The sequence below is a fragment of the Amborella trichopoda genome, chromosome 1, assembly GCF_054954075.1.
Source record: "Amborella trichopoda isolate Santa Cruz 75 chromosome 1, AtrichopodaSantaCruz75HAP2 v2.0, whole genome shotgun sequence".
Lineage (NCBI taxonomy): Eukaryota > Viridiplantae > Streptophyta > Magnoliopsida > Amborellales > Amborellaceae > Amborella > Amborella trichopoda.
This window is the reverse complement of record NC_142336.1, coordinates 14,468,212-14,540,300: the sequence shown is the minus strand read 5'-3', so window position 1 is coordinate 14,540,300 and position 72,089 is coordinate 14,468,212. Positions and strand designations below refer to the sequence as shown.

Below are 72,089 nucleotides of genomic sequence, written 5' to 3'. Positions count from 1 at the left end.
ATAAAAGGCCGAACAGCTCCATGGTGATGAGCTTTTTCTGATAAGCTTTTATCCAATAATTCTTTTATCTCTTTTTTGTATATTACGAGTAACCTACTATTCATTTGAATAGGTCTTGCTTTAGTAGAAATTTTTTTCCTCTAGAAAATCTGGTTCATAGGGAAGTTCAACTATGTGTTATTTTATATCCCAAAAGGCATTAGGGATATCAACACATATTTCCCTTTCCATATCTAATCTTAGAGATTATATTTTAGTTTGAATCTTAGGAAGAGATGACGTTTCTTCTATATTTTTGTATTTTATTTCTTCTTTCAGATAATACATAAATTTTTCTCTAGAAAAAATCTTATTGATTTCATGGACTCTGGGCTTTTCAATAAATGTAAATTTAACCTTATGCCCTTCAATACTAGCTTCTATCCCTGTGTCATCAATCTTAATTGGATAGAGCATATTTAAAAAAGGAGTCCCTAGAATAACAGGTTGACTTAAACTTTTTACCAGTATGAAGGGAAAATTGAAACAAGCACCATTATTGCATACTGCGGTATCTGTCAGTTTATAGTTTATAAGCATTTTGCTGCCATCTGCAGTATTAAGGATTTGAGTAATCTTGCTGAAGTATTTAGTTGATACTAATACTTCATTAATGCAATTTATGTCTGCTCCCGAATCTATCAGGGCGGTAGTTTGGAAACTGTATTCTTTGTGAACTACGATTTTGATATTGGTAAACCATTTTTGGGTTATAATTTTGTCTACTAGGTTTACATATTTACAATTTTGGACATTTTCTATTATACTCATACCAGCTTTAGAGGTTTTAGGTTTAGGAAGGGTGTCTTCAACCTCAGGTGGTAAAGGAATATTACACTCTGTGATCAGATTATCAAATTCACCTTCTATATTTTCTTCTTCAATTGTTTCGTTGATAGGGTTCTAAGTTAATTCTAAGATTTGAACCCTTGTTTTCAGAGCTATCAACTTATTTCTGACTTCATTAATTTCATATTTTAGCTCAAATATTGAAAGTTCCTTTTCGGTATATGTTTTATTTTGTACCATTTTCAAAATATCCTGGAAACCATAATCTTCTTTTGTTGGGATAAGAGAAGACTTAGGATTTCTAGAAGGGGCTTTCGACATATTGATGTATTGGATTAAGGCTTCTTTTTTAGCCTCTGGGTCAGATATTTTGTCGATGAGGTCTATGATCAAATCTTCGTCTTTGGTGAGGGTATTGATGCTTAACCCGTTCATATCCATTATTGCCTGGTAAAAATCACATTGGCAATTTTCTTTTCTTTCTCTAGACTATTTTCATTATCGGAGGCTGAATCAGAACTGCTGATAATGATATCCTCATCATTTATTTCCCCAATCAACATTTCCTCTTCTGATTCAGAGCAATCAGAGGTTTCATCCTCAATTTGGAGTATCTCAAATAATTGCTTTTTAATATTATCATCTATTTTCAAAGAGTTGATTTTTCTTTGAACCCTACATTTGTTTTTGTAATGGCCGACTTTGCCACAATTATGACAGATAGGGATTTTCCTTTTTCTCTTATCTTGTAATAATTTTTTGGAAAATTTTTCTTTTGCCTTTGAATAATGTTTAAATTTTCTTTTTTCTAAATTTTTCATGTTTTCTTTTATGGAAAGGCCTTGAAGGGTGTAGAGTATTAAATCCAAATTGTTCATAGAAGTCCCCTAACTCCTTCCTCCCCGTTATTCTCTGTTTTTCTAATTGTCTCTGAAGTTTCAAGTCTGTGCATAAAGCCAGACCCTCAGCACAAATTTCAGCTGATAATTCTCTTAATGTATACAAAGAATAAGGAATAATTCCACCATGTTTGTTTTTTAGCCTTGTTTTTACCTTTTCTGCAAAAAGGTGTGGTAGACCCGCTATAAATTTTTCTTTCCAATGATCTGACTTACTATCTTCTCTTGATAGTAGTCTTGAGAAAAATACATCTTTGTACCATTTTTAATGAGAGAGTGTTGGACATCTTAGATTTGATAACCAATCTTCATATCTTGCTTGTAACAGAGCAGTACTTCCTACAAAATGGAGGGTGATGATATATATCAATGTATTGATTGCATCTCCTTCTTGTATTATATTATCTTGGCCATCTTCTCTCTTAACTATCCATTGCTTTGATGCATTTAATATTTGGTTTTTTGATTCTTCATCCATATGGAAATCCCACGAACCGCTTAGCCATCCTGTAAATCCACATATTATGGCCTTAACTATCTCATGATTGTGGTTTCCACTTGCCTTGCAGGCGGTGGCATACACTGTCATATGTTTCATGAGATCTAAGATCTGATTTTCAGCCATGCCATCTATGTTCCAATTTACTATGGATTTTCCTAATTAGGAGACCGAGGTAGAGATTAGATCTTCCTCTATCTGTAGATCTACTGGTGTAGGTCTAGGATAGTACATTCGAGTTTGAGATACTGGTTTTACTTTTCTTCCATAGTCAATTCTATTTATATCTAAGCTTTCAATTTTAAAAGCCTTTTCCATTTCTTCAATTTCTTTGTCACCTGCCTTTTGCAGGGCCTGAACATCTCCTTTCTGAGTTTTGGAGGACTAGGCTTTTTCATTAATATTTAGCTTCTTTAATCTTTTGACCAGTTCATCTATTAACTCACTATTTTCCACTTTTTTCTTTATCCCTTACAGGTTGAATTTTCCTGCTTCAGTTGTTGGAGGAGGTTTGAATAGGATGGCTTCCTTTTGCTTATCAAAGCCTCTGAGTTCAGGAGTTGGTTTTAACTTGTTTACTGCATTTTCTATTATTGTAGTTTGATTTCCTATTGTTTGGAGGAAAATATTTGTATAATTATTTTGTTTAATAATATGAGGTATTCCATCAAACTTAGCCATACTTTGGTCGCTTTTTTTGGGTCCTATTAAGTCTTTTGATGATAGTTCTCCTATGAGTGGGTAATCTTTGATATTCTGATTGTGGGATCGAAGAGGTAGAGCTTCTTGGAGGATCCCTAATGCTAGGTTTACCAATTCTTAAAGTAGTCATTCTGGAGGATCGAAAACTAATTTCTATCTCTCCATCTGAATATTCTATTATTTGTTCAGGGTCTTTGTTCTCAGGGTTTTTAATTTGGGATTCAGTTTGTAAGAACCGTCTATCTGGTAATTTTATTTGAGACCATGCCACTGACATTGGTATGACTAGATTTGATTTTTCCATGTTTTTTTGGGAAAATATGGTTTGTCCTTTTGAATCCATTTGCATAGCATTTGGACATAAAATATTCATTACCTTATAACATATTCGGTAAACAAATGCTAGATTTTGAGAACCTGGGTCCATATCAAAACCTTGATTTTTAAGGTTTAGAGTCAGGACCTTTAATAGATTAGGATCTGTTAAGGCCACCGAGAAATTTGAAAAGCAGTTAAAAGAAACGGGGTCATTACAGTGACTTGATTCTACGATTCCTAACAAGGAATCAGTGAATCTTTTATGCCTATTGTCTCTTAGACAGAGTAGAACAGAATTATTTAATCATGTTCTTGCCAATGGTTTAACAGCTATTTGAACCAAACCAATATGTAATTATTTGTATTCTTTCCTCTTATGAGCTTCAATCATTTTAGGAGAAAATAATTGGAATTTATCTTGAGTTTCCATAACAGAAATACTTTGCTCAATAGTTTGAATAAAAAAACTACTTTTAAATTCAAACGTTCCTTTACTATAAACTTCAATTATAGGAACCTTTGGTATATTCCAATTTTGGATTTGCTGTTCTATGTTATCTTTTGTTATTTTTTCCCTATTATTGACACGTAGTGTATTACTAGTAGTAGCTGACCTATTAGATAAAGTTCTGATAAAATTTGCCATTGTAGTTCGAGTCAACCGGAAACAGTCCCTACACTTTTCTAACTCTTCCTGGCCTTACTGATCTTTGGGTCACGACAACTTTGAACTTGCTACTGCAAATTTTTCTCCGAATTCTATTTAATACTGATGATACAGTTAGACCACTGTAATATAAACTTGCTATAATTTCGCTTTAGGGATCCTCCCAGAAGCTCTACTTCTTCGATCCCATAGTCACAATATGAATCATAGGAGAACTGTTATCAAAAGACTTAATAGGACTCCAAATCAAGTTCAACAACCAGTCTATAGGGTAGATACTCTAGGTTCTTCTGAAATAGAACAACAAGAACCAACTCCCTCTGACCTGGACTTTGATGTAAATGTTGTTCAAAAAGAAGAATTGAAAATTGATAAAGAATGGATCAGAAAGGATTTTTACTCTAAAGAAAATAGACTAATAAGATAATGGTTCTTCAAAGAATTTAAAGAACCTTTGAGAGATGCCTTTCATTTAAAATTTAATTGTTTCATGATAAAACATAAGGCAACGGTCAAGTTTTTTAAATGGTTAAAATACATAGCAAAAGATTATGGAATAAAATTCCAAAATTTGAGGTAAATATGGTTGAAAATACTTTTCAAACCTTTCAAACCACTAAAGCTGAAACAATTGAGTCCATTCATTTCCTTGAGACTAGCTTACAGCTTATTGGAGAAAAATTAGGGGAAAAGTTGAAATTAGAGCCTCACCTCTCAAAATATGACCCAAAGAAATCGACCAAAGTATGGCTAAGCTTGATGGAATACCTCATATTATTGAACTAAATAATTATACAAATATTTTCCCCCAAACAATAGGAAAGCAAACTAAAAGAATAGAAAATGCTGTAAACAAGTTAAAACCAACTCCTGAACCTAGAAGCTTTGATAAGCAAAAGGAAGTCGTTTTATTCAAAGCTCCTTCAACTATTGAAGCTCAGCCTGCAAGGGATAAAGAAAAAAGAGAAAAATAGTAAGTTAATAGATGAACTGGTCAAAAGATTAAAGAAGCTAAATATTAATGAAAAAGCCCAGTCCTCCAAAACTTAGAAAGGAGATGTTCAGGTCCTGCAAAAGGCAGGTGACAAAGAAATTGAAGAAATGGAAAAGGCTTTTAAAACTGAAAGCTTAGATATAAATAGAATTGACTATAGAAGAAAAGTAAAACCAATGTCCCAAACTCTAATGTACTATCCTAGACCTAAACCAGTAGATCTACAGATAGATGAAGATCTAATCTCTACCTCGATCTCCTATTTAGGAAAATTCATAGTATATTGGAATATAGATGGCATGGCTGAAAATCAGATTTTAGATCTCATGAAACATATGACAATGTATGCCACTGAGGCAAGTGGAAACCACGATCATGAGATAGCCAATGCCATAATATGTGGATTTATAGGATGGTTAAGAGGTTGGTGGGATTCCCGTACGGATGAAGAATAAAAAAACCAAATATTAAAAGCCTCAAAACAATAGATAGTTAAGAGAGAAGATGGCCAAGATAATATCGTACAAAAAGGAGATGCACTCAATACATTGATATATACCATCACCCTCCATTTTGTAAGAAGTACTGCTCTGTTAGAAGCAAGATCTGAAGATTTGTTATCAAATCTAAGATGTCCAACACTCTCTCATTATAAATGGTACAAAGACGTAATTTTCTCAAGACTACTATCAAGAGAAGATAGTAAGTCAGATTATTGGAAAGAAAAATTTATAGCTGGTCTACCACACCCTTTTTCAGAAAAGGTAAAAACAAGGCTAAAAAATAAACATGGTGGAATTATTCTTTATTCTCTGTATACATTAGGAGAATTATCAGCTGAAATTTGTACTGAAGGTCAGGCTTTATACACAGACTTGAAACTTTGAAGACAATTAGAAAAACAAAGAATAACGGGGAGAAGGAGTTGGGGGACTTTTGTGAACAATTTGGATTTAATACTCTACCCCCTTCAAAGCCTTTCCATAAAAGAAAACATGAAAAATTTAGAAAAAGAAAATTTAAACATTATTCAAAGGCAAAAGAAAAAGTTGCCAAAAATTCTTACGAGATAAACCATCTTTTAAACAAAGGGGAAAAAGGAAAATCCATGTCTGTTATAATTGCGGCAAAGTTGGCCATTACAAAAACAAATGTAGGGTTCAAAGAAAATCAACTCTTTAAAAATAGAAGATAATATTAGAAAGCAATTATTTGAGATACTCTAAATTGAGAAGGAAACCTCTGATTCCTTTGAATTAGAAGAGGAAATGTTGATTGGAGAAATAAATGATGAGGATATCATTATCAGCATTTTTGATTCAGACTCCAATAATGAAAATAATCCAAAAAAAGAAAAAGAAAATTGCCAATGTGATTTTACAAGGCAATAATGGATATGAACGGGTTAAGCATCAATACCCACACCAAAGAAGAAGACCTGATCATAGACCTCATCGACAAAATATCTGACCCAGAGGCTAAAAAAGAAACCTTAATCCATTACATCAATATGTCCAAAGCCCCTTCTAAAAAACCTAAGTCTTCTCTTGTCCCAACAAAAGAATAGTATAGTTTCCAGGATATTTTGAAAAGGGTACAAAATAAAACATATACCGAAAATGAACCTTCAATATCTGAGCTAAATAAGAAATTAATGAAGTCAGAAATAAGTTGATAGCTCTGAAAACAAGGGTTCAAATCTTATAATTAACCCAGAACCCTATCAATGAAACAATTGAAGAAGAAAATATAGAAGGTGAATTGATAATCTGATCACAGAGTATAATATTCCTTTACCACCTGAGGTTGAAGACACCCTTCCTAAACCTGAAACCTCTAAAGCTGGTATGAATATAATAGAAAATATCCAAAATTGTAAATATGTAAACCTAGTAAACAAAATTATAACCCAAAAATGGTTTACCAATATCAAAATCGTAGTTCACAAAGAATACAGTTTCCAAACTACCACCCTGATAGATTCGGGAGCAGACCTAAATTGCATTAATGAAGGATTAGTATCAACTAAATACTTCAGCAAGACTACTCAAATCCTTAATACTACTGATGGTAGCAAAATGCTTGTAAACTATAAACTGACAGATACTGCAGTATGCAATAATGGTGCTTGTTTCAATTTTCCCTTCATAATGGTAAAAAGTTTAAGTCAACCTAGTATTCTAGGGACTCCTTTTTCAAATATGCTCTATCCAATTAAGATTGATGACACAGGGGTAGAAGCTAGTGTTGAAGGGCATAAGGTTAAATTTACCATTATTGAAAAGCCCATAGTCCATGAAATAAATAATATTAAAAATAAGATTTTTTTTAAAGAAAATTTTTGTATTATCTGAAAGAAGAAATAAAATACAAAAATATAGAAGAAAAGTTATCTCTTCTTGAGATTCAAACTAAAATAAAATCTCTAAGATTAGATATGGAAAGGGAAATATGTGTCTTTATCCCCAATGCCTTTTGGGATAGAAAACAACACATAGTTGAACTTCCCTATGAACCATATTTTCGAGAGGAAAAAAATTCCTACTGTAACAAGACTTATTCAAATGAACAATAGGTTACTCAAAATCTGTAAAAAAGAGATAAAATAATTATTGGATAAAAAGCTTATCAGAAAATGCTCATCACCAGGGAGCTGTTCGGCCTTTTATGTGGGAAAGGCCTCCGAAATAGAAAGAGGGGCTCCAAGATTGGTTATAAATTATAAATCACTTAACAAAGTTTTAAGATGGATCAGATATCCAATCCCAAATAAAAGATACCTCTTGAATAGACTAGTCAATGCTTGTATATTTTCAAAATTTGATCTCAAATCAGGCTATTGGCAAATCCAGATTGTTGAAAAGGACAAATACAAAACTGCTTTTAATGTCCCATTTGGACAGTTTGAATGAAATGTTATGCTGTTTGGTTCAAAAATGCACCATCTGAATTCCAAAATATCATGAACGAAATTTTTAATCTTTATACCAAATTTATGATTGTCTATATTGATGATGTACTTGTTTTTTCTGAATCAATTGATCAATATTGGAAACATTTAAGTACATTCATAAAAGCCATAAGAAATGCTGGCTTAATAGTTTCCGCAAGGAAAATAAATCTATGCCAGCTAAAAATAAGATTTTTAAGACGTAATATTTTCCAGGGAAGAATTATTCCCATTGATAGAGCAATAGAGTTTGCGTCCAAATTTCCAGATATAATTATCGGAAAAACTGAATTAGAAAGATTCCTTGGTTGTTTAAATTATATTTCAGATTTTTATAAAGATTTGGCTTTAGTTGCAAAGCCTCTATTCCAAAGGTTAAAAAAGAATCCTCCAGAATGGACCGAAGAACATACCAAGGCAGTAAGGAAAATTAAAACCAAAGCTAAGGAATTACCATGCCTAGCTCCGTCAAGTCCTACAACATTTAAAATAGTAGAAACAGATACCTCAGAACTAGGACTTGGTGCTGTGTTAAAATAGAAGATGAATAATCAAGAGCAATTGGACCGATTTACCTCTAAAACCTGGAATCCAGCTCGACAAAATTATTCAACAATAAAAAAAGAAATACTCACAATTGTTCATGCTATTACAAAATTCCAAAGTGATCTGCTTAATCAATCATTCCTCATAAGAACTGAACATAAAGCAGCCAAGGATATCCTTCAGAAAGATGTCAAAAATCTCGTGTCAAAGCAAATTTTTGCAAAAGATGACATGGCCTTGAAGAGCCAGATGATATGGCCTTGACCTCCTCAAAAGATAAGGAGGAAGACCATGCTGAAGAAAATAAAGATGACTCCTATGGAGTCCTTACTCTTATCAGACGATACATCAATTGACCGAAGCACTTACGCCATCCATTCAATTATTGCCCGAGAAAGAACACTTTAAGCCACAGGAAGAGAATCTCCACTATAGCAGCTTTTCATATAGCCACTTACCCCTTGTCGGCCACTTATTTAATCACTATAGCAACTTTTCCTGTAGCCACTTACTGGCCACCTGTCTATTGCCAACACCTTTATGTTTCATCTCTCATGAAAAACCACGTGAAGACCTAGTTGGAATCATCTTTTCGGACCTCTAATAAAAAATTTGATGTCCGTCATCCCTCTATATAAAGGGAAGAACACCTCATTCGAAGGCATCGGGTGTTGGAGAGTCTTTAGTCTTCGGTTTTAGTTTTCATTTTCAGCTTTGAGTCCTTGTAATATCTTAAAGTGTGTATAATTCATGTGTGATTGTTTCTGGAGTGAAGTATCGGAATACGTCCCGGAACAGTTGCGTTTATTTGCTAGTTATTGCCATTGCTTAATGTAAGTCGTCTGCCAAATTGTTAATATTACTCCGTGAAGTTTTCAGTTTTATTATTAATCATCTATTCTGTTGCTATAAATATTGTATTTTGTTTCTCTTATTGTGTTCATCTTGTGTTTGTTTCTTTGCATTATTAAATCCTGTGTCTGAATGTTCATCTTGTGTTGCATTATTAAATCATGTGTTTGAATTTTACAACGAGAGTATGCTGCTTCCCCCAATCTGGTGGATTTTTCCGAAGTCTTTGAAACAAGGGTTTACAGTCAGCCGCCAGATTCTTGTAATAATCAGCAATATAATTAATAGATTATAAAATCTTTGCAATTGAGTTTTATCTTCGATTTCATCAGGAAATTTGTCAGCAAATTGTAGGACTCTGTCCATAGGAGTTACAGTACCTTAGGAAATATTATGTCCTAGAAATCAAATATTAGTTTGAAAGAGTTTAATCTTTTTAGCTGAGACTACCAAATCAGCTTGCATAATAATTTTATGGAAAAGATGCAAGTGTTTCCAATTTTGCTCTATAGATTCAGAGAATATCAGTACGTCATCGATATAAATAATTCTAAAAATCGTGTATGGATTAATATTTTGAAATTCAAAAGGAGCATTTTCTATTCCAAAAGGCATTACGTTGCATTCATAATGTCCAAACGGTACCGTGAATACAATTTTGTACTTATCTTTTTCAGCGATTTGGATTTGCAAGTATCCTGATTTCATATCAAATTTGGAGAAAACCATAGCTTTGAATAGTCTGTTCAGTAAATCCCGTTTATTAGGGATAGGATACCGAATCCATCTCAATGCTTTGTTTATTGGTTTATAATTGATTACTAACCTTGGAACTCCTCTTTCTAGTTCTACAGCTTTTTCTACATAAAAAGTTGGGCTGCTCCAAGGAGAGTATCATTTTCTTATAAGATTTTTCTCTAATAAATGTTGTATTTCCTTTTTTCAGATTTCCAATAGTCTGCTATTCATTTGAATTGGTCTAGATTTTGTTGGAATATGTCTTTCATCAAAATTTGGTTCACAGAGCAATTCTACCGTATGTTGTTTTCTATTCCAAAAGGCATTAGGAATATTAACATAAATTTCTTTTTCAAGCTTATCTTGAAATATTTTAATTCCATTTTGAATATTAGGAGATTTTAAACTTTTCTTTATGGTTTTATAATTTTGAGGGAGAATAAAAACTTTTATTTATGTTTTTGTTGATTCTGAACCTGATTTATTTCTCTTACTTTTGGTTTGTTAATAAATTCGAATTTCACTTTATGACCATCAATTTCAGATTCTATCCCGGTATGATCCAGTAGCTTTATTGGATATAAAAAGTTCAAAACAGGTGTCCCTAGTATGACAGCTTGGGATAATCCTTTTACCATTATAAATATATAAAACAGGCTCCATTGTTACAGACTGATGCATCTAAAAGTTTATAATTAATCATCATTCTCTTGCCGTCAACAGTATTCAAAATTTGGGTAGTCTTGTAAAAATATTTAGAAGGTATAAGACCTTCATTAATACAATTCAAATCAGCGCCCGAGTCGATTAAGTCGATAGTCTGGAAGTTGAATTCTTTATTAACAACAATTGTGACATACGTATGTCATTTTTGAGATATAACCTTATCAACTAGGTTGACATATGTCAAGGTTTTCAGATTTTTATCAGAAATATGATTGTTTTCAGGGATGTTAAGGTCTTCAAATTCATCCACAAGTGAGATAGCATGTTCATTTCCTCCTGTTTGAGGGGTTTCTAATTGTTCAATTCTTAATCTAAGCTGTTTTCTTTCTTATTTAATATTATTTACTTTATATTTTAATTCTTCCATAGTAGTATCTTTGGAAGTTCCTCTTGATTTTTATTTTTGTTTTATTATATTAATAATATTTTTATATTCATAATTGGGTTTAGTATAATAGTCTTTTTGTTCAGAGAATTATTTATTAGGCTTTAACTTAGAAATATAAGTAGGTAAATCTTCTTTTCTATCAACAGGATTCTCAATTTTGTATATAATATCCAGGATGAGATTTTCTTCCTGGGTATAAGTATTAATTTCTAATCCATTTATAAGACATATTGATTTATAATAATTGCATCGGCAATCAGAATTATTGCCTAATTCTTCCTCAGTAAAGGAGTCAGAATCTTCAATAATATTAATAGATTCTTCTGAGTTTGAGTTGTTATCAGAAGTTAATAGAACCTGACAGAGTTATCTTTTAAGGCCCTCATCAATGTTTAAGTTATTTATCTTTCTTTTGGTTCTACATTTATTAGCAAGATGTCCAAATTTACCACATTTTCTACAGATGATCGATTTTCTTTTAGAAGATTTTTCTTTATTATCTTCCTTAGTACCAACCCTTTTGTTATTTAGAATTTTTTTTCTAAATCTTTCAGATTTTTCCTGTATGCTTTAATAGATCATTTCTTATCAATTTGAGATTTGTGGAGTTTTGTCTTTATAGATTCAAAACCAAATTATTCACAAATATGACCTAACTCTTTTCTTCTTGTTAGGTTCTGTTTTTCTAATTGTTTTCTTAGTTTTAGGTTTTTGCATATTTCTAGGCCTATGACACAAACTTCAGCAGACAATTATCCTAGAGTATAAAGATCATAATTCAACTCACCATTGTTTTTAGCTTTTAGTTTATTCTTGACCTTTTCGGCAAATAATCTAGGAAGTTCAGCAATGAATTGTCCTTTTCCAATAACTAGCTTTACAGTCTTCAACTGTAAGAAGTCTGGACGTTAAGGTATCCTTATACCATTTGTAATGGAAAAGGGTATGACATCTGAGATTTTGTAAGAGATCTGACTGTCTTTGAGTTAGTATACTAGTATTCCTTATAATATGAAGGGCAATCGTATATATTAGAGTATTCACACATTCATCTTCAGTAACCTGTACTATCTGTATTTGGTCAGGCTATATTGCTCTCTTTCTCGTATATTGCTTTTAAGCAGTTAGAATATAATTCTTTTCTGTCTCAGTGAGATAATTATCCCACCAGCCTCTAAGTTGTTCTGTAAATCCTACTATAATTGCCCTACATCCGGGTCCTGGTTTCCATTATTGATACTAGCAGAAGCATACATCATCATATGTCTACGCAGGGTAAGAGTCTGGTACTCACTGAGAGTATCTAAGTTCCATTCTACAATTGCTTTACCATCATATATGGCTGATCCCATAATGATGTCTTCTTCATGTTGGATGTCAACAGGAGAGGGTCTCGGATAATACATTTTTGTAGGAGCTGTTGGTCTGGTTTTAATCCCAAATCCTACTTTATTGATTTCAGCAAGCTCAGTGTTAATTGATTATATCAATATTTGCTCCAGAATGTCTATATCTTGTTCAGAACAATCATCAGAAATATCTTCAATCATATTGTTCGAGATTTCAGGAATACTATCAGAGGATTTTCCTTTTTCATTTATTTTTAGATTCCCTAATCTAGATATAACTTCATCAAGGAATTCCGAGCTTACAGGCTGTAATCTAAACTTGTTTTTAGGTAATTCAATTGAGGCTTTAAAAACTAAGGGAGCAGTAGTTTTTATGGAAGATGGTATCTCTGTTGAAGATGAAGGTTTATCTTCCAGAGTATCTTTTTTAGATACTAAATCCACTCTTCTGTTTGCTTGCTCTCTTATGGATTTGAGATAGAGATTAGTAGAATTATTTTGTTCTATAATTGTTTTAAATCCTTCCATATTAAGATTATTAAAAGTTCTTTTATATGGGACAACAGTGGTTCCCTTAACATCTAATATAATATCTTCTGGAGGATGCCTAGATTTTATTTCTCATTTAGAGGTTTTATAAGAATTATATTGAGAGTGTAATGTGTTGATGTCAGGAGTTTTTCTAACATATACATTTTTTTATATATTCAAATAGAAATGTTAGTTTATGTTGTTTAACAAAGATTTCTCCAAACCATCTAAAAAAGAACATATTTCCTTTAGCTTTATTTATAGCCTCCATATATTTTTCTTTGATATATTGTCTCGATCTTTCAGTCCCTTTATTAAGAAAACATTCTCTAGCATCTTTATTTTAATCAGCAATGAATCAACTTCAATTTTTTCATAATTAATTTGAAATGTGTTAATCTCTATGACATTTATTTGCGGATGTTATTCCACATCAGAAAGGTTGGTGTTGGTGAAGTAGGTCTGGAATTTTCAGTCTTTGGAGTTTCAACATTTTAAATAGGTTGTTGTATTTCACCCACTCTTCTTAATTCTTGTAACATAGCTCTAATATGTTGATGCTCATATTCCGTATTTGGAATAGATGAGGTAGAACTTCTAGTAGGAATTCTAGGGCTTTGTGATGCTATATGAATTCTAGAACTTCTATGAGGATTGAATTGAATTTGGACTTCCACATTAGGGAATTCAACTATAGAGTTGACATTAGAATTTTTCACAGGTCTAGAAGGAGTTTCATTTTGTAAATTCCATCGTATTAGTAAATTGACTTGGTTCCAAGTTATCGTCTTAAGAACAATTAAATTTGATTTTTCAACATTAGTTTGACAATATATAGTTTGGCCTCTTTTATCCATTTTTTTTACATCAAGGCAAATAATATTCATAACCTTATAACAAATGCAGTAGATTATCGCAATGTTTTGCGATTACCCATGCGTTTTAAGGTTTAATGTTCGAACCTTTAAAAGGTTGAGATCAGTTATAAAGAATATTGAAGAAATTGTTAATTTCAAAATAGAAAAAAGTATACAAAACTGGAACATTCCTAAGGTCCCAATTTGTGAAGTATATAGAAAAGGATCATTTCATTTCAAAAGTGATTATGCCATAAAAACAGTCGAAAAAATAGTTTATATCATTGAATCACATGACACATTTTCCCTTCTATCTAAAGATAGATTAGAGGAGCCTAAAAAGAAAGGTTACAACAATTTGCATATAGGATTGGTGCAAATAGCTGTTAAGCCCTTAACCTGATCCGGACTAAATAATTCAGTCCTTCTCTGCTTAAGAGATATTAGATACAAAAACTTTTCTGATCCTTTATTATGAATTGTAGAATCTAGCCTTTGTTAATGACCAATTTACTTCAATTGTTGTCCTAATTCCTATATATATATATATATATATATATATATATATATATATATATATATATATATATATATATATTAGCCCACTTGCTCATATGAACATATGAGCCCAATGACCTAGATTGAATTTGGGCCGATCTGACGATCTCGACCTCATTTAGTGTTTTAATTTTATGTTTTTTTTATAAATCTAAATAATTTGAAATTTTAGGCTTCTATTCTTCTTATCAAGGCACACTTAATAAAAATGAAAAATGCTGATATTAGCCCACTAGCTCATATGAACATATGAGCCCAATGGCCCAGATTGAATTTGGTCGATCTGACGGCCACGACCTCATTTAGTGTTTTAATTTTACGTTTTTTTTATAAATCTAAGTAACATGAAATTTTAGGCTTCCATTTTTCTTATCAAGGCACACCTAATAAAAATATTTAAAAAATAATTCACAAAAAATAAATTGACCAAAATACCTTCGAAACGTGTCAAGGGTATTTTGACCTAGTTATTTTTTTGCAAATTATGTTTTTGATATTTTTATTAGATTCTACTATTTTTGAAAAACACACGTCTAAAATTTCAAGTTATTTGGATTTGTAAAAAAAATATTAAAATTCAAATACTAAATGAGGTCGTGATTGTTATATCGGCTCAGATTCAATCTGAGCCGTTGGGCTCATATGTTCATATGAGCTAGTGGGCTAATTGTTGGTGGTATAAGACCAATGGGCTAGAAATGCAATCTTTTAAAAAATTTCCATTGTATAAAAACTCAAGGGTTTAAATGCATGAATATATCAATACAAAATCATAATACATATATTCCAGCCTACAAACATGGTTTATACACATTTGAATAATAAAATTCAACCCTAATAGATCCCTTACAAATCACTTACTCAAAAATTCAATAAAACTGAGAACAATATTTTGATATTCACATTGTACATCTCTAAAACATATTGCATGACTTGCACTCGCAATTCCTCATTATATCAAAATTATATGATAATTTCATCTTCATTCTTCATCCTTATCATATATCATAATATCTCATATACATCATACAATTTATCCTAATAATTTAATAAGATTTCAATTCGCATAAACAATAATGCATAGCATTAAAGCTCATACTGCAAGATTAAAAAACAATCTCAATATTTACACAACATACTCAATTTAACCAATCATGAATCCATTTAATAACTGTAAATACATCAAATTAACATGCAAACATACATGGAGAAACCATTATTCGAACCCCTTGTGCCCGAGCCACAAAAGGGCCTTTTGAGGATTTAATTTTGTCTCATTGTTTCAGGTAGGGGTGATAATAATAGCTCAAGGAGATCAATCCAATAGGAAGCAAATGATCATATTTATTTCACTTAATGGGGATCAAATCATGAGAGAGACGTGTATCAAAATAGCCCTTCAAAGTTTGAGAGAGATACTACACAAAATAAGGAAGTTATGATGAAACTACATTATATGAAGTTTTCAATATTAAAAAAAGGGAACTCAATGGACTATTTTCTATGCTCAAACATGATGAAAGAAACCTCTCATAAGTTGTATATTCTCAGTAAAAATTTCAGAAAAATAAAATCAAAAAATCAAGTTGAAACTACTCAAGCACATGAAGTAAGCAAGCTAGTTTACACATACTATGTGTATGGACTATATCATTGCTTTGAGACTCTTCAAATATCAAGTTTTCATGACAAAAAATGAAGAAAACTACTGTAAATTAAGAATTACAACAAGCTTTGATAATGAAAATGAGGTAGGAATTAAAAATATGAGAAGAAAAATCAATACCTTAAGGAAGCAATAGTATGAGCTTGATCACATAAATGATTGACTACTCCATGGAAGGGTGTCAAATGAAAGCTCAAGGAAGAAGATAGTCTCATGGGTGACCACAATTTGTCAAGGGTTCTCTCTCTCTCTCTCTCTCTCTCTCTCTCTTTGAAGTGAATACTTCAAGTTAGGGTTATAATTGATTCCATAAGTTACTTTTATACTTAGATCATAAAGATGGATTTGATCTTGATCCTTGATGCCTTAGATCAATGGCACATAAGAGGCTTTTATCCAAGCCACTCATCCATATCTTATCACCAAGATCAATGTATGAACTACCTTTCACTCCTTAAAACCTAGGTTTAAGTCATTTTACCTTGAAGCCCTTAGCTCCATGTTTTATTTTCCATTAAGTCCAAATTCATGTTTACACTTATGCCCATGGTTTTTGAATAATTTGTGAGAGTAAATAAAATACAAAGATATAGACATAAAGGTAATATGGGACATCCACACATGCGATTAAAATATCTTATGACACTACCAATGAGATTCTAACAACACTAAAGTTTCATATGGATCAAGCGCATAAGGTGGTGCCATATAAGATATACTCATATGCTACAAAATCATGTGGATAATAATATGAATTAAATTAATTCTCAAAATTCCATGACTTTACACATGCAAAAAATGATACATATGAGCAAAAAAAAAAAAAAAACATGCGACTTAAATCAAACTTAAGTCATAAAAATATATAACACTTTAAATAACAAGAAAACATGTTATACCAAAATACCAACAGAAGAATTAATAACAAATAGGTCCCCAGATAGATCTGACATCAGCATGATGTCATCCATGAATGGGGAGGTGGGGGTATCACGTGGCATCCCTATGACCACTTGGGATCCATGTTGCATCCCCATAGAATGTCTTTGTTTGGTATTTATGTCAAACAAATTTGAAAATCATATTTTATTGTTTAAAAAAAAACTGAAAAAAAATCTCCCAAAGTCCCAAAAATTCTCTAAATAATTTTTCAATATTATTACATAATTTTTTATCAATATAAAATATTTTCTTATCAATTTTAGATTAATATGGGCCAAAGGTAAATAAGATCTCTAAACTTATAACACTAGTCGGAGTCTTCCATTGGGCTAACCTGAATGACGTTCCACCGGTGTCTCAAGCTGACTCAATGGACCTATGCTCCACAGTCTATGACAGAGACACATAATTGGTCACATCAAAGTCACTGATCCAGAGCTTCCTGTCACTAGGGGTTCAATGGATTACTGGTGCAGCCCTGTGGGGCATATTCCTACTCAAATACAGGGGTCCTCTCAAAGCACATGCGCACTAGCTCTTCTAAATCAGATAATACTATAAAAGAGTGGCTTCCCCATATGACTATGGGTGCACATGCTATGAAACGGCCTCTTGTCAGGATACGGGCTTATCTCCCATGAGTCGACCATTCCATACAGGACGAATACTCTTTTAAATACTCGAGTTCTATTATTCTCGATTGGATTCTCCAAGCCCTAGCTTATCACATCAACTATGAGGCATTCTAATCAATATAATTCGAACTGCGAGTTGACCCTCACACCTCCCTGAGAGTTCACACTCTCAAAACGTATATTCTCAATGCCTCAAATACTCGGGGTATAAGAATCTAGGCCCCAGTGCGCCAAGCACCCAAATTCAGTCTATCTTTAACTCCCACTGAGCCTAAGACTATTGGCTTTAAGGCCTTGAAAGGCCACATAGCCAATACTAATCTCATCATTTTCATATATATATATATATATATATATATATATATATATATATATATATACATTTGTAAAAATTTCAAATTTATCGTTGCTTAATTGTTAAGTTACCTATTAAAATAAAATTTTAAACGATATATACACCCATCACATCCCCTTCTAATTTAACCTTTGCGGTAGACAAACTATATATATATATATATATAGGGTGTGGTTTCTATAAGGTTTCAACCTTAAACAATCCAATTAAGGCGCACCTCCAAATTGTATAATAACATGTAATTTTGGTATAAAAAATTGCTCGGATTATCTCAAAATCTATTTTCATATCTAATTATAAAATTTTAAACTTAAAATATGCTTAAAATCAAGTAGATCTATAAACCTATGAAAATCTTCAAAATTGACGATCTAGATAACGTATTGCAAGATGCACTATTTTTTAGACTTAAAATTTCTTTTTTTCCATATTCATACATCTCGATATCGAGATGACCAATTAGAGGTTTTTTGAACATTTAAACTACCTTTTCCGATGGATTTTTGAGGTGCCGATGTAATTCTACATTTTAAGATTGCAACCTTATATAAACTTTTTTCCATATATATATATATATGGGATATTCTAAACTTCACAACACTTCAAATTACAAAGGTTTAAGATAAAGAGAGTTGTGAAGGGTGAATTTATTAATTTTATTGTCTATTTCTTAAAAGAAGTTACTTTTGTAGGGCAAATTTATAATATTACTACGAGATAAAGGGTATATTTCTCATCTCCATAAAGGGTAAAATTGAAATTTTAACTAAAAGACAAAGGCACTCTACAAATAAAGTTTTAGGACACTAATTTCCCAACTGCCAATGTACTTTGGTGAAATTTTCAAAATTGCCACTGCTTAATGTTAAAGTTACATTTTTTAATAAAAAATAATGATTGTTTTGATAAATACATCCATCCATCACAACCCCTTCTAACTTAAACTTTTGTATTTTGATGGGTTGTTAACTCTAAACAAACCCTATATATATATATATATATATATATATATATATATATATATATATATATATATATATATATATATATATATATATATATATATATATATATATATATATACTTGTGTAACATACATCAAGCCATTTAATTAAATATATAATTGTTAGGAGTGATTGACTTATTGTGACTTCCTTGAAACAAAGAAAATAGTCTCATAATATATTTTTCTAAATAAAAACGCCATAACTAGGCCAATGTGTAACATGAAGACCATGTTGGGCCCGCCTTGCCTACTTACACCCCGAGGGGCTATGTTGCCAAGATGCCTATGTTTGAGTGAGAGAGATAGAGAGAATGTGTGTTTGTGGTCAACATGCTTTTGCTTCCACAAGGAGAGAGAGAGAGAGAGAGAGAGAGAGAGAGAGAGAGACAAGTGAGAGGGATGCACAATTTATGAGAAGTGAAGGGAGAGAAAGAATGACTTGTGTAAGTAGGCTTGTCTTGTTTAGTGAGAGGACAATTTATGGGAGCGAGATTTGAATGTATAGTGATTGGGTGACGTACATATATTTGTAGTGAGAGAAAGTTGACATTTGTAGTGAGAGAAAGTTGAGTAGGTAGAAAAGATAATGATATCTGAATTTTAGTAAAAGAGAGAACGTAGAAAAAGGAGAAGATTGTGTTTGTGGTTGAAACCTTTAGAGAGTGGAACCCTACATGTGCAAAAATGAAGCCACAACAAAGCCAAAAGTGAAGGAGAGGGAATGGGACGTATCTATTGGAATTAGTTTTGGTCTCCCCCATTGAGAGAGAAGAGGGGGGCAGTTGATGGTTTTTTTATGGGAAAATAAACTAGAAGACCACACTTGTATTTAGTATATGGATGTCACAATAAAACTTGATCGTTGGATGTGAAAGTGGATCGTTGAGTTTGTTCTATTGAGTAGGCGAAAACAAAGTTTAACCAAACTTTGTGACATAATATGTTATATTTCACGCTTGATGGTAATAGGTAAGTCTCGTGGTCATAGGTGATTGTAAAATCCTTGCACCACCCAAAAGAAAAAAACTCCTTGTATTAAAGATAAATTATCTTACATCAACAAATTTTGAAGTTTTAAAAATAATCTAAGATTGAGCCTTAACTGAGGTAATCAATGAACAATATACTCTTGGGGGGGGGGGGGGGGGGGGGAGGGGAGGAATGAAATCTTTTTTTATTTTATAAAATAATGGTGGAACATCTTTTAATTCATTATGTTAAACTTCTAGGTAACAATTCCATAAATAATAATATAACATTCCATCACAAGTTCCTTATTTCCCATTTGATATATGGGCGCAAATTGTTATATGTTGGATCAACCCCACCCCACCCTAATATAGTTTTATATGGAATTCTATACTATAAGATTAATTATATTATTTCAAAGAGACATATCAAATTGGATGGATTGGGGTGTGCGAGAAATTTCGAGGATTTTTTTTTTTTTTTGAAGCTTAACACACTCACAACCATCCGATTCGAAATCTGTTGGACGAGAGTGATTGCGACCTCATTTTATTAAAAGAAAATAGTCTCTTTTGTATACTTTCCAAATCAAATTCCCTTGCCAGTCATTTTTCATTTGTTTTTCTTTTTTATTTTTCCTTTTTCATTTTTGTTTGTGCTGTTAGCTTGAGATTCCATGTTCTATTTTTTTTTTGCATAGAACATACCCAAGTTAGTAGAAGCTTGATTTTCTGTGTGTGTGTGTGTGTGTGTGTGTGTGTGTGTGTGTGTGAGAGAGAGAGAGAGAGAGAGAGAGAGAGATGTGCTATTACAGTGTTACAGTGATTCACTAGAATAATAAAGCAGTATCTAAGAATGTTGCATCCTCCTTTCAAAACCACATTCATTACGTCCTTGAATTCAACATATTTAAACAATTGAATTAGAATACTTGCTGAAGAGTTCAAATATTCAGGGATTCCAATATTCATGACTATTTTGAATGGTTCCGTGATAAAGTATGTGTACATGATTTATTTATTTATCAACAAATAATTTCTCACCATATTTTTAAGATGTGGCCACAAAAATTGTTGTAGGGACTCTATAAAATCACAAGTATAATCTCCTTTTTATGTGAATTTTTTGTTTTTTTTTATCAAGGGCCTTCAAATGCGACTAGTTCCATTACACATTTTTGTCTACATATCTTCTTGTCGGTTTGCATGTGAATTTGCATGTTCTCATGTCCTAGTTTCAGTTCACAAAATTCCAAGTCTCTAAAGCCATGAATGCAGAAAATAGGATTTGTATTCTCCAAATAAAAGTACACATCTAAAACCAATTATTATGCTTTTAAGGAAGAAATAATGTAACTTGGGCAGATACATGTTGCAGAGTAAGCCATAGTTGCCATTAGAAAAGGTGTTATACATATCTTAAATTCATCCCTAATTCCTCATGCCCTCTATTTAGTATTTTTGAAAGGTGTCTATCATAGCCTTAGTAGGTTTTCCATTGTTAGACACTTCCACATACATAAGCTCACATGCAATTGCTTACGGGTGGGGCTTCTGCTAATGGGAAATTGCTTGATAGGTGGCCTGTAAGAACATCAGCATCACTGGTACCTGTAGAGGAAGAAATGAACCAAACATTATTATTTTTTATTTTGGAACTTAGAAAAGAATTAGACATGAAACCGCAGAAGACTTGATGCAGAATAAATATGTATTCATTTACCTGTTAGAAATATATATTTCTTTGCATGTTAGAAATATATATTTATTTTCCTGAAAGCAAAATAAATATATCAGGACAATATCCATATGAAAGTACAATGTGATCCAACTTAAGACAAGGGCAGAGCAAGGAACCTTATACTTGTTTTCGAAAGTATCCTACCCTGGTCTTGTGTTAAAAAAAAAAGATTTTCCACTGAACAATCATAAAGGATGTCACTGTTTTGCTACATGATTATTACTCCCATGTAATCTTGATCGTAAGGTTATAAACCCATACCTTGATTGTAGCCAGCAACATGTTTCTCACGAGCAACATGTTTCTCACAAGAAGTATCTCGCGATCAGTTTCTACACAAAAACCTGGTTGTGTGGTCATTGTTGCCAGTGCATTATAATAATGACTGCTAATTAAGTTACCATTATGGAACAGAGCTTCAAGCAAGGATAGTTAAAGCTTCTTGCTACAGGAAGTTGACAATTAACCACAAAATATGTTAGAGGGAGAATGCACAATGCTCAGTGATTATGGAATATGGTTCAGCATTGGCTCACTAGAATTAACTGACATGGTCAGCAAACTCACAAAGAGTTCAGAGATTCCCATAAATACAGTCATTAAACATTCCTTATTTTTTAATATTAACTTAGAACCTGGTGAGAATCGAACTCTAGATGCCATGTTGTGGCACTCACCACCCTAACCACTTCTGCTTAGAGCATGTTCTCAGCTATTAGACTTTTTTTTTTAATTATATAGTCATTCTATGTTAAAGCTTTTTGCTACAGGAAGTTGACAATTAACCACAAAATATGTTAGAGGGAGAATGCACAATGCTCAGTGATTATCGAATATGGTTCAGCATTGGCTCACTAGAATTAACTGACAAGGTCAGCAAACTCACAAAGAGTTCAGAGATTCCCATAAATACAGTCATTAAACAATCCTTATTTTTTAATATTAACTTGGAACCTGGTGAGAATCGAACTCTAGATGCCATGTTGTGGCACTCACCACCCTGACCACTTCTGCTTAGAGCATGTTCTCAGCAATTAGACATTTTTTTTAAATTATATAGCCATTCTACGTTTAAACAGGAAGTGCAAGATTCCATCAAACCAATAAATTTTCAAAATTTTCAAATGTTCTCTTAAGCAGCAAGGAAATCTATTTTGATTTTAAGTATAAAGAAGCAGACTACTCTGCTTTAGAGCTTGTTTTCAGCTATTTTGATCACTCTGCTTTAGAGCCTATTCTCGGCCTGTTATACTTAAATCCATTTTTATTTAAGTATAAAGAAGCAGATTGTGACCACTTTGCTTTAGAGCATGTTCTCAGCTATAACTATATAATCATTCCATGTTTTAAACAAGAAGTGCAAGATTCCAATCAGACCAATAAATTATTCAAAATTTCAAATGTTCTACTGAGAATAAAGGAGCCCCATTTGGTTCAGGTATATAGAAGAAGATTAAACAGCTAATATGCCATATTCATGTCAGGTTGGCTTTGTGAGAATGAGAGTATGGCAATATGGTGAAGTATCAAAGGAAGCTAAATTGTTTTCCATAAAAAATACATCATTGATTATAATTGTGGAAAACATCAGAAGTCCTAATGTGAAAAAGTTAAAGATGGTGAAGCACATTTTGCCTAACTACCCAGGACAAGATCAGTGATCACCTGTAAAGGATATAGCCAATAGGATGCCAGGCAAGGTCCCACACACTGCTTTCATGTGCATTATTCACTTCATCATGAGGTTTTTCATTCCTATCCATTGGCTGGCAGCTGCAATTCCACAAGATGAGGTATAAACAAATTGAAACCATAACTATAAAAAACAAAATGCCATTATTAGTACTGTGATGAAAGACAAAATTACTCTTATTTTCGATTCTTATGTAATATTTTAATTCTAATTTTTAGGGTATATTTTTAGGGCTTTTAAGTGTTTTGGAGATCTAGGGTTTTTTTTTGTATTTTTAGGATTCTTTGAGTTGTTTAGAAAAGTAGCTAGATTGCTTATGGAATAATTGTTTTATTAGGTGAGAAATATTATTACGAATTTTGATTTAAGATAGGTCCATTTGTCAATCTTATTTTGTTGAGGGGAGCCGAGGGAACACAACGACAAGGATCGACGTATGTGAAAAGAACAACACCTAAGGCATGCCAGACGGGCAAGAAAGCAGAGTAGTTTTCGTGAGAGATCAAGCTATTCATAGTTTTCGTGAGAGATCCTAGAGATGTAAAAGACACAGGTGGAGGTCTAGATCACGTGACTTTGTAAAGAGAAAAAAAAAAAAAGGAAAAGAAAGCTTTTGTTCCCTAGTTAGGTTATTGGGGAAGAAACCTTAGTTTCCTTCAATTAGTTACAAACTATCTTAAGGTTAGAAGCAAAAACAAGAGAAAGAAAAAAGGCCGCTAAGGTTATGTAGTAGTAATTTTAGTCACTAGCTTATATAGTAAAATTAAAAATTTGTATATATCCTTTTCTCAAATGTTATTTAAATTTTAGTGTCAACTTTTTTCATTACATCTGTACCCATTTTCTACCAGTTATTACAATAATACCTCACGATTTTTAATGACTAAATTGCCCACCTTTTGTTGTTAAACATCTGAAAATTTACATTTTAGCATCCCCCAATATTTTAAAAAAATTAATTTATTTGAGAAATTAAACTTTTTAGATTTTAAAAATTTGAAATTTTCATTTTAATATCTCAAAAATTTTTATTTTTAAAATAAAAAAATTAAAATTGAAGATGCTAAGGTGAGCCAACTAACTCACATGAAAAAATGATCCCAACGGCCAAGATTGAATATGGGCCGATCTGACGATCACGGATGTCCAGTAGTGTTTGAATTTTAATATTTTTTCTACAAATCCAAATCACTTGAAATTTGGAGCGTATGTATATCAAAAATAGGTGAATCTTGAAAAATATCAAAAAAAAAAAGTTACAAGAAATAAATTGACCAAAATACCCCCGAAAAGTTTCAAGAGTATTTTGGTCAATTTGTTTTTTGTGAATTATTTTTTTATATATTTTTATTTGGTGCAGCTTGATGAGAATAGCACAAGCCTAAAATTTCAAGTGATTTGGATCTGTAAAATAAAAAATATTAAAATTCAAACACTACCAGACATCTGTGATCGTCAGATGTGGGCCGTTGGGGTCATTTTTTCCTATGAGCTAGTGCGTTCACCCAACCTTTTTCCATATATATATATAAACAAAGCTAACAATAGCTGGTTAGCTATAATGAATAGTGCTATAGGTGGAATGAGAAACGTCAAATATTCATCATATTATTCAAAATGCATATCACTTTTTAAATTTTAATTATTTTTATATAAATCGGATCATAATAAAATTTTCGACCTGTATACTAAAAATTAGGGCGCATAAATAAAATATATATCAAAAATATTTCACTGAATATATAATGAACGAAATACCCCTGAAAAATGATGGGGGTCTTTTGATTATTTTAAATATTTGAAAATAAAAATTTTATATTTTTATATGTTGCACAATAATATTAGGTATATACACCCAAAATTTCATATTAATCATATTTATATATAAAAAAAACGTAAAATTAAAATAGTGATGTGCATTTTGAATCTAGGCCGATCTGACGGTTACGACATCATTTAGTGTTCTAATTTTACATTTTTTTTTATACATCCAACTAACTTGAAATTTTAGGTGTCCATTCTTCTCATCAAGGCACACCTAATAAAAATATTTAAAAAATAATTCGTAAAAAATAACTTGACCAAAATCCTCTGAAAAATTTTCAAGGGTATTTTGGTCCATTTATTTTTTACAAATTATGTTTTTGATATTTTTATTAGATTATATTATTTTTTAAGAACACAAGCCTAAAATTACAAGTTATTTGGATTTATAAAAAAAATAATTAAAATTCAAACACTAAATGAGGTCGTGACTGTCAGATCGGCTCAGATTCAATCTGAGCCGTCGGGCTCATATGTTCATATGAGCTAGTCTCATCATTATATATATATATATATATATATAGGATAATCTAAACTTCACAACCTTTCAAATTACAAAGGTTAAAGATAGAGAGAGTATATATATATATATATATATAGGATAATCTAAACTTCACAACCTTTCAAATTACAAAGGTTAAAGATAGAGAGAGTTGTGAAGGGTGGATTTACTAATTTTGTAGGAAAAATTAACAAATCCATATAAAGCTATATTAGAATTGTTATTATTTACTACCAGACATCCGTGATCGTCAGATCGGCCCAAATTCAATCTGGGCCGTTGCTCAATTTTTCAATCGTCAGATTCAATTTCACAAGATGAGGTATAAACAAATTAGAACCATAACTATAAAAAACAAAATGCCATTATTAGTACTGTGATGAAAGAAGACATTACTCTTATTTTCGACTCTTATGTAATGTTTTAATTTTAATTTTAGAGTATATTTTTAGGGATTTTAAGTGTTTTGGGGATTCTAGAGTTTTTTTTTGTATTTTTAGGATTCTAGGAGTTGTTTAGAAAAGTAGTTAGACTGCTTATGGAATAATTGTTTTATTAGGTGATAAATATTATTACGAATTGTGATTTAAGATATGACAATTTGTCAATCTTGTTTTGGTGAAAGGGGCCGAGGGAACACAACGACAAGGATCGTCGCATGTGAAAAGAACAGCACCTAACGCACGCCAGACGGGCAAGGAAGCGGAGTAGTTTTCACGGGAATCAAGCTATTCATAGTTTTCGCAAGAGATCCTAGAGATGTAAAAGACGCAAGTGGAGGTCTAGATCACGTGACTTTGTAAAGAGGAAAAGAAAGAAAAGAAAGCTTTTGTTCCCTAGTTAGGTTATTAGGAAGGAAACCTTAGTTCCCTTCAATTAGTGCTTGTGCTTTGCTTGAAAACTTTTAATTTGTTTTTTTTCATAAATATCCATATCAATTGGCATTAGAACACATGGTTCTTGAGTAGCATGGGTGGAAATCTTCGATCAAGTCTAGAGTTTGTTAATTTCATTCAGCCCATGTTTAGTAATTTCAGCCTAGAACTTGCCGAATTCAGCTTAGTTTGCTGATTTTTGTCCCTGGAATTTGTGATTTCGAAGAACCTATGATAGAAAGAAAGGATCGTGGAAGGAGAGCTGCCGTAGACTTACCCTAAGATGGCAAAGATGAAGAGATTAAGGATCTCAGGAGGCAAGTTCAGCAGCTTGCACAACAACTCATGGTTATCAATCACGGGTAAGATGATGAACTTTTCCGTAAAGAAGATGTAAAGTACAAGCCCATGCTCTGCATGAGGAGTCGAGTGAAGAGGAAAGTAATAGAAGACCTAGACGTGGGGAACATTACTTTAGGGTTTTCAAATCGAAGGTGGACAATCATGATTTTAACGCACATTGTTTCCAAAATCAATGGGCTGTATATCGGGATTCTCAATCAATCTTTGAGTTTGCTCAGTTGAAGAACAACATCTTGTAGAAAATTTAATATACGACAATGAACAATATTTCATGGTTGAGCCGATCTTTGAGAAAGAAAACTATGAAGTCCAAGGTGATTCAATAGATGAAGTTATTGGTTGGACAGTCGAATCCAGTTGTCATCTCAAAGATGACCACGCGGTATGTTCAAGGCTGAACTTAGGCCATTTCAACAAGTTTATGTAGCTGGACAGACTCCATCAACATACAATGACACTCTCCTCGATGTGTTCTCAAAATATGCCAATCTATTGATTTCGAAGCCCCAATCTCAATGCTTAATCTCAAAGCATAGTATTGAGTTGAAGAAGGTTTTGGAACTAATGCAAAGCCTACTTCAAAACTTGAGGATGAATTTTCTCCAGTTAGGGGAGTCTGATGTAGGACCAAATTATTTTAATATTCATTTTTTGTTTAATTTTCAAGGATATATATTTTAATTTGTTTCTAGGGTAATTTTTTGCATTTTTAAGTTTTTTAGAGATTCTAGGATTTTCTATATTTTTTGGATTTTAGGAGTTGTCTATAAAAGTAGTTAGACAATGCTTATGAAACATTTTGTCTTATCAAGTGTAGAGTTTGTAGACATGTAATTATGAATTTTATTTTAAGTTCGAACTATTTAGTCAATCTTATTTTGGTGAATGACACTACAGGCATTTCATATTCCATTTAATATAAAAAAAGAGGTGCATGGAGGGTTAGGGACCTATTCACATGACTTTGAAAAGGGGGCAAAAAGGAAAAGGAAGCTTTTTGCTCCGTAGTTAGGGTTTTGGGGAGGAAACTTTGGTTCCCTTCAAAATTATTGCTTGTGTTTTACTTGGAATATATTTAATTTTCTGGTTCTACATCACAATGTATTAAAAAAATAATGCTCACTAGATAAGCAACTTATAAATCAGGAATCTACTTGCCTAAAAAAGAGGAAAATTGAGATAAATTTGGAATCAATTTACCCTTTTCAGTAGCACCTAACATATATATGACAAGCTTATACTGCCAGCAACTTGTGTGATTTATTCATTTCATGTGGCTTCAATTGAAAGGAAAGAGACATTACCCAACAAGCCAGTGACAGATAGATCCATCGTAACTCCCACTCACGAAATACTCTTCATGAAATGGATGCCATGCCAAAGCTAGCAAATATTTATTTTAAGAATACATTATCAGATATGGTCTCCTTATATTGATACCTAACGTAGATAAAAATAATCAGAGCTTACATGAAATTGTTAATGTCTCTTTCATTCATTGATTACATTGACAATAAGACAAGTTTATGGTGAACTCGCATCGAAGCATCTAAGAAGGACCCTAGATAGTCTAGAACCATGGGCTGGAATTTAGCCCCTCAAATGAAGTCAATACGGTGCTTCTAGTGAAAAAAGAATTGAGAGAAACATAAATATTATCAATGATAACATCAACAATAGAGTTGTAGATATCATATCAGATACTAATAAATTCTTGTACAAATCACAAACTTGAAACTCATCCCTGATTGGGTTAAATACAGGCACCATCAAACAAAATAAACAGATATACATAAATATTTAGGCAGAAGAAGCCATAAACAGGAGTTCAAAGCATGGGCAGATATAATAAAAAAAGGAAGCAACTACCACGCATACCAATTGAGTCCACAATTAGCACACAACCGAATCAATTTGTTACTTGTTAGTTGTTACAAAGTAAAACCAAGTAACCTGTAAGTAAACAATAAAAAAAAGAGTCCACCAGATGGATTACAAGTGCTTAAAAGTCCAAAAGTATAATGGCCATTGGGGATACTTCTATTATGTATAAAATAATAAATTAGAAAAGAATAAGCTACAAACAAATTACCAACTAGTTCCATCCTTGCGATGTCCACAATAAGATTCAAGCTCCTTCATACTATCATAAAATGAAAATATGATAAAGGTTTAACTGGTGAGTAGGGTCGAGATAGTAACATTGGGGAATAAGTTAATGAACTATTATACACGGTTAAGGAAAAAGAATGTCTAACAAACAATTATGCATGCATCAACAAGCCTTTAAAAAACTATGCATGCATCACAGAGTCAACGAACATCTATGCATGCTTGTATAGGTATATGTAGAATCAACACAATAGCATTTGGTGAGCTCAATTGCACTATGAGCCTTCATGCGGACATTCTCAAAAGATAAAAAAAAATTCAAAATAACTCATCCCAAAGATCTGCTGAAGTAACAAAAAAGCAAGAAATCCTCCCAACAGGTACATTAAAAAAAATTCTCTTTACAGCAAAAGAATATCATCACCAAATGAAAAAAAAGGTTATATAGGATCAAAATGCCCCTCATGATCATCCGGATAACCATGATTTGCTAACCTGCCATCACATCATTAGCTGGGTCATGTGCAGAGACAACTATCCAGCAATCAACTACGAAATATCCTTCATACCATAAAATAATAATGCTAAATATAATGGGAGTATGGGAGACCATTCATCTCCCATCAAATGACATTGATAACATTCCCTATATAAAAAGCAATCCTAAGAGGCCTCATACAAAAATGCATGACTACATGGTCTCCAAGGCCCCAGTCCTTGAGAAAGCAGTGACCCCAAAGTTGATCATTAGCACTATAATTATATGGCCACTTTCATCCTTGAACACTCCAAGTTCCCAACCTTGCTTCCTTAAACTAAAAGAAACATGATTTGTTGAAAACATGTTGAGCACCAGTCTCAACAGAAGACCTATTACTACATCTGTTCCGCACTTAGTACAGTAATACTGAGATGGAAAGTGCAAACTATAATACGAGATCATGAAGCAATGGTTTCATCAAGAACAAGAAGATAAGCTCACAGCTAAAAGAACACATTAATTCAAAGTAGGCCATAGATAGCCATCAAAATTGCCAGATCTCTGGGAACCACCAGATTATTTATTACAGCCATATCCAAGATGCAACATTATGAAACATGAGCAACCTAGAAAGTTAAAATAATAAACTTACGGAAGCCTGCATAGAAGATTCTGACTTTAATGATCTGATCTTTTGAAGAAGTGAGCACCCAATTACAATTTTGATTCCATTTGACAAAAAACACCCAATTCTTGTGACCATGTCTGCACATTTATAAACGCCAAGTTGTATTTATTATATTTAAATGGAAGTGAATCATTAAATTTTCATGGAAGCAAATCTCGTCTTTAAGTGAAAATGTGTTCCAACCCACAACGAACAAAAGTTTTTCCCTAATTTTGCAAACCAAAGTTCACAAGGCTTTCCTTGCCACCTATAACCGTTCCGGTACGTAAAACATCATAACAACACTGCATAGCAATGAAGCAAAGTGCTGGATATGTAACACAATTCTTACAACCTGAAACAAGTAAAGATTTTGTAGGGTGCCAGTCAACACTCTTTACATCCCATAGTGATTATAATATCCCCTAGTGAGTAAAGATTTTGTAGGGTGCCAGTCAACACTCTTTACATCCCATAGTGATTGCAACATCCCCTAGTGATTGCAATTTTCTGGCGGTGAATGGACTTTGATATCTGGTTTACATATTGCTTTTAAATCAAAAGCAAAAAAAAACAAAAAACAAAAGGAAAAAGAGTTCATAGACTGCTTATTGGCTTTTACAGGATTTGAAGAACCTAAGGGCCGAACTGTACTCTGCTGCAGAACACTTTGAACTCTCTTACACCAATGACAATCACAAACAAACGTGAGCGCCTTGAGTTGATCGAATTGATCAGATTTGGCTTCATATTTTCTTCAAGAAATACCCATGCTTATGGTTTGTTTTTTGTTACTCGAAATCTGCAGGGTGGTGGACACCTTGAAGGATTTTGCTGTTAGAGCCCTTGTTAACACAGTAGACCACTTGGGTTCAGTAAGCTACATGGTCAACGGCCTCCTCAACGAAAAGGTCGAAGAGGTTTCAGAAACAGAGTTCCGACTTGGATGCATGGAGCAGGTCTCTCTATCTCTCACTCTCTGATTAGAATGGGTTGTATCAATTTGGAAATTGAGAACTTCAAGCTAATATGTCTTAACCAGACTGGGAACTTTTAGTGCATCTTCCAGTAGAATGCATGAATCTAATCAAGTAATCAGAAGATGTGTTATCAAATGGGGGATGCAGAGTCCATGAGGTGGTTTTCTGTGGTATAATGCACGCACATCACCTCCAATGTGGTGAATAAACCTAAAAAATCTGTAAAAATTTAAAATATATAAGAATGCATAAAAAACTTAAATATATATGATTTATGTGATGGTAGGCATTTTAGTATTTATCTTTAATATATTAGTTGTTTGAGTCACCATATAGCATGATAAACAGTAAAATAATTTGTTCTCTATTATTCTCTAAGAGGCTAATATGATTAACATGTAACATAGAGTACTCCATTCCATCACATTCATTGAATTAAATAGTCACGAGTCATGACCCATGAGGTAACACCCAAAATTACTTCATAATCACAATGCACCAGTACATATTAGCTCTGACCTCCAAAGTCTAAAGGTCCAAATACCAAAAGTTCATGACATATAAAATAGAAAATATACTGAACACACTTTATGTCTGACTCTCAATCACATGAGTCACGGGCGGTTAATCCTTGTCTGAAAACCTTTAAAACAATACCCAAAAGACTCTTGAATGCATGCCCACAAAAGCCCTGAATTTTTTTTCAGAAACTTTAGATTCAAGAAAAAATGATTTCCATATCTAAGTCTAAAACCCCTTAAAACCATGTAAAATTGATTCTAACAGGTTTTTGTTGGGGTATATAACCCTCCCGCCCCACCAAAAGAAGAGAACCTTTCCCCCTCATTTTCTATGCCGACAGACGGGTGGGAAAAGCGCCAGCGGGGGGCAGGATTCTCATGGGCATATCTTTGCCCAGGAGCAATAGGCCACATATGCGGGCAATGCACCTGCATATGCAAGCACATCACCAAATACCGCATAAGCAGGGTCCCTCGATGCGATGCAGGCCACATGAAATGATTCAGCTACATTTGACAAAAATGATCAGAATAGAGAACTTCTACCTTTTATCTTCTTGTAAAATTAATAATTTTAAAAAAGATTGAGAACTTCTATCGATCAGACTTTTACTGTCAATTATAGAGGGTGCGGATGTGTCAAGAATATATGGAAGGCCTTCGTGAGCAGTCTATCACCATTACAGCTCCCAAATACCACAAACGATACATGCTAAAAGGTGAGCTTTCTGAACCAACCCCAGGTTTCTAAAGAGAGAGACACAATGGATTTACATCTTATGGTCACTCCATAGTCTAGCCATAAAGATATGAACTTGGCCAATTTTCCTTGAGCCTCCCTTTCTCATTTTATTTGGGTTTGGCGGGAAATCTAAGTAACTCTGGAGGTGGAGCTAAAGTCGCTAAACCCTACAAGAATTTGACAGAGAGCTTGACAATCATGACAGGCAAATTGTTCATGCCGGTATATAATTTTTCATTCATATGCATCCAAGAGCTTTTGTGGAATTCTTGGAACAATACTTGAGCACAGCGGAAGTTCTCATATTAACGTGTGTTTTGTTGCTGTGGCAGCTAGCATGAAGAGACGAGAGAAATCCTCTTCTTAAAGGAGGTAAGTAACGATATGCGCTCCAAGAAGCATGATGCTTTTCTTCAACCAAATTCCCATGAAACCTAGTAAAGAGGCAGTAATTTCCTTTCTTTCAAAGTTAGCTTTGTAACTTAAATTACTTTAGTTTGGGTTGGTTGAATCCATTTCAGGAAGACTCATTCATTGTCTCCTTCACCAAGACCTCAAGGCTTTTACTTCACAGGTAATCATCAGGCAAATAAAAAGATTTCACTCTTCTCAACTAATAAGATGCATGTTTCAATAATGAAAAATATCAATCTAGTTTCTGGGACACCTACATTTCCCCATGAACTTGGAATTTTAAAACAAAGCTTAGATTGGTCATTTTCTATGAATGACTTTTGCACCCTCTGTCATTTTACTAAAAGGTCCTGGTTTGTCCTACTACTAGAGGGGCCAAAAAGCCATTTACAAGAAAGGTGTTCAATCTTTGTAATTTATGAGATTCTAAGTTTCTAGAGCACCTGCATGACTTAGGAACTTTTGTGATCATTTCCCAACCATACATCATTTTCTAGCTGCTGTATTAAAACTTAAGGGGGCTCATTAATAAATATTTTGTGTATTGTGAAAGGCCTGCATCTTCCAGTTCAAAGCAACAGGTGCAGTTATCAAAGAACTTCTTAGCAAGGGTGTAAACATATTTCTAGATTACGTTTCAGAAGAATATTTGGAACAAGGAGAAAGTGTATGATGGCTTGAGGAGAACAAAGAAGATATGGAAGGACAAACAGAGAGAAGGAAAATGAGGATCAAACAAGAAAATGAGAAAATGTATCGATGAAATAAAAAATAGTGCAACGGGAAAAATAAGAAATAATTATGGAAAATACAAAAAACACACTTTAGTGCATGCACAGTAAATCTAATATGAAGTACAAGCGAGCAAAAAAATCTAATAGTGATCTTACACTCACCAAGGAAAGAATATTAGCTCAACAGGAGTTTCAACAGATAAATAATCGCATATAACCAAGCAATGAGCTATAAGAAAACTAAACAGCAGGAGTTTCAATAGCATAAATGATATTAACAAGATAAATAATCTAAAACAAGATAAATAATCTAAAACAAGATAAATAATCTAAAGGGAAACTCTAAAGCACTCAAGATGTAGTTTTGAATTGGAGGAGAGATGTTCTCCAAACCCCATCACATGCATCTTTTCTAGTGTGCCCAAAAAAGAGTTCCAATAGATAAATAATTGCATATAACTACGTAATGAGCCATAAAAAGAACTAACAGCCAAATGCAAAATAACCATATGCTAATAGATTCTCACGGATAAGTATGGGTAGAGTTTAATACATCATTGGAGGCTTTTCGGTATGTCACAAGGATAAGGGCCTGAGTCCGTAAGGTGAAGCCCCAAGGAGATAACGAATGATGTGCAGATTTAAATAATGTATTAAGAGGTACCTACAAGAAAGACAATAGGGGAAGGACCTGATCAGCAGTTAAGAAGGAAATGACGGGGCCAGTAAAGCATTTGTGCGCTAAAAAAAGTACTGGGGTAGTTGTATCAAAATAAGGTATGCTTAAACTTGCAATCCGGACCAATGCTCGCCATGATTGGATATAAAATTGGAAACATCTGTGTGTGTGTGTGTGTTTTTCTTTGGCGAGTGCGAAGAGAAGTTCTCTGAAATCTAAACTCTAAATATTTTGGAAGTAAGCGCAGGTGGTTCTTGTGTCGATGAGACCAGCACCAACGTGGTAGTATAGAATTCATAATTTCATATAAAAACAGAAGAATGATAGAGAGAGAAATTTAGTACAAGGAGAGTTGAAGGCCGGGCCAAAATCGAAAGCAAATTTAATGGGGCTCCGACACAAACAGACCAAGTGCCACGTTACCGTTCCTCGAACAGATTGCCATATAAATGCACAAAACTTTGTATCAAGTGTAGCTTTGCCTCAAACATTTCAAGGGGATATTATAGATAAACAGTAAGAGAAGTTAGCATGTCAATATGATAACCCACTCCAAGTTTTAGAGGTCAAATTCAAATCATAAATGACCATTTCCAGAATGGTGGCAATCTAGGACATGGTTTTCACCAAGTGCTTAATAAACATCAGCTATGACCATTCAAATTCACATCCCAGCATCATCCCAAGTGGGAAACACCACTGTGGCGGTCAAATTCAGTTAAGCATCCATATTTTGTGACACTCCGATGCTGTTTTCCACATTCAAGAAGCCTATAAAGGATGCCTATATCACACACATAAACTGAACCCATCAAAAGCATGAAATTTTAAAAAAGCAAGTAAACACAGGAAGCCACAACAATGTCAAAAATCACCTAAGAAACAGTGTCATGTATGCGTTATTCTAGAGCGTGCGTGCGAATGCGAGAGCGAGAGAGAGAGAGAGAGAGAGAGAGAGATCAGCATATAAAATTGCACCTGCAACCAAGAGAGGGGAGGGCTTCACTCTACTGTTTGAGTTGAACTGCCATGGAAGAAAGCAAGGGCTGGGACAGCTTGAGAGAGCGCCAATGCCACAACTCGACCTATGAACACTAGCTCTTGCACCACCCAACCGATTGTCTTCAATGGAGTTCTCTCTCTCTCTCTCTCTCTCTCTCTCTCTCTAAGACTCTAACTCTCACACCACCTTGCTGATTTTTTCAATGGAGCTCTTGCATAGCTTGAAACATATAAATAAAGCATCAGTCTAAAACAAAGGTTGTTCCACAAATTTTGCTAGCCTGTAGATTTCAAAACAGGACGAAGTACGCAACAAAAGCTTAATTTCAATTTTGTCACCACAAATATATGGCATGGCCTCCACTTGAAGCAAATTATATGAACCACATCACACTGCTAAAGGCACAAACAGAATGCCCAAAACAGAAAATGGGTCATCCAATTATCAAACAAGGATAAAGTATAATTTGCTTGCAAACCTTAGTCCATTTTTGCTGAATACAGTCAAGTAAGAAAGAAACAACAAAGCTCTAGACAATTTTCCTTGTCTACAATTCCAATTATACTCAATTTCAGAACATTGTATTTCAGTAGATTGCAAAATGTAGAGACAAACCACATTAATTTTTCTTTTTTTTTACAGAAAGTCTGACTGTTTCATTGAATAAAAAAAGAAGTAAATACAGGTGTTGGGTCTAGCGTCCTTTACAACAATTGGGATCTACCAGAACCCTAACGGGCAAGGTAATCCCTTTACAAAAAAGTCAAAAAAGAGTCCAATATTGTGACAACAAGGAGTTGCCTCCACAACGGATTATATAACACTCTATTTACAACATGTATGCGAGTAGTGAACAAAAAGGAGAGAAAGGCTCATAAGCTAGCTTAGAGGTAGTCCAAGACAGTTTGTGAGGTTGGCTCCGTCATTTGCCATGTGCCATGACATTTGCGAGCGCCTTGGGCGTCCTAAATGTATGCCTCCATGAGACGCTGATACCCTGCAAGTGAACAACAGAGAGAAAATAAATAAATAATTCTTATTAAAATTCATAATAGATTACAAGGAAAACATTGTTAAGAAATAACTAAAATTAAATTTTCTAACCATAAAAAAAATTACCAAATAATATTAATGTAATAGAAAATCAAAAAATCAATAACCATAGGATGAATAGGAAGAGTAGGGAGACGGAGAGAGGGGAGAATACGAGAGAGAGGGAGATGGAGAATTGGAGCTGGTAAACTCCATGCCAGAGTACTATGGGGAAGAGGGAGAGTATTGGGGAGAAGAGGGAGTGTATTGAGGAGAGTTGGGAGAAGAGGGAGAGTAATGGGCAGAAGAGGAAGAGTATTGGGGAGAAGAGGGTGGAGAGTTGGGGGAAGAGGGACAGTATTGGGGACAAAAGGGTGGAGAGTTGGGGGAAGAGGGAAAGTATTGGGGAGAAGAGGGAGAGAATTGAGGAGAGTTGGGGGAAGAGGGAGAGTATTGGGGAGAGAGGGAGAGTATTGGGGAGAAGAGGGAAAGTATTGAGGAGAAAAGGGAGAGTATTCTGGAGAGTTGGGCGAAGAGGGAGAGTACTGGGGAGAAGAGGGAGAGTATTCTGAAGAGTTGGGGGAAAAGGGAGAGTATTGGGGAGAAGAGGGAGAGTATTATGGAGAGTTGGGGGAAAAGAAAGTGTATTGGGGAGAAGAGAGAAAGTATTGGGGAGAAGAGGGAGAGTATTATGGAGAGTTGGGGGAAGAGGAAAAGTATTGGGGAGAACAGGGAAAGTATTGGGAAAAAGAGGGAGAGTATTATGGAGAGTTGGGAGAAGAGGGAGAGTATTGTGGAGAAGAGGGAAAGTATTGGGGAGAAGAGGGAGAGTATTTTAGAGAGATGGGGGAAGAGAGAGAGTATTGGGGAGAAGAGGGAAAGTATTGGAGAGAAGAGGAAGAGCATTTTGGAGAGTTGGAGGAAGAGGGAGAGTGTTGGGGAGAAGAGGGAAAGTATTCTGGAGAGTTGGGGAAGAGGAAAAGTATTAGGAAGAAGAGGAAAAGTATTGGGGAGAATAGGGAGAGTATTCCGAAGAGTTGGGGGAAGAGGGAGAGTATTGGGGAAAAGAGGGAGAGTATTTTGGAGAGTTGGGGGAGGAGGGAGAGTATTGGGGAAAAGAGGAAGAGTATTCTGGAGAGTTGGGGGAGGAGGGAGAATATTGGGGAGAAGACGGAGAGTATTCTGGAGAGTTGGGGGAAGAGAGAGAATATTTGGGAGAAGAGAGAAAGTATTGAGGAGAAAAGAGAGAGTATTATGGAGAGTTGGGGGAAGAGGGAAAGTATTGGGGAGAAGAGGGAGAGCAATCTGGAGAGTTGGGGGAAGAGGGAGAGTATTGGGGAGAAGAGGGAAAGTATTGGGGAGAAGAGGGAGAGTATTTTGGAGAGATGAGGGAAGAGGGAGAGTATTGGGGAGAAGAGGGAAAGTATTGGGGAGAAGAGGGAGAGTATTCTGCAGAGTTGGGGGAAGAAGAAGAGTATTGGGGAGAAAAGGGAGAGTATTCTCGAGAGTTGGGGGAAGAGGGAGAGTATTGGGGAGAAGAGGGAGAGTATTATGGAGAGTTGGGGGAAGAGAGAGTATATTGGGGAGAAGAGAGAAAGTATTGGGGAGAAGAGGGAGAGTATTCCATAGAGTTGGGGGAAGAAGGACTGTATTGGGGAGAAGAGGGAAAGTATTGGGAAGAAGGAGAGTATTTTAGAGAGTTGGGGGAGGAAAGAAAGTATTGGGGAGTAGAGGGAGAGCATTCCGGAGAGTTGGGGGAAGAGGGAGAGTATTAGGGAGAAGAGGGAGAGTATTTTGGAGAGTTGGGGGAAGAGGGAGAGTATATGGGAGAAGAGGGAAAGTAATGGGGAGAAGAAGGAGAGTATTCTGGATAGATGGGGGAAGAGGTAGAGTATTGGGGAGAAGAGGGAGAGTATTATGGAGAGTTAAGAGAAAGAGGGTATTGGGGAGAAAGGGGGGAAGAGGGACAGTGAGAAGGAGGGGAAGAGGGAGAATAGTGTGGAGAGTTTGGGGAAGAGGAAGTATATTGGGGATAAGAGGGAAAATATTAGGGCGAAGAGGGAAAGTATTCTAGAGAGTTGGGAGAAGAGGGAGAATATTGGAGAGAAGAGGGAGAGTATTCTGGAGAGTTAGGAGAAAGAGAGTATTGGGGGAAGGAGGGGAAGAGGGTGAGTAATGTGGAGAGTTTGGAGAAGAAGGAGAGGAAGAGGCAGAGTAATGTGCAGAGTTTCGGGAAGAGGGAGAGTAGTGTGGAGAGTTTTGGGAAGACGGGATTTAAGAGGACTTCATTTTTCTTTGTTTGTGCCTTCTTATTTGTCTCTGCCCAGTAGATGTCATTCCTTCATTCTTCTCGAGTTTGGTCTCTCTAGAAAGTCTCCCATCTCCTTTTCTTTTCTCACAATCTGCACAATATAATGAAAAGAGTTAATCAAAGTGAACCTTTTCTCACAATCTGCACCATATAATGAAAAGAGTAAATCAAAGTGAATCTTTTCTCACAATCTGCACAATATAATGAAAAGAGTAAATCAAAGTAAAATTAAACAGATTGACGTCTAAGAAATTAAATAATTAATAAAATAGCTAAATAAGGAAAAATTGGGAAAATATAGAAAAAGTAGGAAATACTAGAAACAAATATAACTCTTGAAACAATAAATAAATACTCATTAACAGTATTTGTAAAGAACACATAAATACTCATTAATAATATAATAACTTAATTTCAATTTTTTTTTATTTTCTTATTTTTTCTGGTTTTATTTAGGATTCACTTTTAAGCCATTGCAAATTACAACATTAAAAGCTAAAACTATATAAGTATATAAAAGAAAACCGAAGAATAAAAAGAAAAACAGACAGTTTTTTTCTATTTTTTCTTTTTTTTTATTTCCTTTTTTTCTTTTTAAATTTTATTTTATTTTTTCTGCTTTTTTAGATTTTCTAATTTCCCTCTTCTGAATTTTCGATTTCCCATTCCAAAAATTGAAAACAGAAAAGTAGAAAAACAGAAAAAATGCCCCATATGCATTTCACTTTATTTTTTTGCATTTTCATTTTTTTTGCTGGTTTATTAATGTCCTTTACAAAACATAAACTAAAACAGAAATTGCAATTTCAATTTTCTCCTTATTTCACTGTTTGGATTTTAAACCCTTATAAATTTCAATATCAAAAGTTAAAACTAATTTATTAAAACAAACCAAAAAGATACGGTTTGTTCAAATTTTTATATTTTCGGGTAGTAATTTGAGGGACTTTTACAAATTGTAAAACCCTTCTTTAATAACCTAAAATTGAAACCCAAAAGAAAAAAAAAAAAAAAAACAATCAAAACTATAAAACTCTAATTCTTGATCTAAGCCTAAATTGGAAACAAATGTTTCCTTATTTTCCTATTTTCTAAACCTAAAGCACTAAATATTAAATACTACTGAATATTTAAATAAAAAACTCTCCGGGGACTGTTGAAGTTGGCCGCCGGAACCAGCAGAAACTTGCAGGAGGAGCTTCTGCCTTTTCTTGATTTTTTAATCTTGAAAAAAGAGAGAGGAACGATAGAACCTTCCTTTTCTCTCTCTTATTTAAATAGAAAAGTTTTGCATTATTAAAAGGTAAAAATGTATTGTAGTCCGTTGGGAGTATACTGTTTATATACTCCTTCAATTAAAATTTAGTTTTAGGACCTCGGAGTTTGGAATATAACCTCTTCAACCTATAGATTAACGTCATTCCTAATTGATCCCTACAAGCACTTAAAAAAAAAAGTAACATCTGAATAATTTCTAATTTTAAAAATAAAAAATTAAAATTAAATTTTTGGATTTTAAAAGTCCAAAAATTGCATTTTTAGCATCACTGATCATTTTTGGATTTCAAAACTCCGAGATTTAATTTAAATTAAATTTTCAAATTTTCATAATCCAAAAATTACAATTTCATATATTTCCTTAAAAGCAATTATTTTCTCGTAGACCTCCCCTATAAATTTTTTTTTTTTGTGGGTGTGGTTTATGTGACGCCAAGGCTCTTCACCATCACAATATAGCGTGCTTTCAAATAGTGTTGAAAGATGTTGTTTCAATACATAAAACCTTTGTGATGGCCTGAAAATCATTTTCATATCTAATTAATAAATTTAAACTTAAAAAAAGTAGTGTAGATCAAGCAGATCTATGAACACTCGAAAATCTTGAAAATTAACGTTCCAAAAATACATTACATGATTCACCATTTTCATTACTTGAATTCTATTTTTTTGATATGTTCGTACATCTTCAGGTTGAGATGATCAATTTGATGAATTTTGAGCATTAAAACAAAATCTTCTAACGAATTTTTGAAGTACGCGCTAATTTGATTGTTCAGAGCCTTGCACTTATATATATATATATATATATATATATATATATATATATATATATATATATATATATATATATATATATATATATATATATTATATATATATATATGTGTGTGTGTGTGTGGAAAAGTATGGGATTGGCCGCCTCACTCATATAGTTCAGTTGCGCCCAATAGAACTAATTTAATTTTCCTAATCCAATGGCCACGATGTGATATAGCCGAATGACGTATAAAAAGTTCAAAAATTCGACAAAATCAATGTCGTACGATGGGGCACTCACAAAGGTATGCTCCCTCTAAAGCGTCTCTCTCCTCTCGCTCTCTTTGTATATTCTCTCTCCTCTCAACTAAAAATGACCCAAATCTCTCTTCTCTGGCTGCTCTAAAACTTCTCTCTCCTCTCACTGCACAAAATGAAGCTCATCTCTCCTTTCGCTGCTCTCTTCTAGAGTTTCTCTCTCCCACACAAGGCATCTGCAGATCCCGCACAAGGCATACACAAATCTCGCATAGGTTCCCCCTGTTAAGGTATGGGCTCTCTCTCTCTCTCTCTCTCTCTCTCTCTCTCTCTCTCTCTCTCTCTCTCTCTCTCTCTCTCTCTCTCTCTCTCTCTCTCTCTCTCTCTCTCTCGGGTGCTTATATTTCCATCTTTCTCTCTGGTTTTCACTCTCGAGTTACACCAAAACCTCAAAATCCCCAAATGTGGAAAACCCAATTGAGCAAAAATTGATATAAAAAATTTGGGCAAAAAATGTCCCAAATACAAAGCAATTTTACATCAACTTTTGCTCATATTTTGTGCTTGTTTATTCAATATCCCAAATAAAGTGCAAAACCTTGGAGGCTTCTATTTACATTTCTCCCTCTGGTTTTCACTCCCCCAAATCCCCAAATGAAGAAAACCCAATCTGAGCAAAACTTGCTATAAATAAATTTAGGCAAAAAATGTCCTAATTACAAAGCAATTGTACATCAATTTTTGCTCATATTTTGTGCTCGTTTCTTGGATATCCCAAATACATAGCAACACTTTGGAGGCTTCTATTTCCATCTCTCCCTTTGGTTTTCACTCTCCCAAATCCCCAAATAAGGAAAATCCAATCTGAGCAAAAATTGCTATAAATAAATCTGGGCAAAAAATATCTCAAATACAAAGCAATTCTATAGGAATTTTTGCTCAAATTTTGTATACAACTCACATGAACTGATATAGTCTTTGAGCTAAGGCAACTTTGAAGTTATTGACTCTTTGCTTGCATTTCTCAAAGAAGTCATTTCTGCTATTTTTGGAGAAACTTCCTATGAACCTTTTGTTCTTACTTTAAAATTTAAGAGAATTCCTCAAAAAAATTTGTCGTGGAAATTCCACTGTCATGTGAGAAGGTTTAAAACTTGTTTGGATCTCTTTTCTTATTTGATTTGTTGTTGATTCTTGCATTGGTTGTTTAATGAAATGGAAATATTTGTTTAATATTGGGTTGTTAAATTTTTTTTATAATTACCACTTGTAGAAATTGATAGGTTTCTCTTTAACAATGAAATTTAAAGGGTAAAAGTTTGGGAAATTGATAGGTTTATCTTTAACAATGAAATTAAAATGGAAAAACCCAATATGAGCAAAAATTGGTATAAATAAAACTGGGCCAAAAATGTCCCAAATATCGATTGTTCTTAATTAGATATTTCTCTCTTCTTTGCTTGGTGAATTTTGATTCATCCTCTAATTATGTCACATGGGGCATACATGCCTGCCAAGTTACTAGATTTCGGGGGGTTGCCTGTAAGTAACAATTGATACTGCAATAGCAAGTTCAACATTGATGTGTCTAAGGTTTAGCATTGATGTGTCCAACTCTCAAAGTTTGCATCATGTGCTAGGGCCTGGTGAAATTCCAAGGATAACTAATGCCTATATATTATGTTTGGAGATATATAAAGCCCTATATCAACCTTTACTATTAGAATGCATACATAACGTAGTTTTTTTTTTTTTTTCCTTATTTTGTGTACTATCTTTTATTTTCTCTCATATTTCATTATATTGAGTTCGAGATTGAGTTTCCTTTTTAAGATAAGGTAATGAATCCATGTCATGCTAGTATTTTTTGTTATTTGTTGTTTCCTCTGCTCTCTAATAAGGTATACTTTGCATATGTTCACCTCATTGGCTGATGCAATCCATAGTTGTAATAGAGTGAGAATAGGGCATTTGAGCTCATCTGATCATTTTAATTGAATGGATCTCGACAACCAATTCCCTCCAAAGATTTGTAAACGCAAACTAGGATGTGGTCAGATGCGTGTGTTTACATCAAAGACGCATGATAACTACAATAGGCTTTCTATAAATGCTCTAATTGGAAGGCTAATATTCTTTCATTGAGATAAAGGCGAAGCATTTTTGTGTTCCATTGTAAGCATATATCTAACACACATTTATCTTATCTTGTTAACCACTAGAATGAGGTTGGATGCGCTATCTAGAGTGGTATGATGAAATTCTAGGTGAAGAAAGGAAGCATGTAGTAAAAATATTCGTGTCTTAAAGGCCATATGCTTGTACTGTTGATGGAGTAGATGCATCTATGTTGAGAAAGAGAAGCGCAAATCTGTTGCTATGGTCCCTGAGAAAGCAGACGTTCAAAATTTTTTTCTCATATGTGTAATTTTATGACAATGATGTTTGCCCTCCTTTTTTTTGTAAAAGGAATGGGGGCATGTTTTATGGTATCTACATATTTATAATTGTATACACTTAATTTTTGGCGGTTTTGTGGTTTGAACGGTGAACACTTTACTTGCTTATACTACATCGTGAATGAATTAGTATACTTTTGAGTTTTGTAGTGCTCCAGCATAGATATTCTTAAGTGCTTTGAATGGTGATAACTGAATGACCAGGTGTTAATTTTTTGTGGTTTTGGTGTTTGTGATGAAAGCTGAATGATTACGTGTTAATTTTTTTAGAGTTATTCTTGAGTGCTTGTTTGGAGAAGGATTGTGACACTAAGTATCCTACAGCTTGTTTAAAGCAATTGTATTGATGCTTCAACTTATTGTATTGTTTAGAGCTTGTTTATTGTATTGGTGCTTCAACTGTGTTTACTTGAGTTTGCAGTAGTTAATTCTACTGTAATATTTTCAGACCTTTTCTTTTTTAAAACGTTTGGCTTGATGCCTCAGAATTGTAGCTCGATTAGCATAGTGATGCCTAGTTGTTTTGGATATTTTATTATTCACCTGTTTGGTGCATCTTTGGGTAGATCTGTGAGAATAAATGTGTCCGTTAATGATCTAATATGTTTTGAGAGTTGTTGTATTGAGTTTCAAGAGGGTCTCCTGATGATTGAATTAGGGATTTGTTGCCTTATTTCTCTGCTAAAAAGAACCAAGTAAAAGATTCACTTGTTATTGCACCAAGTACATATATCGTTAATATCACATGTAAGTTCTAGCTTATCTATTTGTTATTTTAATTATGAGATCAGATTATATCATAAGGTGCCTTTGCCGATAGTTAGATTAAACAATACGCCACTAGCCTAGAAAAGGTATCAAACGCTTCAAAACACATTTAGATTTATCAAAAACGGTCGAGTTCATCATGTCATTGGTATGGCAAAACTTTCCATGTCAAGAAACGGAAGGAAATGTCATTGGCCACATCGTATGAAGCACTCAAAGGTTTAAGGAAAGCTAAGGAATGTTCCTTTTATGCACTTTGACCTGTATATGCTTCTTGACAGCTCCACCCCCTCTGATCGCAAGCCCAAGCTTTAAAGGTTTCAGAATACAAAATGAGTTTTAATCAAAATTTAGCTTTAGCCACACACTTGCACAGCACCTCCACACTTAGTCCTATCTACATACATTGAGAGCATCCCAATCTACAACGTCGTATGCTATTCTGAATTGTCGAATTACGTAGAAAACTGACTCTAACCAACTCGATCCTTTATTACAACTACTCATGATGTTAATGCCGCATCCAAAATGTCTTCCGTAATAGAATCTCCATTGCCATTATGGTCCCCGACACTCCCTCGGTCTTATTTAGATAAAAGTCTTTACAGGCCCTCTGCGATCAGAGGCCTCATGGTGATTAAATTAGGAATTTTGTGCCTTATTTCTCTGCTGGTTATGAAAAATGAATAAACTTAAACAAAAAATCTACTGAAAAATGAAAAAAAAAAAAAAAAAAAAGAAAGAAAGAAAGAAAAGAAAAGAAGAATAAGAAGAAAGAAAGATAAACAAGTTCAAATCCATATATAGAGTGAGATACATTCCAAATCATACCACTCCAAAAATGGTTTCAAAGGAAACCCAACCGAGTAAATGGAAAATATTATCAATAGAGAGAGAAAGACACGCCAAACCAGTGAATATCACATCTGAAAATATTAAACCTCAGATATCTACTGTCTTCAAAAAACAAAAACAAAAAATATTCCTGATATGGTTTTCTCTGAGCTCAACTTCATACCATGCATTATCACAAGCTGTAAACTAAAAAAAATGAAGAGCAATGGGGTTTCCCCCTCTAGAGAATTCTAAGAAAAATGGGTCTCTGCAACATAAGAGTGATAAATGGGTCTTTCTCTATCTCAAGTAAAACTAAAGAACATAAAACCATTGCATATAGAGAGAGAAGTACATACATGCTACAACAAAAGCCATACACATTCTGGAATTCATCTCCATCCATATATGAAAAATAAGTATATACATACTACAAGAAAAACTTTAGCATTCAACACATTGGATATAGAGAGAGAAGCAATTAAAATCTTGGCATATGCATTCAACACACCCATGGGAAGGAAGAGGAAAAAAACAAGACTTGAAACCAATAGGTTCTCCTAAAAATAAAAAACTTGGCCTCCAAGCCAATTTACACAATTTCGGGACTTCAATGTACATAGCCACGAAAAGATGCTAAAATTCTTAAATTGAGTTCTTTTAATCTACTTAAAGGTGCAGAAAACACAATTGCCTCATGTTTCCACTAATGGGTTATCCTTTAACGCATCTACAACTTTCACTTTCTGAGGCACAAAATCTGCAAAAAGATAGGGTTAAATAATCAGCAAATATAAACTCCAATCTTTTATAGAAGAATTAGAAATATAAGATGATAAGAACATGCATGGATCATAAAAAAGGTATTGTTTAACATAATACCTTCAAGGAATTTATATCTTCTCGATTTCTGCTGCCATCTTATGGATCCGAAGTGTACGACGTGTTTTGTCCTTAGCACTGTAAGATGAAGATAAATTCATATGTTAGCATTTAAATTGAAGCTAATACAATTGTAAATCAAATATATCAACAATAATGAAAATAATACAATTGCAAATCAAATTAATGTAAAGGTCTGTAGTTGTACCTATCACAAACGTACAAAGGGCAGTGCCTTTTGTCATGTCCACTACCATTGCAGACTGCGCATTTCCTTTTTTTCTGCACCCATCCCTCAGACTGAGCTTTCATTCTTTTAGTGGTTAGTCGTCCCTTTGTCCGTACTCGAGCAGGTTCAAGGACATTACGACAATGATTATTACAACTAGCAGAATTGACATCTTTATTGATATGGATCATAGCATTATCCTGTGGGCCTCTCTTGAACATGATCTTTTCATCAAATTGATGAATTCCATTTTTTATTATGGTCATTGCAAACTCATGGCCCTCTACACTTTGTGAAGCACGCTTGAGAAAGGATCGACTTACCTACATAATCTCATTATATCGAATGGAGCGTAGTAGTTCAGATGTTACTTGAATTTATTCCCTATGTCATAAAGGAAAACTCCCTTCTTTGCATCCTTGGTCCAGCACTTCATTATATATTATGGAGGGATTTCAAACACATCTTTCACCATAAAAATCTTCAGTACATGCCTATAAAGAAGGCCAATCCTCTCAAAGATGTGACAATAGAAAGAAACAGAATTGTCATGGTAACTGAATTTCACTAAGTAGGATTTAGTTCCAGTCCCCGGGACTGCCACCTTAAAGGTTGCAACCTGACAATTGTCTTCAGTTGTCTCCCTCATAAAATTAAAACAATTAGCCACTTCTTCCCCAAATATCTTTAAAATCTTTTGAGTATAGATTTTGGAAGCATGTGTCTCAATGAAAGTGGTTGTTCGTAAGACTAGAATAGTTTGAATATCTTTTAAGTCATTTTATCTCTCTTTTAGTACGTTCTTAACTTTGACTTTTGCAACAATTTCTAATAATGTCCGCAAGCTTGTTGTGGGTACCAAGTATGCTTTAAAGTATGCATCCATCCCTTCACTCCTTTGAGTAGAAATTATACCGGCAGTGAACGTGCCAGCTAAGTATGCATCAACCCATTGCATGCGACAACCATGAAGCCTACTTAGCCATTCATTGTCTTTGAGGTTATAATTATCAATTATTGATTTCCAACCTGATTCAAATTTTTCAATTGTTGGGCTAACCACACACTTCCTAAAGGTATCTGAATAAGAAGGATGTACGCAAGACATGACACTTTTTTTCTTTGATCTTTGCAAATATGTGCCACTTACAATAGTGAAGTACTTGGCTTACTGCATATGAAACGCATGATCTTGATTAGTGAGAATAACGCCTGGTTGTTGTCCACCCATAGCTTTTAACCAATTTTCAAATACCCATATAAATGATTTTATCTTCTCGTAAAATATGAGTGCAAATCCAAAGAAAGTTGAATTGAAATGGTGATTTACACCAAATATAGGTGCAAAGGGCATACCAAACACATTTGTCTTGTATGTGGTATCAAAGATAACCACATCAGAAAAGCACTGGTATGAAACTCTAGATGTAGAATCTACCCATAAGACACTGCAAATGTGATCTTCATCATCTAATCTCAATCTATAGAAAATTACCCAACGTGAAACTGCAAACTACAAAAATACATGTATTTAAACTTTCATCATAAGAATACCAATCATATTTTTCTCAACCCAACTTGGAAAAGAATTTACTACAATTATACTGAAATAAGGATTGTATACAATAAGACCATTTACCTTAGACAAAATCTAATAGCATGGGTGTATCACAAATTCAGTTGACTCCACTCATTTCAAGTTCCAAACATAATATATAGGCATCAGTTATCCTTGGAATTTCACCAGGCCCTAGCACATGATGCAAACTTTGAGAGTTGGACATATCAATGCTAAACCTTAGACACATCAATGTTGAACCTATTATTGCTCTATCAAATGTTACTTACAGGCAACCCCTCGAAATCTAGTAACTTGGCAAGCATGTATGCCCCATGTGATATAACTAGAGGATGAATCAAAGTTCACCAAGCAAGGAAGAGAGAAAGGTCTACTTAAGATCAATCGATTTTGGAGACATTTTGCCCAGATTGATTTATAGCAATTTTTGCTCAGATTGGGTTGTCCCATTTTAATTTCAATGTTAAAGAGAAACCTGTCAATTTCCCAAACTTTTTCCCATTTTAATTCATTTGTTAAAGAGAAACCTATCAATTCCTGTAAGTGGTGATAATAATAAAAATTTACCAGCCCCACATTAAACAAATATTTCCATTTCATTAAACAACCAACGCAAGAATCAGCAACAAGTTGGACAAGAAAAGAGATCCAAACAAGTTTTAAACCTTATCACATGACAATGGAATGTCCATGACAATTTTTTTTGAGGAATTCTCTTTAATTTTAAAATACGACCAAAAGGTAAATAGGAAGTTCCTCCAAAAATATCATAAATGGCTTCTTTGAGAAATGCAAACAAAGAGTAAATAACTTCAAAAACTGCCTTAGCTCAGAGACTATATCAGCTCCTGTGAGTTGTATACAAAATCTGAGCAAAAATTGCTATAAAATTGCTTTGTATTTGAGACATTTTTTCTCCTAGATATATTTATAGCAATTTTTGCTCAAATTGGGTTTTCCTCATTTGGGGATTTGGGGGAGTGAAACCGGAGGGAGAGATGGAAATAGAAGCCCCCAAGGTTTTGCTTTGTATTTGGGATATCCAAGAAACAAGCAATAAATCTAAGCAAAAATTGTTGTAAAATTGCTTTGTATTTGCAACATTTTTTGCCCAGCTTTATTTATAGCAATTTTGCTCAAATTAGGTTATCCTTATTAAGGGATTTGGGGGAGTAAAAACCAGAGGGAGTGATGGAAATAGAAGCCCCCAAGGTTTTGCTCTGTATTTGGGATATTGAAGAAACAAGCACAAAATCTGAAAAAAAATTACTGTAAACTTGCATTGTATTTGGGACATTTTTTGCCCAGATTTTTTTATAGCAATTTTTGCTCAGATTGGGTTTTCCACATTTGGGGATTTGGGGGTTTTGGTGTAACTTGAGAGTAAAAACCAGAGGGAGATATTCCACATTTGGGGATTTGGGGGTTTTGGTGTAACTTGAGAGTAAAAACCAGAGGGAGAGATGGAAATAGAAGCACCCGAGAGAGAGCCCATACCTTGATAAGGGAACCCTTCTGTGCGAGATCTGTGGATGCCTTTTGTGGGAGAGAGAAACTTCAGAAGACAGCAGCGCAAGGAGAGATGAGCTTCATTTTGTGCAGTGAAAGGAGAGAGGAGTTTCAGAGCCGCTAGAGGAGAGAATATATAGGGAGAGCAAGAGGAGAGAGACACTTTAGAGGGAGCCTACCTTTGTCAGTGCCTTTCGTACAGCGCTGATTTTGTCGAATTTTTAAACTTTTCACACCTCATTCTGCGGTATCGCGTCGTGACCATCGGATTCGGAAAATTAAATCAACGCCGTTGGGCACAGCTGAACCACATGAAACATCGGATCCCAAAAGCTTTCAAAATTATTAAAACAGATGCCTCTGAGCTCGGTTATGGTGGAATCTTAAAACAAAGATTTCAACCAACTGAAAAGGAAAAATTAGTGAGATATACCTCGAGAATTTGGAACTCAGCACAACAAAATTATTCAACCATTAAAAAAAAATTCTTTTAATTGTCAAATGTATTACAAAATTTGAAAGTGACATTTTAAACTAAGAATTTCTGATAAGAGTAGATTACAAAGCTGCCAAAGATATTTTGACAAAGATGTTAAAAACATCGCATCCAAACAAAATTTTGCCAGATAGCAAGCCATTCTTTCCTCATTTGATTTTATTATAGAATATATAAGGGAGAGTCTAACTCCTTGCCTGACTTTTTAACCCGTAAGTTCTTACAGGGACACTCGAAGGAAAATAGAGGCTAATGCATCTAGCAGCAGAAATCAGAATGGATATTCTCCTTATAATCAGGCTAAAAGCTCAAATACTAAGCTCAGAACACCTTATATTGAAAAGGCATTAATACCTATAATGCCCATTGAACATAAGCACGCTCTAAAAGAGCCTAATCAAGTAGCTGATCTTTATCTTATAGATAATATGCATCCTAAAACAGGATACAAAACCTGAGAATATTATGAGAGAATATTGACCGAATAAGAGTCAATAAGAATTTTCCACTATAATAGGAATAGCAAAATTATTGGCTATTCAAAATTTATGATCTTAAAGAGCATCACATATGAAGAATGGGGCTTTGATCCCCTAAAACATAAATATCTTGCAGGAACCCTAAAAATCAGGGCTTACAATTATTATGACTACATACAAGCTTGGGATGTAGTCTTGCTATCTCAATATCCTCAAATGACCCATAGTTGGTTTTTACAATTCCGACTAAGCACTAAAATAAGTGCATTTCGACAATGGTTTAAAAGATGGATGTTATATTGAGGACCTACTTCAGACATCTATCCAGAAAATCCAAAAGAATCATATGAGCTCTTTCAAGTCTCGAATAAAAGAATAAATCAAGTCGACATATGTATGTATTTTACAGCAATATATATGATACCTTGGATTTTAAGATGGGAATATATGATAACTCATAATAATAATGAATGAGATTATCTCCCTCATTTAAAGAGGAGATTTATGATAAAATGATGGGATTCATGCGAAGATACTTATCTTCACCCACAAAATATAAAACTTGAAAAGCTTATACAAGCTAATCTTGAGACTCCAAATCCTAATAGAATTGATGAATATTTCAAGCTCTTAATCAAATAAAGAACTTAAAAGGCAAGTATTATCAGCTCTAAATGAAGAAGAGCCAGATGATATATCCTTGACCTCCTCAAAAGATAAGGAGGAAGACCATGCTGAAGAAAATGAAGATGACTGCTATGGAGTCCTTACTCCTATCAGACGATAAGGCAAGAACAAAGAGCCGGCCCGACTCCAACCTGATCCAGGACATGAGGTCCATTAATTGACGGAAGCACTTACACCATCAGTTCAATTATTGCCTGAGAAAGAACAATTTAAGCCGAAGGAAGAGAATCTCCACTATAGCAGCTTTTACTGTAGCCACTTACCCCTTGTCGGCCACTTGTCTATTACCGACATATTTAATCACTGTAGCAACTTTTCCTGTAACCACTTACTGGCTGCCTGTCTATTGCCAACACCTTTATGTTTCATCTCTCATGAAAAACCATGTGAAGACCCAGTTGGAAGCATCTTTCTTGACCTCAGACAAAAAATTTGAAGTCCGTCATCCCTCTATATAAAGGGAAGAATGCCTTATTCGAAGGCATCTTGTGTTGGAGAGTATTTAGTCTTTGGTTTTAGTTTTCAGTTTCAGCTTTGAGTCCCTGTAATATCTCAGAGTGTGTATAATTCATGTGTGATTGTTTCTGAAGTATCGAAATACGTCCCGAAACAGTTGCATTTATTTGCTAGTTATTACCACTGCTTAATTTAAGTCGTCTGCCAAATTGTTAATATTACTGCGTGAAGTGTTCAATTTTATTATTAATCATCTATTCTATTGCTATAATATTGTATTTTGTTTCTCTTATTGTGTTCATCTTGTGTTTGTTTCTTTGCATTATTAAATCCTGTGTCTGAATGTTCATCTTGTATTGCATTATTAAATCCTATGTCTGAAATTTATGGTGAGAGGATGCTGCTCCTCCCAATCTGGTGGATTTTTCTGAAGTCTTTGAAAAGGGGGTTTAGAGTCAGCTGGCAGATTGTTGTAATAATCCGCAATATAATTAAGCGATTCTAAAAATCTTTGTAATTGAGTTTTATCTTTGATTTCATCATGAAATTTGTCAACAAATTGTAGGACTCTATCAATAGGAGTTGTAGTACCTTAGGAAATATTATGTCCTAGAAATCAGATATTAGTTTGAAAGAGTTTAATCTTTTTGGCTCAAACTACCAAACTAGCTTGCATAATAATTTTATGGAAAAGATGCACGTGTTTCCAATTTTGCTCTATAGAGTTAGAGAATATCAGTACGTCATCGATATAAACAATTCTAAAAATCGCGTATGGATTAAATATTTCTCTCATAATATTTTGAAATTCAGAAGGAGCCTTTTTTAATCCAAAAGGCATTATGTTCCATTCATAAAGTCCAAACGTTACCGTAAATGTAGTTTTGTACTCATCTTTTTCGGCGATTTGGATTTGCCAGTATCCTGATTTCATATCAAATTTGGAGAAAACCGTAGCTTTGAATAATCTGTTCAATAAATCCCGTTTATTAGGGATTGGATACCAAATCCATCTCAATGCGTTGTTTAATGGTTTATAATTGATTATTAACCTTGAAACTCCTCTTTCTACTTCTATCGCTTTTTCTACATAAAGGTTTGGGCAGCTCCAAGGAGAGTATGACTTTCTTATAAGATTTTTCTCCAATAAATCTTGTATTTCTTTTTTTTCAGATTTCCAATAGTCTGCTATTCATCTGAATTGGTCTAGATTTTGCTGGAATAAGTCTTTCATCAAAATTTGGTTCATATGGCAATTCTACCATATGTTGTTTTCTATTCCAAAAGGCATTATTAATATCAGCACAAATTATTTTTTCAAGCTTATCTTGAAATATTTTAATTTCATTTTGAATATTAGGAGATTTTAATATTCTCTTTATGGTTTTATAACTTATCTCTTCTTTGAGGGAGAATAAAAACTTTTTTTTATTTTTTAGTTGATTCTGAACCTAATTTATTTCTCTTACTTTTGGTTTGTTAATAATTCGAATTTCACTTTATGACCATCAATTTCAGATTCTATCCCGGTATGATCCAATAGCTTTATTGGATATAAAAGGTTCAAAAAAGGTGTCCCTAGTATGACAGCTTGGGATAATCCTTTTACCATTATAAATAGTAATATAAAACATGCTCCATTGTTACAGACTGATGCATCTGAAAGATTATAATTGATCATTATTCTCTTGTCACAACAATATTCAAATTTTGGGTAGTCTTATAAACATATTTAGAAGGTACAAGACCTTTATTAATATAATTCAAATCAGTGCCTGAGTCAATTAAGGCGATAGTCTGGAAGTTGAATTCTTTATTAACAATAATTGTGACACAAGTATGTTATTTTTGAGATATAACCTTATCAACTAGATTGACATATGTCAAGGTTTTCTGATTTTTATCAGATATATGATTGTTTTCAAGGATATTAAGGTCTTCAAATTCATCCACAAGTGAGATAACATGTTCATTTCCTCTTGTTTGAGGGGTTTCTAATTATTCAATTCTTAATCAAGCTGTTTTATTTCTTGTTTAATATTTTTTACTTTATATTTTAATTCTTCCATAGTAATATATTTGGAAGTTCCTCTTGATTTTTATTTTTGTTTTATTATACTAATAATATTTTTAAATTCATACTTGGGTTTAGTATAATAGTCTTTTTGTTCAGAGAATTCTTCATTAGGTTTTAACTTAGAAATATAAGTAGGTAAATCTTCTCTTCTATCAACAGGATTCTCAATTTTGTCTATAATATCCAGGATGAGATTTTCTTTTTGAGTAAAACTATTAATTTCTAATCCATTCATAAGACATATTGATTTATAATAATCTCATTGGCAATCAGAATTATTGTCTAATTCTTCCTCAGTAGAGGTGTCTAAATCTTCAACAATATTAATAGATTCTTCAGAGTCTGAGTCGTTATCAGAAGTTAATAGAACCTGACCGAGTTGTCTTTTAAGGCCCTCATCAATGTTAAAGTTATTTATTTTTCTTTTGGTTCTACATTAAACAAGATGTCCAAATTTACCACATTTTCTACAGATGATCGATTTTCTTTTGTGAGATTTTTCTTTATTATCTTCCTCAATACCAACCCTTTTCTTATTTTGAAATTTTTTTCTAAATCTTTTAGATTTTTTCCTGTATGCTTTAACTGATCATTTCTTATCAATTTGAGATTTGTGGAGTTTTGTCTTTATAAATTCAAAACTAAATTGTTCACAAAAATTACCTAACTCTTTTCTTCTTGTTAGGTTATGTTTTTCTAATTGTTTTCTTAGTTTTACGTTTGTGCATATTTCTAGGCCTATGGCACAAACTTCAGCAGACAATTCTCCTAGAGTATAAAGATCATAATTCAACTCACCATTATTTTTAGCTTTTAGTTTATTCTTGACCTTTTCCTCAAATAATCTAGGAAGTCCAGCAATGAATTGTCCTTTCCAATAACTAGTTTTACAGTCTTCAACTGTGAGAAGTCTGGACGTAAAGGTATCTTTATACCATTTGTAATAGGAAAGGGTATGACATCTGAGACTTTGTAAGAGATCTGACTGTCTTTGAGTCAGTATACTAGTATTCCCTATAAAATGAAGGGCAATCGTATATATTAGAGTATTCACACATTCCTATTCAGTAACCTGTACCATCTGTATTTGGTCAGGTTGTATTGCTCTGGTTCTCGTATATTGCTTTTTAGTAGTTAGAATATAATTCTTTTCTGTCTAAGTGATACATCATCATATGTCTAAGCAGGGAAAGAGTCTGGTACTCACTGAGAGTATCCGGGTCCTGGTTTCCATTATTGATGCTAGTAGTAGTATACATCATCATATGTCTAAGCAAGGTAAGAGTCTGGTACTCACTGAGAGTATCTAAGTTCCATTCTACAATTGCTTCACCATCATATATGGCTGATCCCATAAGGATGTCTCCTTCATGTTGGATGTCAACAGGAGAGGGTCTCGGATAATACATTTTTATAGGAGCTATTGGTCTAGTTTTAATCCCAAATCCTACTTTATTGATTTCAGCAGGCTCAGTGTTAATTGATTATTTAAATATTTACTCCAGAATGTCTATATCTTGTTTAGAACAATCATCAGAAATATCTTCAATCATATTGTCCATAAGTTACTTTTATACTTAGATCATAGAGATGGATTTTATCTTGATCGTTGATGCATGAGAAACTTTTATCCAAGCCACTCATCCATATCTTATCACTAAGAACAATGTATGAGCTACCTTTCACTCCTTAAAATCTAGATTTAAGTCATTTTACCCTGAAGCTCTGAGCTCCATGTTTTATTTCCCATTAAGTCCAAATTCATGTTTACACTTATGCCCATGATTTTTGAATAATTTGTGAGAGTCAATAAAATACAAGGATATGGACATAAAGGTAATATGGGACATCCACACATATGAATAAAATATCTTATGACACTACCAATAAGATTTTAATAACACTAAAGTTTCAAATGGGTCAAGCCCGTAAGGTGGTGCCACATAAGATATACTTACATGCTACAAAATCATGTAGATAATGATATGAATTAAATCAATTCTCAAAATTCCATGACTTCACAAATGTCAAAAATGGCATATAAGAGCAAAAAAAAAAAAATTTGTGACTAAATCAAACTTAAGTCATAACAATATATAACACTTTAAAAAACAACATAACATGTTATACCATAATACCAATAAAATAATTAATGACAAATAGGTCCCCACATAAATATGCATTAGCATGATGTCATCCACGAGTGGAGAGGTGGGGGTGTCACTTGGCATCCCTATGACCACTTGGTATCCATGTGGCATCTCCATAAAATGTCTTTGTTTCGTACTTATGTCAAACAAATTTGAAAATCAAATTTTATTGTTTAAAAAAAAACTGAAAAAAAATCTCTCAAAATCCCAAAAATTCTCTAAATAATTTTTCAATATTATTACACAATTTTTCATCAATATAAAATATTTTCTCATCAATTTTAGATTAATATGGGCCAAAGGTAAATGAGATATTTGGACTTATAACCGTAGTCTGAGTCTTCTATTGAGCTAACCTGAATGACGTTCTACTGGTGTCTCATGCCGACTCAATGAACCTATGCTCCACAGTCAATGACAGAGACACATAATTGGTCACATTAAAGTTGCTGAGCCAGAGCTTCCCGTCACCAGGGGTTCAATGCATTACTGGTCCACCCTTGTGGGACATGTTCCTACTTAAATACATGGGTCATCTCAAAGCACATGTGCAATAGCTCTTCTAAGTCGGATAATACTATAGAAGAGTGCCTTCCCCATACGATTGTGGGTGCACATGCCATGGAACGGTATTGTGTTAGGATACGGGCTCATCTCCCATGAGCCGACCATTCTATTCAAAACGAATATTCTTTTAAATACTCGAGTTCTATTATTCTCGATTGGATTCTCCAAGCCCTGACTTATCACATCAACTATGAAGCATTCTAATCAATAATCCTGACTGGGAGGTGACCCTCACACCTCCCTGAGAGTTCACACTCTCAAAACGTATACTCTCAATGCCTCAAATATTCGGAATACATGAATCTAGGCCTTAGTGTGCCAAGGTTAAATATATAGAGAGTTGTGACAGGTGGATTTACTAACTTTGTGGTCTATTTTTTTTAAAAAAATTACTTTTTGTGATATCTTCATCATTAAGTAAGGGCAATTTTATAAATATTACTACAAGATAAGGGGTACTTTTGTCAACTCTATAAAGGGTAAAGTTGAAATTTTTACTAAAAGACAAGAGCACTCTACAAATAAAATTTCAGAATACTAACTTCCAAAATGCGATTGTACTTTTGTAAAAATTTCAAAATTGTTTTTGCTTAATTGTTAAATTACCTATTAAAATAAATTTTTAAACGATATTTACACCCATCACATCCCCTTCTAATTTAACCTTTGCGGTAGATAAACTATATATATATATATATATATATATGGGATATTCTAAACTTCACAACAGTTCAAATTACAAAGGTTCTAGATAAAGAGAGTTGTGAAGGGTGGATTTATTAATTTTATTGTCTATTTTTTAAAAAACGTTACTTTTTGGGGCAAATTTATAAATATTACTACAAGATAAATGATATTTTTGTCATCTCCATAAAGGATAAAATTGAAATTTTAGCTAAAAGACAATCTAGGACACTAATTTCCAAAATGCCATTGTACTTTGGTAAAAATTTCAAAATTGTCATTGTTTAATGGTAAAGTTACCTATTTAAAAACAATTTTTAATAAAAAAACAATGATTGTTTTGATAAATACATCCATCACAACCCCTTCTAACTTAAACCGTTGTATTTTGATGGGTTGTTAACTTTAGACAAACCCTATATATATATATATATATATATATATATATATATATATATATATATATATATATATATATATATATATATATATATATATATATATATATATATATATATACTTGTGTAACATACCCCAAGCCATTTAATTAAATATATAATTGTTAGGAGCGATTGATTGATTGTGACTTCCTTGAAACAAAGAAAAATAGTCTCATAATATATTTTTCTAAATAAAAAACCCATAACCAGGCCTATGTGTAACATTGAGACCATGTTGGGCCCGCCTTGCCTACTTACACCCCGAGGGGCTATGTTGCCAAGGTGCCTATGTTTGAGTGTGAGAGATAGAGAGAATGTGTGTTTGTGGCCAGCATGCTTTGGCTTTCACAAGGAGAGTGAGAGAGAGAGAGAGAGAGAAGTGAGAGGGATGCATGATTTATGAGAAATGAAGTAAGAGAAAGAATGATTTGTGTGGGTAGGCTTTTCTTGTTTAGTGAGAGGACATTTTATGGGAGCAAGATTTGAATGTGTAGTGATTGGGTGACATATATATATATATATATATATATTCGTAGTGAGAGAAAGTTGCCATTTGTAGTGAGAGAAAGTTGAGTAGGTGGAGAAGATAATGAGATCTAAATTTTAGTAAAAGAGAGAATGTAGAAAAAGGAGAAGATTGTGTTTGTGGTTGAAACCTTTAGAGAGTGGAACCCTACATGAACAAAAATGAAACCACAACAAAGCCAAAAGTGGAGGAGAGGGAATCGGACATATCTATTGGAATGCGTTTTGGTCTCCCCCATTGAGAGAGAAGAAGGCGGCAGTTGATGGTTTTTTTATGGAAAAATAAACTAGAAGACCACACTTGTATTTAGTATATGGATGTCACAATCAAATTTGATCGTTGGATGTGAAAGTGGATCATTGAGTTTGTTCTATTGACTAGGCAAAAACAAAGTTTAACACTTTGTGACATACAAAATATATTATATTTCACGTTTGATGGTAATAAGTAAGTCTCATGGTCATAGCTGATTGCAAAATCCTTGCACCACCAAAAAAAATAAACTCCTGGTATTAAAGATAAATTATCTTACATCAACAAATTTTGAAGTCTTAAAAATAATAATAGATTGAGCCTTAACTGAGGGAGTCAAGGAACAATATATGCTCTCCGAGGGGGAGGGGGGGATAATGGTGGAACATTTTTAAATTCATTATGTTAAACTTCTAAGTAACAATTCCATAAATAATAATATAACATTCCATTGCAGGTTCTTTATTTCCCATTTGATATATGGGCGCAAATTGTTATATGTTGGATCAACCCCACCCCACCCTAATATAGCATTATATGAAATTCTATACTATAAGATTAATTATATTATTTCAAAGGGACATATCAAATTGGATGGCTTGGGGTGTACGAGAAATTTCGAGGAATTTTTTTTTTTTTTTTTAAGCTTGAGCCTAGTGAATAACACATTCACAACCATCCGATTCAAAATCTGATGGACGAGCATGATTGCGACTTCATGTTATTAAAAGAAAATAGTCTATTTTGTATACTTTCCGCATCAAATTCCCTTGCCAGTCATTTTTCATTTGTTTTTCTTTTATATTTCTCCTTTTTCATTTTTGTTTGTGCTGTTAGCATGAGATTCCATGTTCTATTTTTTTTTTTGTATTAATAGAACATACCCAAGTTAGTAGAAGCTTGATTTTGTGTGTGTGTGTGAGAGAGAGAGAGAGATGTGCTATTATAGTGTTACAATGATTTACTAGACTAATAAAGTAGTATCTAAGAATGTTGCATCCTCCTTTCAAAACCACATTCATTATGTCCTTGAATTCAATATATTTAAACAATTTAATTAGAATACTTGCTGAAAAGTTCAAATATTCAGAGATTCCAATATTCATGACTATTTTGAATGATTCCGCGATAAAGTACGTGTACATGTTTCATTTATTTATCAACAAATAATTCCTCAATCATATTTTTTTAAGATGTGGCCGTAAATATTCTTGTAGTGATTCTATAAAATCACAAGTATAATCTCCTTTTTATGTGAAAAATAAAGTTAATTTTATCAAGGGCCATCAAATAAAACTAGTTCCATTACATTTTTGTCTACATATCTTCTTGTCGGTTTGCATGTGAATTTGCATGTTCTCATGTCCTAGTTTCAGTTCACAAAACTCCAAGTCTCTTAACCCTAAAGCCATCAATGCAAAAAATAGGATTTGTATTTTTCAAGTAAAAATACACATCAAAAACCAATTATTATGCTTTTAAGGAAGAAGTAACGTAACTTGGGCATATACATTGGGCATATACATGTTGCAGAGTAAGCCATAGTTGCCATTAGAAAAGGTGTTCTACATATCTTAAATTCATCCCTCATTCCTCATGCTTTCCTACCCATCTCATGCCCTCTATTTTGTATTTTTGAAAGGTATGTCATGCTCTCCAATTTTGAAAGGTGTCTATCATAGCCTTGGTAGGTCTTCCATTATTAGACACTTCAACATACATAAGCTCACGTGCAATTGCTTACGGGTGGGGCTTCTGGTAATGAGAAATTGCTTGATAGGCGGCTGTAAGAACATCAGCATCACCGGTACCTGTAGAGCAAAAAATGAACCAGACATTATTTTTTTTAATTTTGGAACTTAGAAAAGAATTAGACATGAAACTGCGGAAGACTTGATGCATAATAAATATGTATTTCTTTGCCTGTTAGACATATATTTCTTTGCCTATTAGAAATATATATTTCTTTGCTTGAAAGCAAAATAAATATATCAGGACAAGATCCACATGAAAGTACAATGTGATCCAACTTAAGACAAGGGGAGAGCAAGGAACCTTATACTTGTTTTTGAGAGTTTCCTACCCTGGTCTTGTGTTAAAAAAAAAAAGATTTTCCCCTGAACAATCATAAAAGATGTCACTGTTTTGCTACTATGATTATTACTCCCATGTAATCTTGATTGTAAGGTTATAAACCCATACCTTGATTGTAGCCAGCAATATGTTTTTCACGAGCAACATGTTTCTCACGAGAAGTATCTCCCGATCAATTTCTACACAAAAACCTGGTTGCGTGGTCATTGTTGCCAGTGCAATATATCAAATGACTGCGAATTAAGTTACCATTATGGAACAGAGCTTCAAGCAAGGACAGTTAAAGCTTCATGCCACAGGAAGTTGACAATTAACCACAAAATATGTTAGAAAGAAAAATGCACAATACTCAGTGATTATCGAATATGGTTCAGCATTGGCTCACTACAATTAACTGACAAGGTCAGCAAACTCACAAAGAATTCAGAGATTCCCATAAATACAGTCATTAAACATTCATTATTTTTTAATATTAACTTGAAACCTGGTGAGAATCGAACTCTAGATGCCATGTTGTGGCACTCACCACCCTGACCACTTCTGCTTAGAGCATGTTCTTTTTAATTATATAGTCATTCTACATTTTAAACAGGAAGTGCAAGATTCCATCAGACCAATAAATTATTCAAAATTTTCAAATGTTCTCCTGAGCAGAAAGCAAATCTATTTTGATTTAAGTATAAAGAAGCAGATTGTGACCACTCTGCTTTAGAACTTGTTTTCAGCTATTTTGATCACTCTGCTTTAGAGCCTATTCTCAGCCTGTTCTACTTAAATCCATTTTTATTTAAGTATAAAGAAGCAGATTGTGACCACTCTGCTTTAGAGCCTGTTCTCAGCTATTAGACATTTCTTTTGAACTATATAGTCATTCCATGTTTTAAACAGGAAGTGCAAGATTCCAATCAGACCAATAAATTATTCAAAATTTCAAATGTTCTACTGAGAATAAAAGAGCCCCATTCGGTTTAGGTATAAAGAAGAAGATTTAACAGCAAATATGCCATATCCATGTTAGTTTGGCTTGGTGAGAATGAGAGTATGGCAATATGGTGAAGTATCAAAGGAAGCTAAATTGTTTTCCATAAAAAATACATCATTGATTATAATTGTGTAAAACATAAGAAGTCCTAATGCGAAAAAGTTAAAGATGGTGAAGCACATTTTGCTTAACTACTCAGAACAAGATCAGTGATCACCTGTAATGGATATAACCAATAGGATGCCAGGCAAGGTCCCACACACTGCTTTCATGTGCATTATTCACTTCATCATGAGGTTTTTCATGCCTATCCATTGGCTAGCAACTGCAATTCCACAAGATGAGGTATAAACAAATTGGAACCATAACTATAAAAAACAAAAAAATGCCATTATTAGTACAGTGATGAAAGACAAAATTGCTCTTATTTTCGATTCTTATGTAATATTTTAATTTTAATTTTTAGGGTATATTTTTAGGGCTTTTAAGTGTTTTGGGGATCTAGGGTTTTTTTTTGTATTTTTAGAATTCTATGAGTTGTTTAGAAAAGCAGTTAGACTGCTTATGGAATAATTGTTTTATTAAGTGAGAAATATTATTACGAATTTTGATTTAAGATATCTATTTGTCAATCTTATTTTGGTGAAGGGAGCCGAGGGAACACAACGACAAGGATTGTCGTACGTGACATAAACAACACCCAAGGCATGCCAGATGGGTAAGGAAGCAGAGTAGTTTTCGCGAGAGATCCTAGAGATGTAAAAGACGCAGGTGGAGGTCTAGATCACGTGACTTTGTAAAGAGGAAAAGAAAGAAAAGAAAGCTTCTGCTCCCTAGTTAGGTTATTAGGGAGGAAACTTTAGTTCCCTTCAATTAGTGCTTGTGCTTTGCTTGGAAACTTTTAATTTGTTTTTTTTCATAAATATCCATATCAATTGGCATTAGAACACATGGTTCTTGAGTAGCATGGGTGGAAATCTTCGGTCAAGTCTAGAGTTTGTTAATTTCATTCAGCCCATGTTTAGTAATTTCAACCTAGAACTTGCCGAATTCAGCTTAGAGTTTGCTGATTTTTGTCCTTAGGATTTGTGATTTCGACGAACCTATGACAGAAAGAAAGGATCGTGGAAGGACAGCTCACGTAGACCTACCCTAAGATGCCAAAGATGAAGAGCTTAAGGATCTCAGGAGGTAAGTTCAGCAGCTGGCACAACAACTCATGGCTATAAATCATGGGTAAGACGATGAACTTTCCGCAAACATGCTCTGCATAATAGAAGACCTAGACGTGGGGAACATTACTTTAGGGTCTTCAAATTTGAAGGTGGACATTCATGATTTTAACACACATTGTCACCAAAATCAATGGGCTGTATATCGGTTTTCTCAATCAATCTTTGAGCTTGCTCAGTGGAAGAACAATATCTTGTAGAAAATTTAATATACGACAATGAACATAATTGAGTAGTTGAGCCGACCTTTGAGAAAGAAAACTATGAAGTCCAAGGAGAATCAATAGATTAAGTTGTTGGTTGGACAATCGAATCAAGCTGTCATCTCAAAGATGACCACGCGGTATGTTCTAGGGCTGAACTTAGGCCATTTCAACAAGTTCATGTGGCTGGACAGACTCCATCAACATACAATGACACTCTCCTCGAGGTGTTCTCAAAATGTGCTAGTCTATTGATTTCGAAGCCCCAATCTCAATGCTTAATCTCAAAGCATTGTATTGAGTTGAAGAAGGTATTGGAACTAATGCAATGCCTACTTCAAAACTTGAGGATGAGTTTTCTCCAATTAGGGGACTCTGATGTAGGACCAAATTATTTTAATATTCATTTTTTGTTTAATTTTCAAGGATATATATTTTAATTTGTTTTTAGGGTTATTTTCAGCGTTTTTAAGTTTTTTAGAGATTCTAGGGTTTTCTATATTTTTTGGATTTTAGGACTTGTTTAAAAAAGTAGTTAGAGAGTGCTTATGGAACATTTTGTCTTATCAAGTGTAGAGTTTGTAGACATGTTATTATGAATTTTATTTTAAGTTAGGACCATTTAGTCAATCTTATTTTGGTGAAGAACACTATGGGCATTTCATATTCCATTTAAGATATAAAAAGAGGTGCATGGAGGGTTAGGGACCTATTCGCATGACTTTGAAAAGGGGGCAAAGAGGAAAGGGAAGCTTTTTGCTCCATAATTAGGGTTTTGGGGAGGCAACCTTGGTTCCCCTCAAAATTGTTGCTTGTGCTGTACTTGGAATATGTTTAATTTTCTGGTTCTACATCACAATGTATTAAAAAATTAATGCTCACTGGATCAGCAACTTATAAGTCAGGAATCTACTTGCCTAAATAAGAGGAAAATTGAGATAAATTTGGAATCAATTTACCCTTTTCAGTAGCACCTAACATATATATGATAGAAAGAGACACAAGCTTATACTGCCAGCAACTTGTGTGATTTATTCATTTCATGTGGCTTCAATTGAAAGGAAAGAGACATTACTCAACAAGCCAGTGACAGATAGATCCATCGTAACTCCCACTCACGAATACTCTTCATGAAAAGGATGCCATGCCAAAGCTAGCAAATATTTATTTTTAAATATTTATTTTAAGAAAACATTATCAGATATGGTCTCCCTATATTGATACCTAACACAGATAAAAATGATCAGAGCTTACATAAAAGTGCTAATATTTCTCATTCATTCATTGATTACATTGAAAATAAGACAAGTTTGTGGTGAACTAGCATCGAAGCATCTAAGAAGGATCCTAGATAGTCTAGAACCATGGGTTGGAATTTAGTCCCTAAGATGAAGTCAATACAGTGCTTCTAGTGAAAAAGAATTGAGAGAAACGTAAATATTATCAATGATAACATCAACAATAGAGTTGTAGATATCATATCAGATTCTAATAAATTCTTGTACAAATCGCAAACTTGAAACTCATCCCTGATTGGGTTAAATACAGGCACCATCAAACAGAATAAATAGATATACATAAATATTTAGGCAGAAGAAGCCATAAACAGGAGTTCAAAGAATGGGCAGATATAATTAAAAAAAGGAAGCAACTACCGCGCATACCAATTGAGTACACAATTAGCACACAACCAAATCAATTTGTTACTTGTTAATTGTTACAAAGTAAAACCAAGTAACCTATAAGTAAACAATAAAAAAAAGAGTCCACCAGATGGATTACAAGTGCAAAAGTATAATGGCCATTGGGGATGTTTCTATTATGTATATAAGAATAAATTAGAAAAGAATAAGCTACAAACAAATTACCAACTAGTTACATCCTTGCGATGTCCACAATAAGATTCAAGCTCCTTCATAGTATCATAAAACTGAAAATATGATAAAGGTTTAAATGGTGAGTAGGGTCGAGATAGTAACACTGGGGAATAAGTTAATGAACTATTATACACTGTTAAGAAAAACGAATGTCTGACAAACAATTATGCATGCATCAACAAGCCTTTAAAAAATTATGGATGCATCACAGAGTCAACGAACATCTATACATAGAATCAACACAATAGCATTTGGTGAGCTCAAACAAAAGCATATTAATTTGCACTATGACCCTTCATGCGGACATTCTCAAAAGATGAAAAAAAAATAAAAAATAACTCATCCCACAGATCTGCTAAAGTAACAAAAAAGCAAGAGATCCTCCCAGCAAGTATATTAAAAAAAACTCTCTTTACAGCAAACGAATATCATCACCCAGTGAAAGAAAAGGCTACATAGGATCAAAATACCCCTCATGATCATCCGGATAACCATGATTTGCTAACCTGCCACCACATCATTAGCTGGGCCATGTGCAGAGACAACTATCCAGCAATCAACTACGAAATATCCTTCATACCATAAAATAATAATGCTAAATATAATGGGAGTATGGGAGACCATTCATCTCCCATCAAATGACATTGATAACATTCCCTATATAAAAAGCAATCTAAGAGGCCTCATACAAAAATGCATGACTGCATGGTCTCCAAGGCCCCAGTCCTTGAGAAAGCAGTGACCCCAAAGTTGATCATTAGCACTATAATTATATGGCCACTTTCATCCCTGTACACTCCAAGTTCCCAACCTTACTTCCTTAAACTAAAAGAAACATGATTTGTAGAAAACATGTTCAGCACCAGTCTCAACACAGAAGACCTATTACTGCATCTGTTCCGAACTTAGTACAGTAATACTGAGATGGAAAGTGCAAACTATAATACGAGATCATGAAGCAATGGTTTCATCAAGAACAAGAAGATAAGCTCACAGCTAAAAGAACACATTAATTCAAAGTAGGCCATAGATAGCCATCAAAATTGCCAGATCTCGGGCAACCACCAGATTATTTAATACAGCCATATCCAAGATGCAACATTAGGAAACATGAGCAACCTAGAAAGGTAAAATAATGAACTTACGGAAGCCTGCATAGAAGATGCTGACTTTAATGATCTGATATTTTGAAGAAGTGAGCACCCAATTACAATTTTGATTCCATTTGACAAAAAACACCCAATTCCTGTGACCATGTCTGCACATTTATAAACGCCAAGTTGCACTTATTTTATTTAAATGGAAGTGAATCATTAAATTTTCATGGAACCAAATCTCGTCTTTCAGTGAAAATGTGTTCCAACCCAAAATGAACAAAATTCTTTCCCTAATTTTGCATCCCAAAGTTTCACAAGGCTTCCTTGCCACCTATAACCGTTCCGGTACATAAAACATCATAACAACACTGCATAGCAATGAAGTAAAGTGCAAGATATGTAACACAATTCTTACATCCAAACCTGAAACGAGCAAAGATGGTAGGGTGCCAGTCAACACTCTTTACATCCCATAGGTGACCTGTCAGAGTTTAAATACAAAAAACAATCTCAGGTTATCCCTTGTTTGCAGTAATTGCATGTATCATCCCATTAACATGATAAAACTAATAAAATGTATCATCCAAGGCCTGCATCTTCCAGTTCAAAGCAACAGATGCAGTTATCAAAGAACTTCTTAGCAAGGGTGTAAACATATTTCTAGATTACGTTTCAGAAGAATATTTGGAACAAGGAGAAAGTGTATGACGGCTTGAGGAGAATGAAGAAGATAAGGAAGGACAAACAGAAAGAAGAAAAATGAGGATCAAACAAGAAAATTAGAAAATGTATCAATGAAATAAAAAATACCGCGATGGCAAAAATAGGAAATAATAATGGAAGCCATAAAAAACACACTTTAGTGCATGCACAATAAATCTAATATGAAATACAATCGAGCAAAAAAATCTAATAGTGATCTTACACTCACCAAGGAAAGAATATTAGCTCAACAGGAGTTTCAACAGATAAATAATCGCGTACAACCAAGCAATGAGCTATAAGAAAACTAAACAGCAGGAGTTTCAATAGAATAAATGATATAAACAAGATAAATAATCTAAAGGGAAACTCTAAAGCACTCAAGATGTAGTTTTGAATTGGAGGAGAGATGTTCTCAAAACCCATCACATGCATCTTTTCTAGTGTGGCCAAAAAAGAGTTTCAATAGATAAATAATTGCATATAACTACGTAATGAGCCATAAAAAGAACTAACAGCCAAATGCGAAGTAACCATATGCTAATAGATTCGCACGGAGGAGTATGGGTAGAGTTTAATACATCGTTGGAGGCTTTTGGGTATTTCACAAGGATAAGGGCCTGAGTCCGTAAGGTGAAGCCCCAAGGAGATAACGAATGATGTGCAGATTTAAATAATGTATTAAGAGGTACCTACAAGAAAGACAATAGGGGAAGGACTGGATCAGCAGTTAAGAAGGAAATGATGGGGTCAGTGAAGCATTTGTGCGCTCACAAAAGTACTGGGGTAGTTGTATCAGAATAAGGTATGCTTAAACTTGCAATCTGGACCAATGTTCTCCATGAATGGATATAAAATTGGAAACATCTGTGTGTGTGTGTGTTTTTCTTTGGTGAGTGGGAAGAAAAGTTCTCTGAAATCTAAATTCTAAATATTTTGGAAGTAAGCGCAGGTGGTTCTTGTGTTGATGAGACCAGCACCAATGTGGTAGTATAGAATTCATAAGTTCATATAAAAACAGAATAATGATAGAGAGAGAAATTTAGTACAAGAAGAGTTGAAGGCCGGGCCAAAAACGAAAGCAAATTTAATGGGGCTCCGACACAAACAAACCAAGGGCCACGTTACCGTTCCTCGAACAGATTGCCATATAAATGCACAAAACTTTATATCAAGTGTAGCTTTGCCTCTAACATTTCAAGGGGACATTATAGATAAACAGTAAGAGAAGTTAGCATGTCAATATGATAACCCACTCAAAGTTTTAGAGGTCAAATTCAAATCATAAATGACCATTTCCAGAATGGTGGCAATCTAGGACATGGTCTTCACCAAGTGCTTAATAAACATCAGCTATGACCATTCAAATTCACATCCCAGCATCATCCCAAGTGGGAAACACCACAGTGGATGTTAAATTCAGTTAAGCATCCATATTTAGTAACACTCCTATGCTGTTTTCCACATTCAAGAAGCCTATAAAGGATGCCTATACCACACACAGAAACTGAACCATCAAAAGCATGAAATTTAAATAAAGCAAGTAAACACAGGAAACCACAACAATGTCAAAAATCACTTAAGAAACAATGTCATGTATACGTTATTCTAGAGAGAGAGAGAGAGAGAGAGAGAGATCAGCATAGAAAATTGCACCTACAACCAAGAGAGGGGAGGGCGCCACTCTACTGTCTGAGTTGAATTGCCATGGAAGAAAGCAAGGGCTGGGACAGCTTGAGAGAGCGCCATTACCACGACTCGACCTATGAACACTAGCTCTTGCACCACCCAACCGATTTTCTTCAATGGAGCTCTCTCTCTCTCTCTCTCAAACTCTAACTCTTGCACCACCCTACTGATTTTTTCAATGGAGCTCTTGCATAGCTTGAAACAAATAAATAAAGCATCAGTCTAAAACAAAGATTGTTCCACAAATTTTGCTAGCCTGTAGATTTCAAAATAGGATGAAGTAAGCAACAAAAGCTTAATTTCAATTTTGTCACCACAAATATATGGCATGGGCTCCACTGGATGCAAATTATATGAACCACATCACACTGCTAAAGGCACAAACAGAATGCCCAAAACAGAAAACAGGTCATACAATTATCGAACAACGATAAAGTATCATTTGCTTGCAAACCTTGGTCCATTTTTGCTGAATACATTCATGTAAGAAACAAACAACAAAGCTCTAGACAATTTTCCTTGTCTACAATTCCAATTATACTCAATTTCAGAACATGTATTTCAGTAGATTGCAAAATGTAGAGACAAACCACATTAATTTTTCATTTTTTTTTTGAGAAAGTTAACTGTTTCAATGAATAAAAAAAGAAGTAAATACAAGTGTTGGGTCTAGCGTCCCTTACAAAATTTGGGATCTACGATAACCCTAACAGGTAAGATAATCCCTTTACAAAAAAGCCAAAAAAGAGTCCAATACTGTGACAACAATGAGTTGGCTCCGCAACCCTATTTACAACATGTATGTGAGTAGTGAACAAAAAGGAGAGAAAGGCTCATCAGCTAGCTTAGAAGGAGTCCAAGACAGTTTGTGAGGTCGGCTCCGTCATTTGCAATGAGATCTGCGAGCGCGTTGGGCGTCCTAATGTCTGCCTCCACGAGAGGCTGATACCCCTGCAAGTGAACAACAGAGAGAAAAAAAAGAAATAATTCTTATTAAAATTCATAATGGCACTGATTACAAGGAAAAAATTGTTATGAAATAACTAACATTAAATTTTTCTAACTATAAAAAAAATTACAAAAGAATATTAATTTAATAGAAAAATAAAAATTCAACAACTATCGGAAGAAAGTCTCATTTGGGGAGAGTAGGGAGACGGAGAGAGGGGAGAATACGAGAGAGAGGGAGATGGAGAATTGGAGCCTGTTGACTCCATGTCAGAGTACTGTGGGGAAGAAGGAGAGTATTGGGGAGAAGAGGGAGTGTATTGAGGAGAGTTGGGGGAAGAGGGAGAGTATTGGGGAGAAGAGGAAGAGTGTTGAGGAGAGTATTGGGGAGAAGAGGGAGAGTATTGTGAAAAGTTGGGGGAAGAGGGAGAGTATTGTGAAAAGTTGGGGGAAGAGGGAGAGTATTGGGGAGAAGAGGGAGAGTATTGAGGAGAGTTGGGGGAAGAAGGAGAGTATTGGAGAGAAGCGGGAAAGTATTGGGAAGAAGAAGGAGAATATTCTAGAGAGTTGGGGGAAGAGGGAAAGTATTGGGGAGAAGAGGGAAAGTATTGGGGAGAAGAGGGAGAGTATTCTGGAGAGTTGGGGGAAGAGGGAGAGTATTGGGGAGAAGAGGGAGAGTATTTTGGAGAGTTGGGGGAAGAGGGAGAGTATTGGGGAGAAGAGGGAGAGTATTCTGGAGAGTTGGGGGAAGAGGAAGAGTATTGGGAAGAAGAGGGAGAGTATTGGGGAGAAGAGAGAGTATTCTGGAGAGTTGGGGGAAGAGGGAGAGTATTGGGCGGAAGAGGGAGAGTATTGGGGAGAAGAAGGAGAGTATTCTGGAGAGTTGGGGGAAGAGGTAGAGTATTGGGGTAAAGAGGGGGTGAAGAGGGGGTGAAGAGGGAGAGTATTATGGAGAGTTAGGTGAAAGAGAGTACTGGGGAGAAGGAGGGGAAGAGGGAGAGTGAGAAGAAGGAGGGGAAGAGGGAGAGTAGTGTGGAGAGTTTGGGGAAGAGGGAGAGTATTGGGGAGACGAGGGAAAGTATTGGGGAGCAGAGGGAAAGTATTTTGGAGAGTTAGGGGAAGAGGGAGAGTATTGGGGAGAAGAGGGAGAGTATTCTGGAGAATTAGGAGAAAGAGAGTACTGGGGGAAAGGAGGGGAAGAGGGAGAGTAATATGAAGAGTTTGAGGAAGGAGAGGAAGAGGGAGAGTAATGTGCAGAGTTTGGGGAAGTGGGAGAGTAGTGTGGAGAGTTTTTGGAAGATGGGATTTCAGAGGACTTCCTTTTTCTTTGTGTCTGCATTCTTATTTGTCTCTGCCCCTTCCTTTTTCTCGAGTTTGGTCTCTCTAAACTATCTCCCATCACCTTTTCCTTTCTCACAATCTGCACAATATAATGAAAAGAGTAAATCAAAGTGAAATTAAACAGATTAGGTCTAAGAAATTAAATAATTGATAAAATAGTAAAATGAGGAAAAATTGGGAAAATATAGAAAAAGTAGGAAGAATCTAAAAAATAAATAAAGAAATACTAGAAACAAATATAACTCTTGAAACAATACATAAATACTCATTAAAAGTATTTGTAGGAACACATAAATACTCATTAATAATATAATAACTCAATTTCAATTTTTCTTTATTTTCTTATTCTTTTTCTGATTTTATTTAGGATTCATTTTTAAGCCATTGCAAATTACAACATTAAAAGCTAAAACTATATAAGTATATGAAAGAAAACCGAAGAATAAAAACAAAAACAGAAAGTTTTTCTCCATTTTTTCCTTTTTTTTTATTTCCGTTTTTTCTTTTACAATTTTCTGTTTTTTTTTAATTTTCTAATTTTTCTCTTCTGCATTTTCGATTTCCCATTCCAAAAATTGAAACAGAAAAGTAGATAAACAAAAAAAATTCCCCATATGTATTTGACTTTGTTTTTTTGCATTTTCATTGTTTTTGGCTGGTTTATTAATGTCCTTTACAAAACATAAACTAAAACAGAAATTGCAATTACAATTTTCTCGTTATTTCATTGTCTGGATTTTATTTAGGATTCATCGTTTAAGCCCTTATAAATTTCAATATCAAAAGTTAAAACTAATATATTAAAAAAACCAAAAAGGTAGGGTTTTTTCAAATTTTTATATTTTCGGGAAGTAATTTGTAGGGGTTTTACCAATTGTAAAACCCTTCTTTAATAACCTAAAATTGAAACCCAAAAGAAAAAAAAAAAACGATACAAAACTATAAAACCCTAATTCTTGACCTAAACCTAAATTGGAAACATAAATGTTTCCTTATTTTCCTATTTTCTAAACCTAAAGCACTAAATATTAAATACTACTGAATATTAGATACCAAAAATTAAAATAAATAAAAAACTCACCTGTGACTGTTGATGCTAGCCGCCGAAACTAGCAGAAACTTGCCGGAGGAGCTTGTGGCTTTTCTTGATTTTTGAATATTGAGAATAGATAGAGGATCGACAAAACCTCCTTATCTATCTCTTATTTAAATAGAAAAGTTTTCCATTATTAAAAAATGAAATGGTATTCTAGTCCCTTGTGAGTCTACTGTGCATTTACTCTTTCAGGTGAAAATTAGCTTTAGGACCTCGAAGTTTGGGAATATAACCTCTTCACCTATAGATTAACATCATCCTAATCGATCCCTACAAGCATTTGAAAAATGTACCATCTCAAGATTGAATGTGAACCATCTAATTCTTAAAAGAGGAGATCATTCCTAATTGATCCCTACAAGCATTTGAAATATGTGCCATCTCAAGATTGAATGTGAACCATCTAATTTTTAAAAGAGGAGATCTAAGTGTTAAAAAACTCAAATTTTTATTTTTTTATTTTTTTGAGAGTACTCATCCATCTAATGTTTATATCGTTCACAATATTTTAGATTGAAAATATCCTCCCAAAAAGGTCATCTATTCTTGGGAGTACAAATAAACTATGCTCCCAAAGAAGCATAATATACGTGCTCTATTAAAAGTGAAGGCGATCTAAAATTTCCAGTTAATCTCCCTTATATTATTTTTTTGATGAATTCACGTAAATGATGTATATATTTTTCAAGAGTTACAAATTATCTTAAGGTTAGAGACAAAAACAAGAGAGAAAAAAGTTCGCCGCAAGTGGAGGACAGGCGATACAGGAATCGCGGCTGGTGGTTGGAGCCCCGTGTTACTTGCATAAGTT

At 33.9% G+C, this 72,089-nt stretch overlaps 3 protein-coding genes and 1 long non-coding RNA gene across 12 annotated transcripts; 1 reads left to right on the top strand and 3 right to left on the bottom strand.

Moving 5' to 3' along the window:
* Positions 1-21,247: 21,247 nt before the first annotated feature.
* On the bottom strand, positions 21,248-36,016 carry LOC148783571 (flowering time control protein FY-like). Of its 6 annotated transcripts, XM_088861796.1 has the most exons (7): positions 35,281-35,836; positions 34,177-34,287; positions 30,218-30,330; positions 28,277-28,355; positions 23,381-23,488; positions 21,698-21,747; positions 21,248-21,585 (listed from the first exon to the last, which is right to left on the bottom strand). In XM_088861796.1, exons 2-6 carry the CDS (start codon positions 34,179-34,181, stop codon positions 21,726-21,728), a joined length of 327 nt encoding a protein of 108 aa, XP_088717922.1. In that variant the 5' UTR covers positions 34,182-34,287; positions 35,281-35,836; the 3' UTR covers positions 21,248-21,585; positions 21,698-21,725. The 6 variants fall into 6 exon arrangements, 5 of the variants coding, with proteins under 5 accessions (XP_088717922.1, XP_088717932.1, XP_088717919.1 ...); XR_016051994.1 differs by lacking the exons at positions 28,277-28,355; positions 30,218-30,330 and adding an exon at positions 29,065-29,115 and having other exon boundaries at positions 35,281-36,016; XM_088861806.1 differs by lacking the exon at positions 21,698-21,747.
* Positions 30,548-33,562, top strand: LOC105421464 (protein ABIL2-like). Its single transcript, XM_088855161.1, has 6 exons — positions 30,548-30,568; positions 30,857-30,939; positions 31,041-31,191; positions 32,359-32,452; positions 32,997-33,049; positions 33,443-33,562. The coding sequence occupies exons 1-6, from the start codon at positions 30,548-30,550 to the stop codon at positions 33,560-33,562; spliced, it is 522 nt and encodes a 173-aa protein (XP_088711287.1).
* Positions 35,929-38,258, bottom strand: LOC148783570 (uncharacterized). The gene is made up of 2 exons (XM_088861785.1): positions 36,425-38,258; positions 35,929-36,302 (listed from the first exon to the last, which is right to left on the bottom strand). The coding sequence occupies exon 1, from the start codon at positions 38,077-38,079 to the stop codon at positions 37,099-37,101; it is 981 nt and encodes a 326-aa protein (XP_088717911.1). The 5' UTR covers positions 38,080-38,258; the 3' UTR covers positions 35,929-36,302; positions 36,425-37,098.
* A 21,174-nt stretch (positions 38,259-59,432) lies between these two features.
* On the bottom strand, positions 59,433-67,985 carry LOC105421457 (uncharacterized). Of its 4 annotated transcripts, XR_016051982.1 has the most exons (8): positions 67,865-67,985; positions 66,786-66,896; positions 65,918-65,983; positions 65,551-65,663; positions 64,397-64,458; positions 61,311-61,418; positions 60,220-60,302; positions 59,433-59,828 (listed from the first exon to the last, which is right to left on the bottom strand). It is a non-coding gene; the product is annotated as an uncharacterized LOC105421457 (long non-coding RNA). The 4 variants fall into 4 exon arrangements; XR_016051983.1 differs by lacking the exon at positions 65,551-65,663; XR_016051984.1 differs by lacking the exon at positions 65,551-65,663 and having other exon boundaries at positions 65,926-65,983.
* Positions 67,986-72,089: the final 4,104 nt, after the last annotated feature.

Coding starts and splice junctions, on each gene's coding strand:
- LOC148783571 (XM_088861793.1), bottom strand. CDS start 30,338: ATGTGCAGACATGGTCACAAGAATTGGGTGTTTTTTGTCAAATGGAAT. Junction 28,356..30,217: donor AATCTTCTATGCAGGCTTCC/GTAAGTTTATTA, acceptor AATATTTGCTAG/CTTTGGCATGGCATCCATTT. Junction 23,489..28,276: donor ATCTGTCACTGGCTTGTTGG/GTAATGTCTCTT, acceptor GTGGAATTGCAG/CTGCCAGCCAATGGATAGGA.
- LOC148783570 (XM_088861785.1), bottom strand. CDS start 38,079: ATGCTCTCCCTCTACTCCCCAATACTTTCTTTCCTCCCCCAACTCTCT.
- LOC105421464 (XM_088855161.1), top strand. CDS start 30,548: ATGAAGCAAAGTGCTGGATAT. Junction 32,453..32,996: donor CAAACGATACATGCTAAAAG/GTGAGCTTTCTG, acceptor AATCCATTTCAG/GAAGACTCATTCATTGTCTC. Junction 33,050..33,442: donor TCAAGGCTTTTACTTCACAG/GTAATCATCAGG, acceptor GTATTGTGAAAG/GCCTGCATCTTCCAGTTCAA.